Below are 72,089 nucleotides of genomic sequence, written 5' to 3'. Positions count from 1 at the left end.
TAAAACTCCACATTAAAATAAGTTGAAATTTGAAATAAGAATATAAAAGACAGGGAGATTCTAAATAAGAATTATTTGAAAGATTGAGCAAACCTCAAAAAAATGTTTTATGAGCGTTTGATTGTGGTGATTCAAATGCTCTGATTGTTCGGTTTCCTAACGGAAACGCCGTTCTGAAGCGTCTTTACAGGTATTTTGACCGCTCCCACCACCCGTACCGGAAGTGTACGATTAGACGCGCAACACTAAACAAAGTGCGGCTGCTTAACCGTGTATTTTCAGGATGCGGCTGCTTAAGCGCAGTCTTGTGCTGCCGCTGTCTTGTTCACTTCGTAGGGCCCTACATCTCTCCCACTCGACAGCATGCCTCTGTTTGAGATGCTGCAGTAAATTGATGCTACTGCTACCTTTGCTTGTTCGCTGCCATGTTGTTTGTGTATCTCTATGGCAAACGCGCGGGGGAGTTCGTTCGAAACTATGGGAGCCCAGAGTGGAGCGTCGGCGGACATTAAAGAGAAACCGATTTTTATTAAAACATATCGATGTAAACTACACATTCGAGTTAATCGATAAAATCGATTTATCGCCCAGCCCTACTTTGTTCTGATTTTTCCTGCATTTGATCTGATCACCTCCGGCTTGGTATCACTGACCTGAATCTTTTTGTTTTACGCTCTAATTACTGATCAGCAGACTCTTCAATTCCTCTTCATGAACAGTGATGCAACTCCTAGTTCTTACATCCCAGGAACCAGAATCATGTATAAAGTTCTCGAAATCCTGATAAGAACTCTGTAGCGTTTCATAAAAAAAAAGCTCACATTCATTCCAAAAACAGGCACATAATTGTTTCACATCCCAAACACAAGCACTCTGGTAAGGATATATTTTTCATAAATGCAGCGGGCTTTCTCCACCTCCTTATAGCACAGCTCAAAGTTAATGTACAAGTGCCAGGCCTGCTCCTCTGGCATCCACTCCATCCAGCGCTCAAACACCAGCCTGCAGCCTGCTACATTCCCCAGCATCTCCTCCATGTAAGTGTATTTGTACCTGTGAACATATCCAGACCAACATCAGTACCATCAAACAGAAAGGATCCAATAATTAAACTATAGGAAATGAAGTGTAACGATTACCAGAACTGGTTGACTCGGGGCAGGATGGTTATGGCTCTGTCCCAGATGTTGCGAGCGTGATTGACCTGACGGTTCTTCAGTTCCATCTCGGCATATTTCAGCCACAGCGTGACATTCCGATGATGCACGTCTATCAGAAACATTAAAGAAAGTTGAACCATAATTCATTCAACTCAGCATTATTAATAATAGATATCCAAAAGTGTCATACCTCTGTAGTTCCTTTAGACTTTCCTGTGTACTTAATTCTGTTGCTGATGACAGTCCGGTTCTAGTTCCTTGGCTTCACGTAGCAGCTGCTCAGCTGTGATCTGCACCTCAGCCGGGGCTTTATTCTTTACCTGGTACAGGAAGACATGGCAGTGTTCTTGTTAACTAACACAGCTTTTAATACAAGTTTTCTTTCTAATAATTACATATAAATCAATGTGTGAAAAGGATCATTGATCACATGATCTTAAAATTTAAGTGTCCACAAACCCTTTTGAAAGTCAACATTTGTACATTATTTACCAGTGTCATTAGTTCAGTGGTAAAGAAACAGTTCCGTAGTTAAGAGACAGTTCAGTAGTTAAGAGACGATTCAGTGGTTAAGAGACGATTCAGTGGTTAAAAGACGGTTCAGGGGTTAAAAGACGGTTCAGGGGTTAAGAAACGGTTCAGTGGTTAAGAGACAGTTTAGTGGTTAAGAGACGGTTCAGTTGTTAAGAGACAGTTCAGTGGTTGAGAGACGGTTTAGTGGTTAAGAGACAGTTTAGTGGTTAAGAGACAGTTCAGTAGTTAAGAGACAGTTCAGCAGTTAAGAGACAGTTCAGCAGTTAAGAGACAGGTCAGAGGTTAAGGGACGGTTTAGTGGTTAAGAGACTGTTCAGTGGTTAAGAGACAGTTCAGAAGTTAAAAAATGGTTTAGTGGTTAAGAGATGGTTTAGTGGTTAAGAGATCAGAACGTTGAGCACTGCCACTGCTGGGCTCTTTATCAAGGCCCTGAACCCTAAACTACTCAGATGTATAAATGAGCTCATTGTAAATGGCTCTGGATAAGACTGTCTGATAAATTCTGTAAATGTTTTTGAATAAAGTAAATATACTAATTGTAATTTATTCATTCCCAAATGTAAATGGAAAATAAATTTAATGTTTGTGTCCAGTTTGATTGAGAATTAATGTTGTTAACAGCAAGGGTGCTCCAAAAGTACTGAAGATGTGATCTGCCTATGCTTAGATCAGAGATGCCCCTCACCAAAGCTGGTCCATGGTGACCATTGATTTTACCTGCTGTGTCATATAAAGTATAGAAAGTGTGATTTGAAATGGCATTTGGATAAAAAAAATTTGGTCACTGAATATCTGTATTATTGTATTAGAAACTGAACTAGTGTCTAAACATATTGCATTAGTTAAGCAGATTATGGTCATGTCTTCTATTGCGACATTTTTAAATCATCAAGGTAATGTCTATTTCATTTTATTTTGTTAATAATTTATCTTTAGACCACAGACCGCAATCAAGTTTGATTTTTCATATAAAATGTTTGGGCACCTCGGATTTAGCATTTCTATGGTACAGTTACAAATTCATAAATAATTTGCCAGGGTGTAACTATATATATACCTACATACAAATTAAACCCAAATAAAATCATATATTACTTCATAGTACCTTTAAATTTATAGTTATTTTAATAATAAATAAAAATAGCTAGACTGTTTAGCCACCCTAGTCAGCTACACACGCTTAGCTCTCGTGCACGCGCCTGTCCATCTTACCTTCTTCTCTAACGGTTTCTCTGTTTCCTGTCGAGGTGGACGCCATGACTCCAGAAATGACTAGAAAACGACCAATTTAACAAAATAAATTCTCACAAAACACTCAATGCTTTTCTTTCTTTCTTTCTTTGGCTTTTTCCACTCAATACTTTTCTATGTAATTTTCCCGCCTTAACTTTTCCCTCAAAGAAATCTCCCGATATGATGGATTAGCCAATCAGAGAGAGGAGCGGCAGAACACGTGACCGGAAGTATATGAATAATGGGTGGAAGAATAAAATCAAGCAAAATAATAATTTTATAATAATAATTATAATATTTTAATTTTTTTAAATATTGTAAGTAATTTTTTGGAGGACAGTAAATCTATACTGCTATAAAGCTGCATACCGACTACTCTAAAATATATATATCTAAAATCTAAACATATATAAGTTTAATTTCTGTTATATTGTCCCTTGAGAAGATTATACTAAAATGGTTGTTGAGGGGTGTATAATTTTAAGATACTTTATGTATATATATGTATATGTATATATATGTATATATATATATATATATATATATATATATATATATATATATATATATATATATATATATATGTGTGTGTGTGTGTGTGTGTGTGTGTGTGTGTGTGTGTGTGTGTGTGTGTGTATATATATATATATATATATATATATATATATATATATATATATATATATATATATATATATTAGGGGTGTAAGAAAATATAGATACACGTGAGTATCGCGATACTGTATCGATTCTCAAAAACAAAATATCGATATTTATTAAAAAAATAATAATAAAAATTCTACAGATTCATGGCAGTTTCATTTTGTTCCGTTTATATCCCAACCGCTAAATAGCCTTCTTATCTCTGAACTTAAACAGTGACAGGAAGTACTAGCATAACGGCGCGCTACTAATGTTAACGTTAAAATAGTTCGCTGCTAGTAATTGAGGATGAAAGAATATTTCCAGCTCCCGCTTCAGTGTACAAAGCCGATGTGTGGCGTCAATTCATCTTTCGTCACAGAGCAGGCACGAAAGAGATTGACAAAAGTATTGCTGTTTGTAAAATGTGCAATGCCAACGTCAAACATTCAAAGAACACTACAAATCTAAGAGCGCACATAACGAGGCACCATGCGGATGCACGGATAACAGAACAGCAGCAAATGGCTAACGTAAAAGAGAGGATCCCTGTCAACTCACCCTGGAGCAAGTTCACAGATCAAAGTTACCACAAACCTCTGTCACTACTTTATTTTATTTGCAAAGATATGCGCCCTCTCAGTGTCGTAGAGAACGAAGGCTTCAGTCATATGCTGAAAACTTTGGAGCCTCGCTACACAATACCATCCCGCCAGCACATTACGGACATCGCTGTGCCCAACTTGTACAATGAGGTAAAAATGAGCGTACTACAATCTCTTAGCTTAGCTGAGAGAGTCGCGTTGACATGTGATGCTTGGACATCCCAGGCCACTGAATAATTCGTAACGATAACAGCGCACTACATAACGACTGAGTGGAATCTGGTCTCGTAATGTACTACAGACAAGAGCGATGCATGACAGTCACACAGGGAATAACATTGCAGAATTACTAAAGGAGGCCGTCACTGAATGGGGTTCGGAAGAGAAACATCCAGTGATTGTAACAGACAATGCATCCAATATGAATGTCGCGGCTGGACTCGCAGACATGACCCACATCCGATGTTTTGCGCACAGCCTGAATCTTGCCTCACAGAAAGCACTAAAGTTGCCAGCAGTGGAGCGACTCCTTGGCAGGATCAGACGTGTTACAAGCTTTTTCAGACACAGCACCATAGCCAGCCACCAGCTAATACAAAAGCAAGACCTGCTCCAGCTACCAAAACACAGGTTAATTACAGATGTTGTCACGAGGTGGAATATCTCTTATGACATGATAGATAGATTTTTAGAACAACAACCAACCATCTGTGCAGCACTACTTTCAACAGAGGTCAGAACGTGTGAAAAGGATGTCTTTACAATGAATGAAGCTGACATCACATGTGCTGAGGAAGTGCTCAAGGCACTGATGCCAACGAAGAATGCCACATTGGTAATGTCAGAAGAGCCCACTTTTTCTGTCATTGCACCACTTTATTCAAAGCTTGTCATGGGCACAGAAGAAAGTCCAGATGATACAAAGACAGCAAAGGACATCAAGGCTGCTATAGCACAAGATCTGGGAAAGAGATATGCCAATGAGAGGGAGACACTGTGCATGGCATCAGCTCTGAATCCAAGGTTTAAGGATCTACCCTTTCTCTCTGAAATGGAGATCAAAGAGACCTACTCCAAAATGACGGATGCTGTGGTGGCTGCCATAAAGAAGCAACAGAATGTAAGCAAATAAATACATTAATAAATTAGTCTACTTGTTTTTTATTAAATACATTACAATTTTAAGTGTATCAGTTAATGTATCTGACATTAGTTCATATTATATTTATAACATGGGTAATATAATAACATCCATTGGTTAAATAAAATTATTTATTTTAAATAAATAGTTGTACTTATTTCATACTTGCTTGGAATGGTATTTGGCACTTCTAAAAACAACATGGCACCAAAATCTGCACATGGTACTGCTGCATCTGAGATTAAGAGGTTTAGAGAAAAAAAACCCTTTGCCCCTCCAAGAAAACCCACTCAGTTGGTGGAAAGAAAATGAAGATGCGTACCCTGAGCTATTCAAACTAGCAAAGGGTTTCCTGTGCATTCCGAAGTGTTTCTGCAGAAAGAGTTTTCTCCACTGCAGGAGACATTGTAACTGCACATAGAAGTGCCCTGACATCTGAGCATATTGACCAGCTTATCTTTCTTCAGAAAAACCTTGACATTAAATAAAAAGACAAATATAAATACAAATGAAAGAAACCTGTCAAATCCAAGATTAAAGGTTCTGGGAATGTTCAACATTTGTAAATATTTTATTGTTTATATTTGTTTTGTTTTCTTTAGGAATCCTGCAAGCACTTTTTTTCATTGATATTAAGCAGATGTAATTCTTTTGTTTAGATCAAAATGTTAGGACACTGCATGCTACAATTGTAAACTGAAACTGTGAAGCTTTAAAAGCAGGGTCAAAAATATATATGGTCTGTTTATAACAGCTAACATTTAATACATTTAATTTAATACATTTAATACATTTAAGAAAACCCGCAAGCACTTTATTTTCTCCCCTTTATTCATACTGCACATAAAGTGGTTCAATCATATTGAATGTTACAGGGGATAATTAAGGCAAATGCAGTTCCTACTGTGTTCTAGTTAAATAAAAAACTTTTTTGTCCAGGGTTTGCATATGACAGCTTCCCTAAAACTTTATCCTATAACTAAAATAAGAAATATCCCAATATATCGCCTTGCTTACAATATCGCAATGTATCACAACATATCGTATTGCAACCCTATAATGTGATACGTATCGTATCGCCAGATTCTTGCCAATACACAGCCCTAATATATATATATATATATATATATATATATATATATATATATATATATATATATATATATATACATCAAAAAGATTTTGCACATCAAATAATATTATTATATACATATGAAGTTCAATTTTAACATTCAATCAGAAAATGTGCATAACCATAATTTACAATAACTAAATGTGTTTATGTATACAATAAATTTCCATATCATTTGTTTAAAGATTTCATAGAATATTGTGTGATCTCTTACCTTAATTTTTTTTACCTTACTCTCCTAGTATTGAAATCGCCTTTTGCTGACGATGATGTCCTCGATTCCTCTCCGCTCTTCAAACTTCTTCTCAAACACTGTGTAGTTCTTGAAAGCTGCTGGGCCTGCTGTTTGGGAAATCAGTCGAGTGCGTAATTTCAGATCACCTGAACATCTGAATGCTTCAACTGAAAAAACACAAGCATACACTCTCCTGATGGAAAATCTATTTCACAAAATTAAAGGCATATTTTATGATATCTTACTGATTTCATCTACAAAAGCCAAGATAAATACACTGTATTATTTACTGTATTACTTGAGCAATGTAATTGTGTATATCCTTAAAGTGAGCAAATTTGATCCAGTTCTTCACTTCAGGGTGGACTATCACAAGTGCAGAGAAGTTGAGGACCACAACTAGATTTGAGTTCAAAAACCAAAAGTAGTAACAAATAACACAGTAGTATATGGCTTATTGAGAACCACAAAAACATTAATGGGATTAATATCACATGCAATACTCTGATTCTAATTTTGAAATGAACAAAATTATTCACAAGTTTTCTTTGTTTTACTGAACCTAATGCCACAATTTCTATGCAAACACTTTCATTAGTCATATTAGTAGTAAAGTAGAAGTAAGCTTTGTTCAGTTTTTCCTGATCTGATCACCTCCTGCTTGGTATCACTGACCTGAGTCTTTTCATTTTAAGCTCTAGGTACTGATCAGCAGACTGTTCATTACTCTCCTGAACAGTGATGCAACTCCTAGTTCTTACATCCCAGGATCTAGAATCATGTATAAAGCTCTCGAGATCCTGATAAGGTCTCTGTAGTGTTTCTTTTAAAATAAAAAAAGCTCAAATTCATTCTAAAAACAGGCACATATTTGTTTTTACATCCCAAACACTAACACTCTGGTATATATATATATATATATATATATATATATATATATATATATACATCAAAAGATTTTGCACATCAAATAATATTATTATATACATATGAAGTTCAATTTTAACATTCAATCAGAAAATGTGCATAACCATAATTTACAATAACTAAATGTGTTTATGTATACAATAAATTTCCATATCATTTGTTTAAAGATTTCATAGAATATTGTGTGATCTCTTACCTTAATTTTTTTTTTTACCTTACTCTCCTAGTATTGAAATCGCCTTTTGCTGACGATGATGTCCTCGATTCCTCTCCGCTCTTCAAACTTCTTCTCAAACACTGTGTAGTTCTTGAAAGCTGCTGGGCCTGCTGTTTGGGAAATCAGTCGAGTGCGTAATTTCAGATCACCTGAACATCTGAATGCTTCAACTGAAAAAACACAAGCATACACTCTCCTGATGGAAAATCTATTTCACAAAATTAAAGGCATATTTTATGATATCTTACTGATTTCATCTACAAAAGCCAAGATAAATACACTGTATTATTTACTGTATTACTTGAGCAATGTAATTGTGTATATCCTTAAAGTGAGCAAATTTGATCCAGTTCTTCACTTCAGGGTGGACTATCACAAGTGCAGAGAAGTTGAGGACCACAACTAGATTTGAGTTCAAAAACCAAAAGTAGTAACAAATAACACAGTAGTATATGGCTTATTGAGAACCACAAAAACATTAATGGGATTAATATCACATGCAATACTCTGATTCTAATTTTGAAATGAACAAAATTATTCACAAGTTTTCTTTGTTTTACTGAACCTAATGCCACAATTTCTATGCAAACACTTTCATTAGTCATATTAGTAGTAAAGTAGAAGTAAGCTTTGTTCAGTTTTTCCTGATCTGATCACCTCCTGCTTGGTATCACTGACCTGAGTCTTTTCATTTTAAGCTCTAGGTACTGATCAGCAGACTGTTCATTACTCCTGAACAGTGATGCAACTCCTAGTTCTTACATCCCAGGATCTAGAATCATGTATAAAGCTCTCGAGATCCTGATAAGGTCTCTGTAGTGTTTCTTTTAAAATAAAAAAAGCTCAAATTCATTCTAAAAACAGGCACATATTTGTTTTTACATCCCAAACACTAACACTCTGGTATATATATATATATATATATATATATATATATATATATATATATATATATATATACAGTTGTGTTCAAAATTATTCAACCCCACTGAAATTGATTGTTTTGGTCGGTTTGACATTGATTATGATCATTCAGTCATCCTGCTTACAATTAAATCAAAGAGGCACGTGTAGGTCAGACAAATATAACATAACATTTATAATGAAATAATCACAAATGTCTTTTCTGAGCTCACATCATTATCAGTTTTATTCAACCCCCAAGTGACATTCAATCTTAGTACTTAGTACAACATCCTTTTACAGTTATAACAGCTTTTAAACGTGAAGCATAGCTTGACACAAGTGTCTTGCAGCGATCTACGGGTATCTTCGCCCATTCATCATGGGCAAAAGCCTCCAGTTCAGTCACATTCTTAGGCTTGCGCACTGCAACTGCTTTCTTTAAGTCCCACCAGAGGTTCTCAATCAGATTTAAGTCTGGTGACTGCGATGGCCACTTCAAAATGTTCCAGCCTTTAATCTGCAACCATGCTCTAGTGGACTTGGAGGTATGCTTGGGATCATTGTCCTGTTGAAAGGTCCAACGTCTTCCAAGCCTCAGGTTTGTGACGGACTGCATCACATTGTCATCCAATATCTCCTGGTACTGAAGAGAATTCATGGTACCTTGCACACGCTGAAGCTTCCCAGTACCTGCAGAAGCAAAACAGCCCCAAAGCATGATTGACCCCCCGCCATGCTTCACAGTAGGCAAGGTGTTCTTTTCTTCATAGGCCTTGTTCTTCCTCCTCCAAACATAGCGTTGATCCATGGGCCCAAACAGTTCTAATTTTGTTTCATCAGTCCACAGAACACTATCCCAAAACTTCTGTGGTTTGTCCACATGACTTTTGGTATACTGCAGTCGACTCTTCTTATTCTTTGGGGACAGCAAGGGGGTGCGCCTGGGAGTTCTGGCATGGAGGCCTTCATTACGCAGGGTGCGCCGTATTGTCTGAGCAGAAACTTCAGTACCCACATCTGACAAATCTTTTCTCAGTTCCTCAGCAGTCACACGGGGACTTTTCTCCACTCTACGCTTCAGGTAGCGCACAGCAGTCGAAGTCAGCATCTTCTTTCTGCCACGTCTCTTGGTATGTTTAACATCTTTGCAATCTTCTTATAGCCATTGCCCTTCCTGTGAAGAGTAATCACCTGTTCTCTTGTCTTCCTGGACCATTCTCTTGACCTCACCATGTTTGTAACCACACCAGTAAATGTCTAGAAGGAGCTGAGTATCACAGTCATTTTAAAGCTGCCTAATTGGTGCTTATTAGGCTTTATTGCTGCTCCCTGATATCCACAGGTGTTTTCAATACCTGATTGAAAACACTTCATTGAACCTCTGTTCTTCAGAGTGGTAGTCTTTAAGGGGTTGAATAATTATGTCAATGAAGAATTCACAAAAGAAACATTTACTACTGTATTACAAAACTAATTGATGTCATTTTAGTTGCATATGGTTCTTTAAGAAGTCCTTGTAGGATTTCATTCTGAATACAATTACAAATGTACACTAAATTCCCTAAAACCATTTACAGCATTGGGGGTTGAATAATTTTGAACACAACTGTATATGTTCGTAAATATCTCGCCTAACTCGAGTAGCAGCAGAAATCAGCCAAAACACAGACAGGTCGCTTACCACATCTCATGCTTTATTCTTCTGGCAACAGCGTTATTTGCTAATCAGAAGATCACTTAAATGAGCAACAGAAATGATCAAAATAATCATGGGTTTTGCACACATGCAGTACTCATGAAAAATGCGAAGAATAAAGCCCCGGCTAAGGTGCAGATCACAGCTGAGCAGCTTCTACATGAAGCCAAGGAACGAGAACTTGAGATTCTTCCCCCTCCACCGAAACAGAAGATCACTGATGAGGAGGAGTTAAATGATTACAAATTACGAAAACGCAAGGTAAGATGACAAAAGCCTGGGTTTTTACTTTATGGGGTTCCTGGTAGTAACATGCAAGTTACCATAGCACCAAACAAACAGAGAACGTTTTTAACAGCGTTGCTCCATCCGTCACAAATCACAATCGAAAGTCGTCGACATGGTATGTTTAACATCTTTGCAATCTTCTTATAGCCATTGCCCTTCCTGTGAAGAGTAATCACCTGTTCTCTTGTCTTCCTGGACCATTCTCTTGACCTCACCATGTTTGTAACCACACCAGTAAATGTCTAGAAGGAGCTGAGTATCACAGTCATTTTAAAGCTGCCTAATTGGTGCTTATTAGGCTTTATTGCTGCTCCCTGATATCCACAGGTGTTTTCAATACCTGATTGAAAACACTTCATTGAACCTCTGTTCTTCAGAGTGGTAGTCTTTAAGGGGTTGAATAATTATGTCAATGAAGAATTCACAAAAGAAACATTTACTACTGTATTACAAAACTAATTGATGTCATTTTAGTTGCATATGGTTCTTTAAGAAGTCCTTGTAGGATTTCATTCTGAATACAATTACAAATGTACACTAAATTCTAAAACCATTTACAGCATTGGGGTTGAATAATTTTGAACACAACTGTATATGTTCGTAAATATCTCGCCTAACTCGAGTAGCAGCAGAAATCAGCCAAAACACAGACAGGTCGCTTACCACATCTCATGCTTTATTCTTCTGGCAACAGCGTTATTTGCTAATCAGAAGATCACTTAAATGAGCAACAGAAATGATCAAAATAATCATGGGTTTTGCACACATGCAGTACTCATGAAAAATGCGAAGAATAAAGCCCCGGCTAAGGTGCAGATCACAGCTGAGCAGCTTCTACATGAAGCCAAGGAACGAGAACTTGAGATTCTTCCCCCTCCACCGAAACAGAAGATCACTGATGAGGAGGAGTTAAATGATTACAAATTACGAAAACGCAAGGTAAGATGACAAAAGCCTGGGTTTTTACTTTATGGGGTTCCTGGTAGTAACATGCAAGTTACCATAGCACCAAACAAACAGAGAACGTTTTTAACAGCGTTGCTCCATCCGTCACAAATCACAATCGAAAGTCGTCGACATGGTACGTCTAAAAATTTTCCACTTCTCCGCCAGGCGTCAGATTACAATATGTTTTTACTGCTTCTCTCATGTCCATACACTCTGTCTAAAACAGATAATAATACAAGTGTGAATACGGTACTTTTGGTAATCGTTTAATATTCTGAGTGAAAAGGTGTCGCCTCAGTGTCTGATTTAAGGGCTCCGGTAATTCCACGGTATTATCATTTTTTAGTTTTTAATAAGCATCCTAATTGCTCTGTTTTATCTAAACTTAAAAAGTATGTTAGTCAATGTGTTTTAACAGCTCAATGCTTTAAAAAAGGCGCTAAAATAAATACTTTAGGAGTGGACATGCACAGTATCATCACAACGCTTTTGTTATTGTTTACTTCATTGAAATGGTCAATATCATCACAGGTGGAATCACTGGTCACCTAATGACATGTCAGATATTCACCCTCACTCCATACATACTGTATAGACCCCATACCCTTATTTATCACACAGCTATTTATTGTAAATTGGCTCGGTACATCTTTTTTGCACAATGACAATGCTGTTTAATTTTATCTTCTCTAATCTAATCTAATCTGATCTAATCTAATATGTAATTATTTGAAAAAAGAAAGTTGTATTGATAGCTGTGTTGGTTAACAAGTCTTTCCTGTACCAGGTGAAGAATAAAGCCCCGGCCGAGGTGCAGATCACAGCTGAGCAGCTTCTACGTGAAGCCAAGGAACTTAAACTTGAGATTCTTCCCCCTCCATCGAAACAGAAGATCACTGATGAGGAGGAGTTAAATGAGTACATATTACGAAAACGCAAGGTAAGATGACAAAAGCCTGGGTTTTTACTTTATGGGGTTCCTGGTTTAATTTATCATCCTACTGTTTCACTATTAATGATCTGATCTACAGGGATTTGAAGACAATATCAGGAAGAACCGGACTGTCATCCGCAACTGGATCAAGTACGCACAATGGGAGGAGAATCTGAAGGAACTACATTGGAAACCCTAATAAGTTCAATGAACTCAACCTATTGAGTAAACTCATTCCCTCAATTGAATTGAGTAATGGGTTTTCCAAAACTTCACTTAACTTGGTGCTTATGAAGACTGTACTTAAATTGTTAAGTTAATCTAACTTGGTGTTTTATAATTTGCACTTACACTATTAAGTTCACTTGCTTACATATTTAATTCAACTTGAATTTGCAAATGATTATAAATTGAATTGACTAATATCATTGTTCTTTTGACTGTTAAAGCTTTATTCAGTCCAAAAAACACATTGAACATTGTGCAAAATTGTTTAAACATTAAAACATTTAAATTTCAATAAATGAAACAGAACTGGTCACAGCCACACTGTACAAAAATGTACAGATAAATAATAGAAATTACATTTCAGTTTAAATTTAGAAAAAACATACTGTATCAGAAAACACCTGGCAGGGATCCACCTGCCACGCCCCCTTCGGCAGCTGTCATTGCCTCGGCATTCCCTGAAGCACCCTGCTTCTTCTCCTTGCAGTCACACATATCACACACACCTGACGCTCATTCACTCCACTCATCACCAGCCCCCACATAAACCCCACACTCTCCCACACTCGGGGTCCGTTATTGTATGTTCATGTATGTTTCTGTGTGTTCATGTTGGTGTGTGTCACATGTGCTTTTCCCTGCTACGTACCATTCGACTCGGACTCTCCCTCTATCTTCGGGTGGAGTCATATCCAGGCGCACCTTGGATATGACTTTCCTTTTTCCCGTATTCCTTAATTCGGATTATTCCTCAAACTCTGGACTATTGTGGGCCGCGCTCTCGGAGCGCACCACCGGGAATAATCCTTTTTCACAGCAAGTATTTGTGTTGGCTTTGCCTTTTTGTGCTAATAAACTTTGTTTGCTGTTAATTCGGCTTCCGCCTCCGTTTCTTGCATGACAGAATAACGGACCCCTGCAAAGGAATATAAGGACAAAAAAAAAAAAACAGAAAAAAAAAAAAAAGGAACATGATCGGATTACCGCCGTGGTCCCAGCGCGAACCGAACCTCGGAGGTAGGATTTGCTTGGCTGTGATCAAGCGGTGGCCAAGCTCCGCCTTTGGGAAAACCCGGAAACTCGCAGCTGTTTCTTGGTCGTGCTCAGCAGCGCCACGCCCCCTTGATGATGTCACGGAGTTTGGAGGGTTATATGGAGTCCAGGTCTGAGTGGAGACACCATCGCTCGGCTGGACCTCTCCGTGGGGGAAGCAGTGGGGGAAGGCCCTGTAAAGAGCTCCTTTGCTGTCCAAGCCCCCTCTGACAGCCACAGGCCGTTTCCAGAGCCACCCGATCGTGATGTCGCAGTCCCAGATACCTCTAAGCGCAACCCCACAGACCCAGGTTTCGCTGAAAGATACGTCTCACTCCTAAACTCTTCCGAAAGCGGCGTCTCGCTCATGAACTTCTCCCAAGGCAGCGTCTCGCTCCCTGGTTTCTCCCACGGTGACGTTTCGCCTCCAAGTTCCCGGGAAAGTGACGTCTCGCCCCTGAGCTTCCCTGAACCCCGCCGAGGTCATCACTCGACCTCTGAGCTCCATCAAGGGCGTCGTCTGGACTCAAGACTCAGCGGAATGCGTGGCTCGTCCTCAGGTCTCCGTTAGGGGCGTCACTCCGTCTCTGGTCGCCGTCCAGGAGGTCTTCCAGCCCGTGAGCCCCGTTGAGAGCTCAGCTCCAGCCTCTGTTGGTCGCCAGAGTCGCCGCGCCTGTCTGGGTTTGCTTGGTGGAAAGGGCTCAGCTCCAGACCACCGCCGAGGACATTACTCAGCTTCCAGTCTCCGCTGAGGGCAGCACTCTGCCTCCGGTCTCCGCTGAGGGCATCGCTCCACAGCGGGTCTCCGCTGAGGACGTCACTCTGCTCCTGGTCTCTGTGGGGGACGCCTCTTCACCTCCGGTCTCCGCTGAGGGCATCGCTCCGCTCCAGGCCTCCATGGTGGACATCTCTCAGCCTCCAGTCTCCGCTGGCTAAATATATGCACATCACTAAACACATCAATTATATTGACATTGTTATTAGCCACATACTACCACATTAGCCACACACAAGCACAAAGCAAATTGTTTACATATATAAATGTATTTTTATTATTCATAAATGTTTTGCAACAAATATATGTGTATTAATGTATATATACATACACGTGACCAGGGCAGCCCATTTTTGTACCCTATTTAGCCTTAAATAGATTATTATTATCCTTTTGAAAAGGCACTGCCCAACTGACAATTTTTGAGAATTTACATCTTACAAGTCAAAATCAGTTTTTTGATATGATTTCTAAAATAATGTTCACAAAATTGATAGTGATGTTAGCAAAGTCTGAATGGTAAACACAACGTGTCTGAAAGATTTGTAATGATGACTGGGCGGTTCTTTGTTATATAAATGTAAAATGAGGCTTTAAACAAATATATTTGACAATTAAAATAATATTTTCAAGATCATTTCTGCATAATAACTTTACTTACTAAGTTTAAAATGGCGAACGACGAGAACATTTTTTCCAGAACTTTCCGGCATCAGCAACAGACATTAAGGACCGCCTGTAGCAGGTGTGTCAAACTCAAATTCACTGTGGGCCAAAATTAAAAACTTGGACGAAGTTGCGGCCAAACTAAAAAATTGTGTAATGTTGAATTTTCAAATGGAAACAAACTTTATTTTTGCATAAACATTAAATCTGGAACAACCAAAGTTTATTATTATACAACACATGAGAAATTAAATTTGAAATAAAACACACACATAAATGTATTCGTTTCTTATTATCTCTCTCTCTCTCTCTCTCTCTCTCTCTCTCTCTCGCTCTCTCTTTCTCTCTCTCTCTCTCTATCTATCTATAGCCTTTTAAATTCCTTTTTAATGTAAATCTTTTTTAACAGGCCAACAACAAAAAAACAAAAAATAATAAATAATTTCCTTCGATTAAAAAAAGCAATCTTTCAACTATTAACAGTCCATGCTTGGAGTAGAAATAGTGCATAAAGACAACATTCATTCAAGCTCAGTTTGCTACACTCTGATTTACTCTGATGCACATTGGTTAAAACCAGATATCTGGCATCTATTCTTAGATGCAAGTGTCTTCTTAGATGGAATGTCTGGGTTTAGGCTCTGAGCTGAGGAAATCCTCAGGATTGAGTGAAGATGTTCATCAGTGAGACTCCTGAGTGGTGTTTTGTTTATCTTCATTAAAGAGAACAGTTACACACACAGATATGTGCTGGTGAACACAGAGAGGATTTAAGCAGCTTGAGCACGGAGTTGGTGCAGTTTGTCGGGGAGAAACATGGAAACATGCAGCACACACAGAGTCGTACTTTGACTTGAGTGTGTCTCTACACTGGAGTTCAATCAGCTCCATTTGGAGGTTGGTTTGTGCGCTTTCCAAGTCAACCACAAACGGATTACTACGCAGTTCAAATCTGCATTTCTGGGCTTCAAAGTCGGTAAATCTCCGGGTAACTTCAGCGCTGAGTACACAGAGTTTTTTAGCGGCCTCGACTGACGCGCCCGCGCACTAACAAAGCATTCTGGGATTTGTAGTATTAGCGGTGTATGCGCTATATACTGGCGGGCAGCTCTCGCGGCTCGCAGCTCTCGCGGGCCAAATATAATTACACCGCGGGCCAAATTTGGCCTGAGTTTGACACCCCTGGCCTATAGGATTATTCTACCAATCACTGCAATAGTTCTCTTTTTGCCAGGCAGAACTCCTTAAATAACCAATCACCATCAAGGGAGACCAGAGTGACTATTTTTTTGAATCAGGATTTTGAGTTCATAACAGTCTAAATTTTAAGTTGAATTATGGTTCAACTTTCTTTAATGTTTCTGATGTTTCTTTAATGTTTTTGAACTTTTTTAAATGTTTCTGATGCGAGCCAAGATCGCCTTCTGTATTTCCCTCCTGTCTCGTGACGCTCTCTCCAAAGCCAGCACGTTGTGGAGCGCCAAAAACTGCGTGAGACGCCGCCTGGCCACGAGAAGGACGTCGAAACACCGCCTCCAAGTTCCCCACAGAGTTCCTCCAAGTTCCTCTCGTTGCGGATTACTCGTCCCGAGCGGATATACTTTGTTTGCTTTTCGGCATAGCTTAAAAGAGTGTTTTTGGGTTGAACTGCTTAATAAAGACAATGATTAAGTTATTTCTGCTTCCGCTTCATCAGCCTGGCACCCATTTACCAGTTACGGGTGTAACAGTACACAACATTCACAGTACGGTTTGCTCCTCGGTTTTAAAGTCACCGTATAGTTCAATTTCTGTAAGGTTTGAAGAAAGAAATTTTACATTTTTTAAAACAATTTTAAATAAAATGCCTGTGCTGGGTCAAAAAACAAAAAAATACATTAAAAAAAAAATATATATATATATATATATATATATATATATATATATATATATATATATATATATATACAGTGGAACCCGGTTATGTCGATGTCCTAGGGGGTCGCCAAAAAGCATAGAGATAACCGATGATCGAGATAAACGAAAATCAAAATGGCGGCAGTATATTAACGTGCTTAAGATTTCTTTATGTACATGATGTGCGTTAATAAATGAGAATGTGCATGCACGTGTTTTTAAAGGTTTTTTTTTTACACAACAGCGTTGCCGCGATTTGTTTGATGAAGGCATGCTATAAAAATACATACAGTACATGTTTATCTGTCAGGAATACACCTGCACCGAGATAACCGACGTTAAATGGCAAAATTTTCCCCCCTTGTGCTTGGGATATCAGGGTTCGGCGACATAAGAAAGGCGACATAACCGATAAAAAATGCTTAGACAAAGCGAGAATTTGGCGGTTCCACTTCAAAAACGTCGACTTAATAGGGTTGTCGAGTTAACCGAGGTTGACATAACCGGGTTCCACTGTATATATATATATATACAATTTATATATATATATATATATATATATATATATATATATATATATATATATATAAATACATAAAATGGAATTCACTCTTTTATTATATTGATTAAATTGATCTTACAGTAATCCCCCATTTATCGCGTTGGTTACATTCCAAAAACGGCCGCAATAAACGAAAAACCGCAATAAACGGACGCCACCCCAAAAGTGCTTTTTTTTTATTGTTTAGGCCATAAATCATCCCACACACTTTAAACACTCACAGAAAACATTTGCAAGAATAAATTAATAGATTAATTTTGTGTAAATTCATAGAAATACATTACATTGTATCACATTTATACTGAGTACATGTAATGTACAGTATACATTTCTGTAGTACAGTAACCTATGCGTAGTTTCTCTGCTACACTTAGTTATGTGGCAAATGCAATTCCGCAATAAACCGGGGACTCGAGATTCGACCGCAGTAAAGCGGGGATTACTGTATATCCATATGGCTGGACAGTGACACCCCGTTACTCCAGCTGTACTGGGAAAAACACCATTTGTACTGCGCATGTGAGAAAACTCATAATTTAGTTTTGTGCATGCGCAAAATCAATGACTTCCTGTCAGTGCCAACGTTTTTATGACCATCAAGAAATATAGATATTTACTTAGTTTAATCAGTATAATAAAAAATGTATTGCAATTAATTCTATTTTATTTGTATATATTTTATTTTTGCGAGTGCGAGGCGAAGACTAAACAAACTTGGTCTGCCATTTAATATGTTTGTGTGGGAACTTGCATTCGGTACACATGTGCACTGTAGCGAAAGGGTTCTGTACGAAAAAGTGTACTGCTACACCCCTAGAAATGTGCTCTAAAAGTTTTTATCAAACGCTGGTTTTGTTTTCTGACAGGACCCTGAAAGAACAAGGCAGGTGTATCAGGCATGTCTGGATCTTATTCCTAATAAAAAGGTACATCACACAGTGCTGGATAAATTACTTTGAAGAATATAAATAATACAATTTTATAATGCACAAATAGCATTAGTAGGTTCTACTGGTTGGCGCTATAAGCAAACCCCTTGTGTATAGGGCAACTCATATTTGTAATGGGCGTGGTCAACTACCCCATCCATCAATCAGCCCTCTCTCACTAGTGCACAAATAATAACCATAGATATTTAAACAGTTGGTAAATATTTCCTGCAAATGTTTTAAAAGCCTTTTCTGCTTATTTCAATGGGTTGGGTTTGCTATTTAACTAAAAAATAGAAAAGCCTGTGCTTTCTTTACCCCCTTATCGCGAAAAAAAGTACCACGAGATCGCATGGAAAACCTCTCCAAGAATTAAGTTTTGTTTGGGCATGATAAAAATCTAACAGGGACAAATGCATGTTCTATAAAATTATATGCAACACACTAGGTAAAAGTTAAAAACACACAAGAATTAGACAGTGAATGATTGGTAGATATAGTAGAATTAGTAGATTAGTATTTTTGAGATTATAACATATATTTTGATAAGAGAGATCTACCTCACCCCCACAGTGAAACATAAAGGTGAAAGTATATATATATATATATATATATATATATATATATATATATATATATATATATATATATACACCTATACGTATATATATATATATATATATATATATATATATATATATATATATATATATATATATATATATACACACCTATATATATATATATATATATATATATATATATATATATATATATATATATATATATATATACACCTATACGTATATATACATATTAGGTGGCACAGTTCACAAAACCCACAGTTCGGTTCGTATCATGGTTTTAGGGTCACGGTTTTCGGTTTTGTACGGTTCTTTTGTTATTTTTTCTTTTAATCTTCAACACTCCAGAAAATTCCTTCAGCATTTGATATACAGGGAGTGCAGAATTATTAGGCAAATGAGTATTTTGACCACATCATCCTCGTTATGCATGTTGTCTTACTCCAAGCTGTATAGGCTGGAAAGCCTACTACCAATTAAGCATATTAGGTGATGTGCATCTCTGTAATGAGAAGGGTGTGGTCTAATGACATCAACACTCTATATCAGGTGTGCATAATTATTAGGCAACTTCCTTTCCTTTGGCAAAATGGGTCAAAAGAAGGACTTGACAGGCTCAGAAAAGTCAAAAATAGTGAGATATATTGCAGAGGGATGCAGCAGTCTTAAAATAGCCAAGCTTCTGAAGCGTGATCATCGAACAATCAAGCGTTTCATTCAAAATAGTCGACAGGGTCGCAAGAAGCGTGTGGAAAAACCAAGGCGCAAAATAACTGCCCGTGAACTGAGAAAAGTCAAGCGTGCAGCTGCCAAGATGCCACTTGCCACCAGTTTGGCCATATTTCAGAGCTGCAACATCACTGAGTGCCCAAAAGCACAAGGTGTGCAATACTCAGAGACATGGCCAAGGTAAGAAAGGCAGAAAGTCGACCACCACTGAACAAGACACACAAGCTGAAACGTCAAGACTGGGCCAAGAAATATCTCAAGACTGATTTTTCTAAGGTTTTATGGACTGATGAAATGAGAGTGAGTCTTGATGGGCCAGATGGATGGGCCCGTGGCTGGATTGGTAAAGGGCAGAGAGCTCCAGTCCGACTCAGACGCCAGCAAGGTGGAGGTGGAGTACTGGTTTGGGCTGGTATCATCAAAGATGAGCTTGTGGGGCCTTTTCGGGTTGAGGATGGAGTCAAGCTGAACTCCCAGTCCTACTGCCAGTTTCTGGAAGACACCTTCTTCAAGCAGTGGTACAGGAAGAAGTCTGCATCCTTCAAGAAAACATGATTTTCATGCAGGACAATGCTCCATCACACACGCCCAAGTACTCCACAGCGTGGCTGGCAAGAAAGGGTATAAAAGAAGAAAATCTAATGATATGGCCTCCTTGTTCACCTGATCTGAACCCCATTGAGAACCTGTGGTCCATCATCAAATGTGCGATTTACAAGGAGGGAAAACAGTACACCTCTCTGAACAGTGTCTGGGAGGCTGTGGTTGCTGCTGCACGCAATGTTGATGGTGAACAGATCAAAACACTGACAGAATCCATGGATGGCAGGCTTTTGAGTGTCCTTGCAAAGAAAGGTGGCTATATTGGTCACTGATTTGTTTTTGTTTGGTTTTTGAATGTCAGACATGTATATTTGTGAATGTTGAGATGTTATATTGGTTTCACTGGTAAAAATAAATAATTGAAATGGGTATGAATTTGTTTTTTGTTAAGTTGCCTAATAATTATGCACAGTAATAGTCACCTGCACACACAGATATCCCCCTAAAATAGCTAAAACTAAAAACTACTTCCAAAAATATTCAGCTTTGATATTAATGAGTTTTTTGTGTTCATTGAGAACATGGTTGTTGTTCAAATTAAATCCTCAAATAAAATTAATCCTCAAAAATACAACTTGCCTAATAATTCTGCACTCCCTGTATAGCTTATTATTCACAATTTAGGATACAGTATTAAGATTTTTGTAATGTAATCATGCACTAACTGAATATAACTTGACTTTAAGCACATTATTGGGACCATCTCTTAATAAAAACTAGGTGAGATTTTGATACAGCAAGAGAGAAGACATTGATGATGACATGCTTTTCGTTTATTTGGCAAAAAAAAAAAAAAGTGTCAGCGAGAGGGAATATTAAACCGCGGCTCGAGTACATTCATCAGCTGACGAAATCTTTCACACTCAATCACGCTGCACGGTTGCATATCTTTTGCTATAAACATCCCCAATGCTTTAGTTATGGGTATCGCCCTGTCCAACTGATCACTGAGAGGCTGCTTAAATGCTGCGGACAGTAGAAGTTGTTTCCTAACCGGCTCTCTCCTGTTTGTGCTTATCGACACATTGGCGTGATGTCTTCTCAAATAAACTGTCATATTAGAAGTGTTGCCATTAGCATATTAAATGCATTTTGCACAATGCTTGCACACAGTCGCAGTTCTATCTACTGTTTTATTTCCGTTGTCATCGTAAGTAACATGAAATCCAAAATGTTCCCACACACCGGATTTGAACGACGCTGGCGCATCCGCCAACTCCGGCAGCCAAACCGAACGGTTCGGGTATTTTTCCATGTACCGTGCCACCCCTAATACATATACATATATATACACATACATACATACATACAAGTTCATTATATATATTTATATATATTTTATTCACAATAGAATATAGATAACATATCAAATGTTGAGACATTTTGAAATGTCATGCCAAATATTGGCTCATTTTGAATTTCATGAGAGTTACACATTCCAAAAAAGTTGGGACAGGTAGCAATAAGAGGCTGGAAAAGTTAGGGAACAGCTGGAGGACCAATTTGCAACTTATTAGGTCAATTGGCAACATGATTGGGTATAAAACGAGCCTCTCAGAGTGACAGTGTCTCTCAGAAGTCAAGATGGGCAAAGGATCACCAATTCCCCCAATGCTACAGAGAAAAATAGTGGAGCAATATCAGAAAGTAGTTTAAGTCACCTCAAGTCTAAACTTTTTTTTGTCTTTATCACCAGCTCCTCACTATTGTTTGGGGGGAAAAAAAGGGAAAAGTAGTGCATTGTCATTTTTTTTTCATTACAAAATGGGTTTATAATTATAAGATGGGTCTGAAAAGAAATCTCTAAAAATACTACAGAGAGGTTTAGGACATTATGTTTGTACCATCGATGAAACATGGGCCAATTTTTCATCACAAAACTGTGTAACGACTGAAAGTCAAACTTTTCTTTTCTATTTCTGGTTTGTCTACTGACTATCTACAAATAAAAAACTAACAGGACAGAGACAGGAGCTAGTGATTAGTGAACACAGCCTAATGAACATGACAATTCAGAATGAGGATAAATTGTTTTATTTACTTTATGAGAAAATGGTGCAGAAATAGCAGAACAATCTTTTTTTAATTTTTTATTATAAATAACATTTCCTAAAGCAGTGACCCTCTGATGATTCATTTGCGATACAAGTAGTAAACTAAACTAGACAGATCTTTATTTTTTCCCAATATGGGGTAAGTGGGCGAGTCGGTCAGAGAGCCACTGTTCAGTGTTATTCTATGTCTTCTGGTCGAACAGGGTGTGGGAGTGGAATTATGGACTTCTTCTCTGTGTCTCTTGATAACGCTTTCCTCATATCTGTGTAGAAATGAAAGCAGTTATTGATTTAAGTACATAACAAGGCGTTGTTACAATAGTGCGCTGCTCATAAGGTGAGATTTTGAAGATTTTTACCGTAGGCGTCTTCGTCCGGTTCTCCATTACTGGCTGAATAGTATTCGATCACGGTTCTGTAGACGCTGTAGCCCAGCTGTTTGTACATGTTCACTGCTACTTGATTGGAGACACGGACAAAGAGGTCGACGAAGAAGCCTCCTTTCCTGCAAGAGAGAAACACACACAGATCCATTGTCTATTTAACATGGAGCAAAAGCATGCAGTTTTCACCAATTTTTTGAATATCCATTTTGCAATAAATATTCGGGGGTTTTTTTTTGGATTGCAAATAAAAATAGATTTAAACACAAATCTTTAAAACTGAGTTGCAGCCTTTCACAAATCTCTAAGTTTAACTTTCCAATAAGTGTTTTGTTGCCTTGGAAATGCCACCACTAGCTATGGTGACCTCTGGTTTTTATTTATATTGATAACACTGGTGAATAAGATAAGGGAAAAAAAGCAGGTTGTCACATTACCAAGAAACTAAAACTGTCCTTCAGACAAAGATCGATTGCTTATGGTGAAATATTTCTCCAATGCTACCAAGCACAGTCTCTTGGACTTTTTTCATTAGTTTTTATGACACATCTAACAAAAATCTTTACATCATTATACAGTTCTCTCTCTTTTTTAATTAAACAACACATTTACCCTGTCTAATGTAATGCTTAGATAAGGCAATGCGACACACAAATCCCTATTGAATTTATTACTAGTGTACAGAAACATTAGTGTGTAACTCTCAATCCCCACGAAGAGCTGCACCTTTCTGAGATCTCCTCCAACATGTCCATGAGCTTGGCAGCCAAACCCAGCCGTCTGAACTCAGGAGCCACTGAAAGAGCCGTGACGTGGCCGTGCCACTCCTCCCGCGCCACAGAGCCTTCTGCCTTCCCCATGACTGCAGAGATACGAAGAAAAGGGAGTGAAATCACACACGAGTCTGTCAATTAAAAAAGAAGCCGTTTTCAAGAGTGTGTTGTGATTATCAACTTGTTACAGTGGACAAAGAAATCATCAAAAGCTGAAGGTTTAGAGAAACAAACTGTCCGGATGGCAAGAAGCAATTGTTCATTAAAAGTCCTCCCTTAGCAGGAATAACAGCATGCTAAAGAAGGATTTGTCAATGAAAATAAAGTTTAATATCTGTACATGTATTTCTAGATAGATAGATAGATAGATAGATAGATAGATAGATAGATAGATAGATAGATAGATAGATATACTAATCTACTGATCTAATGTACTGATCTACTAATGAGCTGAATAGCAATAGCTGTTCGGATAATGAACAGTGAAAGAAGTGAGTTAAACATGTGCTTGTGTAGGTCTAGTCACTTCCTATTAGTTCAGACAGACAGGGTTTTATGGTGATTAAACAGACTGTGTGATGCTGATCTGAGATCAGTTACTACACTGATGTGGAGTTTGGGCTTGTGTTAGGACTGGAGAACAAATGAAGATTTTACATTTATATGATGGTAAATTATAACAGATTACATTTTTCCGATTGTGACAGGAAAAATGTGTATTTCTATATCAATTAGAATCTGACTGGAAGCAGCAGACATTTCTGTATTGAATCTTTAGCAGTGAAAAATATTAACCTGAAATTGTTTTAATTTTAAAGACTGAGACAATAAATAATTAGATAATTAATAGTTCTGCTAAACCAGAAACATTCCCGAACAATCATGTTTAATAATTCTACCAAACCAGAACCCATTTGCCTCCAGTTCATTTGTGAAAAGAAATGTGTAATGAAGTGACTCACTGTAGCCCATCAGCTCGCCACCCGGTGCCTCAGCTACGATGAAATACTCTGGCCAGTGTGCCAGATACTGCAAATAAAACGGGATTCCATACTGTAAAGCACATGGTTAAGGAAGGAGTCTCACATCATAAATACAGTGGTGGACAAAAAACACAAACTATGTACTTAAATAAAAGGTAAAGATAGACTGTGTGAAATATAACTCCAGTAAATGTGTTACTTTAAACTTTCACTCGAGTAAAAGTACAACAGTATTTGCCTTCAAATGTACTTAAGTATCCGAAGATCTATGATTTATTATGGCTAAAATGTGCTATAATCTTTTTTTTGTCACACAGCTCTTAACTCAGTTGATGTGAAAAGACTCTAATGTAACTTAGTACACCAATCTATTAATAAAATGATATTAATGAGTCAAACACTGATTGATCTCTAATGAATGATCATTAACCCAAAACCTAAAACACTGAACTGTATGTTGGTGATAAGTAGATACCAAAAAGCAGTAATCAGAACAAGTAAAAACAGAGCACAAACTCTACCCTGATTGGTTGCTTAAGTTCTTATCTGCTCATAAATAAAAAGGAACGACTGATTTTACAAAATGTAGTTTGACTGTAAGATATATGTAGTAAGATGTAGTAAGATATTTGACTGTAAATTTGACAGTAAAAGTCTCCCCAAATAGAAATACTTCAATAAAGCAAAGATATGTGAAAAAGCTACTTAAGTACAGTAATGAATTACATTTACTTCTTAACTGTCCACCACTGTACATAAACACACACATTCATCAACATTATCAGCAGTGTGGGGCGATAAGTGAAAAGGATACAGTCTCGGTTAAAGGGTCCAGATTTCTGTGAAGAAAAAAAAAAAAAAAAAGAAGAGACATCGGGTCAGTTTTAAATGGCCAGAGACAAAGGATATATAGTGTGTAATTATTTTCCATATGGTTTTTAACACACACACACACACGTATGTGTGCGATATATATATATATATCTCGTACAGACCAAAAGTTTGGACACACCTTCCCATTCAAAGAGTTTTCTTTATTTTCATGACTATGAAAATTGTAGAGTCACACTGAAGGCATCAAAACAATGAATTAACACATGTGGAATTATATACATAACAAAAAAGTGTGAAACAACTGAAAATGTCATATTCTAGGTTCTTCAAAGTAGCCACCTTTTGCTTTGATTACTGCTTTGCACATGGAATAGCATGCCGCTGCAAGATGCTGTGGTAGCCATGCTGGTTCAGTATGCCTTCAATTTTGAATAAATCCCCAACAGTGTCATCAGCAAAGCACCCCACACCATCACACCTCCTCCTCCATGCTTCACGGTGGGAACCAGGCATGTAGAATCCATCCTTTCACCTTTTCTGCGTCGCACAAAGACACAGTGGTTGGAACCAAATATCTCAAATTTGGACTCATCAGACCAAAGCACAGATTTCCACTGGTCTAATGTCTATTCCTTGTGTTCTTTAGCCCAAACAAGTCTCTTCTGCTTGTTGCCTTTCTTTAGCAGTGGTTTCCTAGCAGATATTCTACCATTAAGGCCTGATTCACACAGGCTCCTCTTAACAGTTGTTGTAGAGATGTGTCTGCTGCTAGAACTCTGTGTGCCATTGACCTGGTCTCTAATCTGAGCTGCTGTTAACCTGCTATTTCTGAGGCTGGTGACTCGGATGAACTTATCCTCCGAGCAGAGGTGACTCTTGGTCTTCCTTTCCTGGGGCGGTCCGCATGTGAGCCAGTTTCTTTGTAGCAATTTTTCGGACTGACTGACCTTAATTTCTTAAAGTAATGATGGCCACTCGTTTTTCTGTACTTAGCTGCTTTTTTCTTGCCATAATACAAATTCTAACAGTCTATTCAGTAGGACTATCAGCTGTGTATCCACCTGACTTCTGCACAACACAACTGATGTTCCCAACCCCATTTATAAGGCAAGAAATCACACTTATTAAACCTGACAGGGCACGCCTGTGAAGTGAAAACCATTTCAGGTGACTACCTCTTGAAGCTCATCAAGAGAATGCCAAGAGTGTGCAAAGCAGTAATCAAAGCAAAAGGTGGCTACTTTGAAGAACCTAGAATATTACATATTTTCAGTTGTTTTACAATTTTTTGTTATGTATATAATTCCACATGTATTATACATACACACATTTGTGTGTGTGTGTGTGTGTGTGTGTGTGTGTGTGTGTGTATATATATATATATATATATATATATATATATATATATATATATATAAATAATGTGTGTAGACAGACAGACAGACAGACAGAGATAAATAGAGATAGATAGATAGATAAGATACATACATACATACATACTAATCACTCTATGTTTGTTTATTAAATTATCTTGTAGTGCACTCAATAGGGTGCACGATCCTTTAAGTATTTACTCCTATATAGGGCACGTATATACCTAACATGAGCATATTTCGGATTGACACGCAATATAACAATGACAAGCAATATATATTTCACACAAAGAAAGCAGAAAAAGTTCATATGTCTGAAATTGCAATAAACATAAAACTAAAGCGAATAAATTACATTGTCTACTATTCATAAACTGCTTTTGGACAACAAGTGAGATAAAAGTAGTCACACTAAATTAAAGACTGGATATATTTAATAACAAGCAGCACTGTGGCTGAATCCCAAACGCCTATATGCTGCACACATACGGTGCACTATTTAATATTATGACACAGCCTATAAAGGGCACTTACATATAAATCACTATCATTTTGGGATTCGGCCACATGCGTTAGAATCGAGTATAGACTACAGAAGATCAGTGACTCGGAGCTGCTGGATGTTAGTGGTGTATCTGTGTGGGTCAGACACATAAATTAATCGTACTCACATGTTGTTGAATTTGAAAAGGTCGTCGCAATTAAAAGCCCGTAAGGACGTCATTTTTATCCTTTAAAACGCGAGTAAGCGTTAAAAATATATCCGCAGAACCGAGTTTGCCCCCTGACCTCTTGCTTACGTCACACAAAAGAAACCGTTTTGCAAAGAGCGCCATCTGGTGACAGGAGAAAATAATGTTTCCCTTTTCTTCCACTATTTCACTTGTTTTTTTTCTTTTCTTTCTTTTTCTTCTTTTTCCTCCTCCTCCGCTTCTTCATTTTCTTCTTCTTCTTCATCCTTCTCCTCCTCTTCCTTTTCTTTTCTTCTTCTTCTTCTTCATTTTATTCCTTCTCCCTTTCTTCTTTTTCTATTCTTCTCCATCCTCATTCTGTTCTTAATCTAATTTCTTCTCCTCCTCTTCTTTTTTCTTCTTCCTCCTTTTCTTATTCTTCTTAGTCTTTTTCCTCTTTTTCTTCCTCCTTTTTTGTCTTGTTTTTCACATGACCACAAACGTGCATTTTGTTCCACTAGAGAATAAATAGGATACAAAACACTATCACAACTGAGATGGTAATCATCTGATGTGCTCATATGATATATCCTCTTGTAGGAAGTAGGGAGTAAAACGTAGCTGTTAGCATTGTGTCTCGGGAATTTTTGATGGAATTGTTCGGGAAACGCTGACATTATGGCTTCCATAAAAAAACTATTTTTGTTATGTCATTGAAAAGAAAAAAAAAACAGGCCATATATATATATATAACAGTGCAGAGATGTGTGGACATACAGGAGTACAATAAATATATATAAAGGTGTACAGTGAATAAATATAAAGGTTATTATAGTGCAGAGATGTGTGAACATCATTAAGAATTACAGAATTACAGAAATGGTTCTAAGGCTATGGCATTGAAGAGGAAAGTGCAGAAGTGAAAGGTTACAAGATTACAAAATTATGGCATTTAAGGAGTTAGCAAGCTGAATAAACAGTCTACTATATATATATATATACACACATTATATACACATAAATGAATAAAATGTTGGGCAGAATGTACAGTAGTGATATAAAGATACATATAGATAAAATAGTGCAGATGTACTGAGGAGTAAAAAAGTTATATTATGAAATATGTATATGTATTGTACAGAGGTTATATACAGTGTTTTGTTTTGTGTTTGTTTTGTAGTGATTTTGTAGTGCGGTTTTGACGACCCTTTGCAGGGCTTTATGTTCACAGTTGGTCAGGATGCTCTCAATGATGCAGCGGTAGAAACTCATTAAAATCCCTGGGGACATGAGATTTCTTGAGACTTCGTAAGAAGTACATGCGTTGTGCTTTTTTAAACAGAGCTGATGTGTTCTGCTGCCAGGACAGATCCTCAGAGATGTAAACTCCCAGGAACTTAAAGCTGAAGACTCGCTCTACCTCAGTTCCATTTAAGTTGACTGGTAGATGTCTCCTGCTGTTGGATGTCCGAAAGTCCACAATGAGCTTTGTGGCGTTGAGGTAAGGTTGTTGTTGGAATGTGATGTGACATATTAAAACACAGAAAAGGCAAAAACATTAATGCCAAATAAACATGTAAACATTAATTAAATGATTTTTATTACATGATTCAATATAAATGAAGAACTCATGTTCTCCAGTTACCTTTACAGTAAGTCAGAGGGCCTATATGGTGAGAACACATGAAATTTATTTAAAATATGTGGGGCTTTCAGATGCTATCATGCAGCTGAAGGCACAAACTGAAGAATAGAAAATACAGGATACATAACACCTATATAAATCAGAAGGAATACACACCTCACATGCCATCTATCCCTGCAGGGGCGGTCTTGTTACGTGTTCTATACTTCATACCAGTGATATTGTCCTGCATATAAAAGACATTCATTCTGGGTAAGAAAGATCAGGTGTCAATGCTTTATTTAAAACAAGAAAAGTTCCTGATTCTCATAATCACAGCGAGTTCACATGAAGTCTTAGACCTCCAAATGGAGCAGCTTCGCATTTTCATACTGATTGGATTTTTTGCAGCTATGGATGGAGCTCAAAACCAGACCAGGTATTAAACATTTGCTTCTTTAGTGTCAACATGTTTAATATATATATATATATATATATATATATATATATATATATATATATATATATATATATATATATATATATATATAAACCTTATAATGGACAGCCCCTTCTGTGCTGGTGATGGTTTTTACCTCATAAGCAAAAAGGAAAAAAAAATTAATATTTCAAGCTTTTCTCTGTCATGATTTTATCCTTGTAGTGTTTCTGGAATTTCCAGTCCAGCTCCATCTCAGAGCCCTTCCTATCTGATCTCAGTCTCCAGAGTTCTACGTTCCGGTGTTCCAACTACAATATCTATCACCATCCTCACCAAATCATCGGTTCTGGTTGTCTCTGAGATGATCCATGGAAACAAAAGCCTGGGCCAAGCAAAGAGCACCATTGAGGGAGGTAAATGACTTTAAAATGAAAAAGCAGAAGAAATAAGCTCTTCTTCTGAAAGCAATTGTGAATAATAATAATAATAATAATAATAATAATAATAATAATAATAATAATAATCTATTTCTGTGCATTTTGTTTTTGAGGATCCACTAAACTGCAAGTGCTGCCTGCTGTGAGTATAATATTTATTTATTCATCTTTCATCTCTAGATAAACCCATGTGAGCTGACATACAGCTTGAGTGCAACGTTAATTGTTGTTTTAGAGGTTCAAACAAGAAGTTACAAAAACCGTACTGTACTGGAGATACATTGCTGTACCCTGCTATGGTACAGTTGGAGCGATAGAGCATTTGTACTCTGTTAAGAAACATTCATACAATTTGATTTTTCTGTGCAAAATTTCTCTAGACTACTGAGTTTGCTCCCCCATGATGCTGTGTATGATAAGCAATAGATAAATGATACTGTATATATATAATATTTATTTATTTTTTTTCTTTCTCATGAAAGGATTCTTTAGTATCAGTGTTCAGTTCAGTGTTTGCAGTTTGCTGTAGTATGTGCTGTAAAAATATTTTACATCTGGCTCAGCGACACGCTATTATTACGCAATTGTGTTCATTATTCATTACTCTGTCCCTCTCTAGATTCCTGAGAAAGACTCTGGCTACTCGCCGATGTATAAACTGGTTGTAAAAGGTTATATTGGATCAACTTTGGTCTTCTCTAACTCTACTGTGCTGCAGTACAGCCCCAAGAGTGTGTCTATCCTTCTACAGACTGACAAACCCAAATACAAACCAGGCCAAGGAGTAAAAATACGAGCTCTGGTCATAACCCCTGACGGCAAGCCGTCCAACAAACAGATCGACATCGCCATAATGGTGAGTACAAGTGGCTCAGATGTTGTAGACATGGGGTAGTGAAGCAATCAGATACAAATAAAGATCAGAAATAAAACTCGCCAGCAAAATCTTGCGCTTTATTTAGGATCCACGGGAAAATATGATCCATCAGTGGCTGGCTGTTGACACAGTTCTTGGAGAGACAGCAAAAGAGTTCCAGCTTTCTCAGAACCCTCCTCTTGGGACATGGAAAATCCTAGCTACAGTGAATGTGAGTTGATTTACAGTGTACACAGTTTTTTCTTAGCCCATATGCAGCTAAAAAGTAAGGCAAATGTATAGCTACCAATTTAGCAGCTTAGAATTCCTGAGCATCTCACAATGTTGTTTCTGACATCATAGCATACACTGTTATACAGTATATTTATAAAAGAATGAAGAAAAGCTTGTACAAAGCTTGGAAAGTCAGAACCTCTTTTTTGGCCAGGAGATAAATTAGTATCCTTCTGTCCAAGCAAAAGAAAACAGAACTGTTTTTTTTAAGTGATCGTGTGAGGATTTTGATTGCTAGATTGCACAATGCTAAGCTTGACGTGATATTTGCTTCTATTACTTATTAGCTACATCACCCTTTTAGCTGCAGTATAGGAAACAGACCTTAGACATTTATCTGAACGGTTGCTTGCTGTTTTGCTGAACCTTATTAGTTTAAATAAAATGCTGTCTATTTGTCATGCAATGACTTTCGCTTTGTTTTCAGACTGTCACTCAGGAAAAGGTCTTCACCGTCAGTCAATACGGTAAGCTTTCCTGCGAATGAATTGATTATGAAAATGCAGATCTAGCGCACTGAAAATAGTGTGTGCTACTCTGTTGTTTGCAGCGTTGCCTAAGTTTGAGGTCCTGATCGACGCTCCTGAAGTTCTTTACTATGAAGAGAACCTGACGTACACTGTTACTGCACAGTGAGTCCCATTGTTTTTTTTATACTTTTTAAAATGCTGTCAGAGTTTGAAAAAAATTAAGTGTTGTATTCGAAAAGCTGAAGCAGTTATGCACAGGCATGAGAAGGTAGCTCAGATGATTGTGCAGAATTAACACTGTTCTGCATATCTGTGTCCCAAAAATATACTTAGTAGATTTACACCTCTAGTTAAAGAGGTACAGGTGTCCCATTAAAGATGTTTAATCCAATTTATTCATGAAATGCTCTCTGGTTTTCTACAGTATTGCAGTTTATTATGGAGTACTGCAACAAATGTTTACTGTCATGCCAAATGTTCAGTACACAGCTGAGGAAATGTGAGGAAATGTGTGTGACTGTTTTTGCATTGCAGATATCTCTATGGAAAACCTGTCTCTGGGAAAATGTCAGTAGTATATGTTCATAGCCTCCAAGGAATAACAACATCGATTGAAGATTGGAAAATGGTAGGTGTCAAAATGCTTCAAATACTTTAGGAATTGTTTACAAATGTTGTAAAGCAAAAATAATGAAAGCAGAAAATAATTGTTTCAGAAAAAAATAATCTACTGTAACACTCTACTATATGACATGACAGTGTCAGTGTTTGGCTCGACAGAACTTTTATAATGAATCGGTTTTCCACTTTGTGCATTTTTGAAAAGGATTGTAGCTTGAAAGTTTTTCTAAGCATGTTGGAGAATTTGCTGCAGGTCTTTTAGAAGCTTTAACCATTACATTCACTTTTGTTTTTTACATTTCTTTATGTATTTCTTTACAGCCCTAATAAAGACCTCACAAAGACCAAGAATATGTTTCTAAGGCTTTCACACAGTACTATATAATATACTGTATATATAACATATATAACAAAAAATCTAAGAACACATCTCTCTCTTTATGATGTTGTGTTTTTGCTTTTGAACTTGGGACAAGGAAAATTTCCATGTCCATACAACTGAATGTTTGATTGTCATGCATTGTTCTTTATTGTAAAACCTAGTTAATTATTATTATTATTATTATTATTATTATTATTATTATTATTATTAAAGAAAATTTGGTGTTCAAGATAAATTGTAGGATATTATTTATGATTATATAAGCAAATAGCAACCATTTTAATCCTTATCCATGTGTCATGTGTCCTCACACAGTTTTTTGCACATGTGTGTGTGTGTTCCAGATTGATGGAAAAGCTGAACTGAGCTTCGATGTTACTTCCTTGTATAAGTCAAAACCTTCAGCTGAGTACATGTACCTGTTTTATGAATTTGACTACATCGACATCAACCTGCAGGTCACAGAACTGCTAACTGGTAAATTTAATTATTGACACTTTTTAGGTGTAACATTAAATATAGAATTACACTTGTGCAATTATATGTGAACGTAGGGCATGCTGAAATCATGTAGAGATAATTATTTGAATAAATATGATTAAATTCAATGAAAAAAGAACACAGTAAAATGCAAAATCACTGATGGGATTTTCTAAACCCTTAACTGAATACCTTAATTTCCAATTTTGCCCCCTTTTCTGCTTTCGTAACTCAGATTAACTGTATTGATAAAGTACAGTGCAGGACAGGTACTTTATCATATCAATACTGTCTTGTAGCAATTGGTCATGGAATAATAATAATAATGATTAATTGGTTGAATGATTAATCCTTTATAAATATATCAGTAATCTTTCTCATGGATGGCCATTTTACCAACCTGTTTTGTATATGTTTAATTATGCACCTAATTGGATCATATGGCCCAATTCATGGGTCTTCAACTGGGGTCCAGGCGGTACTGCAGTCGGTTCGCTAATTTATATTTAAGCACAAATATTTTTTGTTAACAAGAAAAAACAGCTAAGTTAAAATATGTAATAAAAAAGATATAATCATTATATTAAAGTTCTTTTAAACTTAAAGCTGATGTTTATGTACATGTATAATAGTAGACCTGATAGTAAAAGGAAAATGTATGAAGCTGCAAATCTATTAAAATAAAAGACAACTGTGAACAACTTATGATGCATAAATCTTTTTGAAAAATTTTAAATGATATGAAAATATACAGACAGTGATGCATGTACAACAACATAGTTCTAATTGTCTTAACATAATATAACTAGCGTAATATGATTTGTTTCTATTCATATTAGTAGCTATGTTTTACACATTTTATATCAGGGGTCCCTGCCCATGTCTCTCTCACCTAAGGGGTCCTTGACCTAAAAACTTTGAAGACCCCTGGTCTAATTTTACTAAGATCAACTGTAGATCACCTATAAATTCTCTATTATTATTTCTAAAACCACATGCCTTTCTGTTTGCATGAGGGGGTTTGGGCTAATGCTATTTATTTATTTATTTATTTATTTATTTATTTATTTATAGGTGTCATGTACAACAACTCGGTTCGGGTTTCTGTTGCAATGTATAAATATAATCTGGAGTTTCAGCAGTATCCAGCCACCATAAAGCCATCTCTGACCTTTCTTGCCCAGGTTAGTGCAAGATATATCAACAAATGATTTTACATGAAAGCGACTTTATTTCCTAAGCATTTGAATCTTTAATAAAAAAAAAAAAAGAGCCACTTCAATAATAATATCTATACAACAATCAAAACAGAACATTCAATGATTCAATGCGGAGACATTTGGATACAAACATCTTGTTAAATGGAAAAGTCAGGGGTGAATGGAGTTACTGTTTGATCTGACAGCAGCACTATGGTGCCTCAAACACCCACTCTTTACAACTGAGTTTTTTTTTTATTTTTTTTTTTTCTGTTCCTGTATATTGTTCTTGACATTTTCAGGATAAGCATGATTAATTTAATTGTTTTTTTTTTTGCTATTATATAATGATTTTATTATTATTATTATTATTATTATTATTATTATTATTATTTCAATATTTTATAAATATTCCGCAAAGTGCAAACTTTTATTTACTTTTTCACTTTCACATTTAAAATACATTGATTTTAATGTCCTCATTTATATGTTTCAATGCTGCAGCTGAAACTGTCCACCTATAACAGCCATCCACTGACTGCAGAGGACCAGAGTCAGAGTGTAACTCTCACCGTGACCCAACAACCTTTCATTCCATGGATGTTTCCCAGGGGAAAAGCAGCACGTTTTGCACCAAATAATTCCTCTTACTCGTCTTTGCCTTATCCTAATAAAAATGGTTCAGCGGTGAGCTTCCAACTTCCTGTTCCTGCTGATGGAGTCATCCCCTTCCAGATCAATCTCTCTGAAAATGTTGCTATGCTAATAATAGAGGTAAAGAGAGACAAGCATGATTCTTTTCAGTGCATCTCCACTTTGCTTTTTCCTACATTGTCACTGAAATGTTTCAGTTGGCTTTCATATGAAATAGGTCAAGCCACAACTTTTCAGGTTATTATACTAATCATGTATCAAATACAGTCTTTTATAGTTTTGCAATCTTATTTAAAAATGTAAAAAGTTCAAATATTATAAAAGCTTATATAAAGAAGTCACAGTGCTGTATATCAAGAAGATGCCATTTGCTTTATACAGCATCCCATAAACAATTTAGTTTATATTGCCCTGCTAATGCTAATAAAGTCCTAGAAAAATGTTTTTCAGTTATTTTCTGCAGATTGTACAATGCTGCCATCTGCTGTATGTTATAGGCGCAGTATGAGGACGTACAAAAAAGTCTACATCTATACAGAAGATTCTCGTCTCCTTCTAGATCTTATCTGCAGCTGAGAAGCCAAAGTTCTCCACAGGCAAGACTGATGCTCATTCGTATTTTTCTTACATTGCTCATGAATATACTAACAGTATTTGGACATGTTAACTTCAAAAAATTTCCTGTATACCTTCATGACAGTAATCAAACATAAAGTGGCTCCTTTGAATGTTTCTTAATTATCACATGTGGACTGAGCTTTTCAGGTCATGCCACAGTTATTCAATAGTATTTACACTCAGAGGTCATTGCAAAACCTAGATATTGTGTCATGAGTTTATAGTTTCTTCACGATCACCAATCAGTCGCTTCTCTCATACATTACATTGCTACCAGTTAGGAAGAGTGAGGACTGTACATGCTCAATCTGCATTTAGATTAACCTGGATACATTTTATACTGTGGACTGAGAAAACAGAGATATTTGAAAACTACTATGCATTGTAAGTCACATGACTATTTAGTACAAAACAATCAGCTGTATAGTCTTGGGTTTCCCACAACAACTATTTTCTCTCTTTGTCTGTTTAAAAAACTCACTGTTGCTCCTCAGCATTGGTGCATCAATTCAAAAAGATGAAACATAATTCATTGTTTGACAGAAATGACACAGATCTTGTATTTTTACTCATGTGTCATATACTGTAGTGATTTAAGCGTTTTCAGATATTTAGGTTCGGATCATACATTTTTGGGAAACATTTGAAAATGGAGGTACTGAGAGAACGTTTTGAAAACGAGCACAATTTTTAGAACTATCTGAAAGATTGTGGATATACTGTAGGGTTTGTGAAGTCAGTCATTGCATCTTGTTCAACTTCATCTCTCCTCTTACGCATACATGAGCTGTTATATCATGCTTGCCACTCAGATTTATCTCCCATAGTTCTTCAACAGATGTATCATTAGGGTTAAAATCTACGATCTCCTAAATGTTGATGAATGTTAGCTGTTGCACCACTTGGGAGACATATAGCCAGGATTTTAGCATCCTGATAGAGGGGCCAATTTTAGTCTAAAAGATCCTGGTGCTTAGAGAATTTCAATAATTACACTATCAATCTTCTGTAAAACAATAGCCCAGACCATAGGTATGAAAAATAAAGGATAATGCCAATAATCTTAGAATGAAATTTGTGTAAGAATTCAAATACTGGATAAAAAAAGAGTTGTACATTTATGTGCCACTTTCAGATTGGGCAATCGCTCTTCATGACTGTAGAAAGCAATTTCCCTTTAACTGTATTCCACTACATGGTAAGATTTATTTATTTAATTATCTTCAATTCATTTGAATTAGAATTTTCAGTAGACAAAATGCTTTACATTTTGCTTTCTGCATACACTTTTCATTGCGTGTGTTTATGCAAGTGTGTGCATTTGCGTGTCCTTGTGTGTGCATATGTAGGTGATTTCAAAAGGTCAGGTGGTAGCAGCTGGGACTTTGACTTCAGTGTACTTCTCTCTGTCTCCTGATCCGTCGTGGGTTCCCCTGGCGAACGTGCTGGTGTACTGCGTCCAGCCTGATGGCGAGATCATCAGTGATGTGATGGAACTGTCCTTCACTGAAATCCTGCGAAACCATGTAAATTCACAATTCATAGTTCGCAAGAACAAGTATGGCAGAGGATTCAGATAATTGAATAATAATAATAAGCAGATAAACAAATGTAGTTAATTATTCGGTATAAAGGTTTTTTTTGAAGCAGTATCCAGTTATAATGTCTTTTTATTATCTGTTTTTTAGTTCAAGAGGAAGTTGATTGTTTATAGCTGATTAAATCCACATTGACATTGAAATTTAACATTGAACAATTTTACTCTGAATGTAAGAACTAACTTCTTGGCATAGGTACTTCAAGCTTTTCTTTTCATTTTTCCATGAAACCAAATCAACATTCCAGATCAGGTCAAATAGATAAATTACTTTGTAACATTTTTCTAGGTTTTACTAGTATTTTATGTGGTGACAGAGCTGGCCGGGAATCATTACAGAAAAGACGGCTTAGCTGTTAAAAATCATAAAGTTTCAATTTTACCTTTTAGTCTTACTCTTACTCTTAGTCTTACCACTGGCTCTGGAGACTCCTTCCAAAAATGCATATTAAATCTCAACAGAAATATTGACCTTTTTTTGCATAATAGTGTTTTGCATCCTTTTTTTATAATACTTGCAGTGAGTAAACATTAAAGTATCAGTCTTTGCTCATAAAGCTTGATTCATTTTGTATTAGGGTTGAAATTTAAGATGAAATTAGGAGTTGCGAATTAATAAGCACTCTTTCCTGCAGGTGTCTGTAAGCTGGGATAAAGAACATGCAGAGCCAGCAGAGAATGTCTTTCTGTCTGTCTCTGTAGCTGAGCCCAGATCACTGGTGGGAATCCTAATTGTAGACAAAGCAAGCCAGGACATGGACCGGAGCAACGATTTCACCGAAAAGAGGGTACTGCATTCACATGATACTTAACACCCCTCCATGGTACATGATACCAATGGTGATCCATTGCAAAAGGAAAGCTATGGGGTGTAGTTTTACTAGAATTATTCAGTAGAATTATTGCTTCACCTTTATCATTTATTCTCTCATGAGGACACTAAATCCACACCCATGTGAAGTTCCCATTGTCTGTCTATACAATTTAGTTTTATGTTCCCACATTGTTTTTTTAATAATAGCGTTTGTCCAACTCCTATGTAACCTCATGCCCACCATGCACCCATGTCTCAGTTTTGTGTTTCACTTTTCACACACTTTACAAAAACCTGTAATGCTCTACTGGCTTCACGCCTTGTTTTGGCTGACCTGTTCTGCCTTTTTGTACTTTGATTGAACAATATGTACTGAGCCTACTCACAAACAGGTTCTCCTCCAAACTCTAAAAGTATTTCTGAGTTATCATAAATTGGCTTCGGTACGATACCACAATGTAATACCTCGGTATTGATACTAAATCAATACTATAAGAGACAAATAACCAGCCTCAAGTGAATTAAAAACAATTTAAATAAAAAAAATAAAATAAAAAAATAGACTCATATCTAACATTTGTGTCAAACACCGGTTCAGTTTTTATATTTTATATTATTATTATTATTATATTATTATTATATATTATTTATAATACTTATAACAGAAGTAATATATTATTTACAAATATTATATAAATATTATTATTATTATATTATCATACCTTTTGAGATATAATATATATACCAGTGTTTTTCTAGTACCACTATATGGCACATCCCTACTTTATGTGCACCATTTTAATTGTTTAATATAAAACTGAAAAAAAAAAAAAAAAAACAGTTACTGGAAGAAAAACATATGAGCTGAAAAAATATTTCTTCCAAATAAAGAGCAAATCTAAAGCAAGGTGAATCTACAGCATGGGTTAGAAAGAGAGCTTTTCTATACAATTGTGTATTTTCCTTAAGGTGAGTTTGGTTTAACAAATAATTTAACATTTTAAACCATTTGTTAGCAGTAATAAATCTGCTGTGGATGCTGAATGATAATATTTGTCATTAAAAAAACAAGGGGGATTAACCTTATTAACTACCAACAATACGAAATTGATTCATATCACATGATCTACAACCAGATTATTTGAATGGCCTTGTTTCTTTTACAGGTGATAGAGGAACTGGCTACATACTCTAAGGATATGTTTTCTATGGATGGAATGGAAATTAGTGGCCCCTACTCTGTATTCATGGTAACAAAACATCATAAAGGTTCATGTCTGTGACTCACATTTTCATTATTGTTGAAGTGAGCTAACAGAGGTTTTCCCTCTCAGGTGACTGGCATCACTGTTCTTACCGATGCAAGCCTAAATGCAGAAAACAGCTATGCCAAGCCTAACTTTCGTAAGTCTATTCATCTGATGAAATCAAATTATTCAAGTAATAAAAGACAAATGAGACAACTGCGAAAAATACAGATGTACAAAATGAAAACAAATGTGCTAAAGAACATCAGTTTGTATGCTGTCTGTGTAGAGGAGTGATATTATTAGCCTTAAATGGAATCTGTCAAGAGTCAGAAAAGCAATTATTGTCCACTTCTGTGAGGGGCTATAAGGGTTTCTCCAGTCTATTTAAAATTCCTCATTCTACACTGAGAAGGATTGTTTACAAGAGAACAGCCTTCAAGACGGAGTAAATAAAATAATCTATCGATAGTAATTCAGTAGCAAATATACCTGTCAGGACAAATAATAGACTTGACCCTAATCTCTTCCACAGCAGGAGAGGAATTTCCAATTCTCTTTACCTCAGAGAAGGCAGACGAGGAACCAGGACAGAGAAAGAATTTTCCTGAGACCTGGCTGTGGCTTGACACCAATTTGGGGTAAAACAAAGAAATCTTCCCGTTCATTTCAACTTCTCTTTCAGGTTAATTGAAAGAAGTATAAATTGTGTCCTAATCAACAAAAATGGACAGATAATAAAATTACCCTTATCTTTCCATATATAATGTTCTTCTAATGTGTTCATATAATGCAAGAAACATCATATTACCAGGTAAAAATATATTACAATATCTTGAATAAAAAATATATGATTATTAAACGTAATTTAAGTCTTATTATTTTGAGAATTCTAAGTAAAATGGCTTGAAATAGGCATAATAATCTAATATATGAGTATTTTTACAAACACACCAATATTGTTCACATGATGTCAAATGTGCTGAGGTACAAATGACATGGAATTGGAAAGGACTGATTTTTTATTTGCACTATTGGATCCTTAACAATGTCTACACACATATACACAAATCACAAGGTGTTTTTTTGTGTTTAGTGAATCTACAACAGCAGATTTTACACTTACTGTACCAGACAGCATGACCTCCTGGGTGGCTACAGCTTTTGTGATATCAGGGAATCTGGGTTTGGGCCTAAGTGCTCCTGCAGAGGTAATACACCAAACTCATTTACTATATAGTTATTATATACTTACATGCAACTGTATATCTAAATTCAGTGCATGATCTATATATATCTAAAAAAAAAAAGATATATCTAAAATAGAGCATGGTTTGTTGGTGCAGAAACTACTGCTCTCCTGGGTTTATCAAATACAACAGTTTACACATATATATAAAACATTCAGTGTGCAGCATTTCTGAGAGCAAAAACCTCTTTGTTTGTGGGTGAAGTTAGAGGAGAATGGGTAGAATGGTTTCAGCTGCTTGTAAGACTATCGTAACTTAAATAAAATCACTCCTTACAACCTTAATAAGCTTACAAGCATCTCACATTGGCCATTGCGGTGGATGTGCTTTGACATAAGAAAAGCAAATTAGAATCCATTCCTGCCAGCCAAGAACTCTTAGGGACCTAAGACTACAGCCTGATTCTAAGGTAATTCTCTGTCACAGCTACGTGTATCCAAAGGCTTCTTTCTGTCGTTGAACCTCCCTGCGTATCTGGTCCGAGGTGAGCTGCTGCTGCTTGAGGTCAGCCTTTTCAACTACTTGGATATGGACGTGGAGGTAGGCTACCTGTCTTCACACATTTGTATCTTTTTGTGGTTCATCCTTAATACTCTGCACATGTGTTAATATAAAAACAAGTACATTAATACTGTATAAACATCGTAGATGAACAGATAAACTATTAAAGTTATAATATTAAAGTAATCACTAAAATTAATTAAAATAAAGATTAGCCATAACATACAGTGAAAACTATAATTGTAATGTTTGTATAAATTTGTTCTTTATAAAGTTGATGTGTGTTAATACAGGACAAATGGGCAACCTTACCAAATATAACCCTTCATAGAAACTCTATTACCTAATGGCAGTGGTCTCTTTTAGCAGTAGGGCTTGAAATTCAAGGAGACTTATCCATTTGGCATTTTAAGTTGAGGGTGGATTTATGAAAAGTGGAAGTCTATGTTCTTAAAGATTATAAAAAACTGTTATGTTATTTCTCAATTTTTTTTCTCTATGTTTCTAAATTTTTTTAGGTGATTGTAAAAGTGGATGAGAGCATTATGTTTGAGTTTGTGACCTCAGCTGGTAATGAGTCTGTATTAGAAAGCATACGCCAGGTGTCCGTGTGGAGTCAGAATAGCAGCGTGGTGGTTTTCGCCATTAGAGCCACCCAGCTCGGTCAGATGCCCATCTCTGTCAAGGCCTCGAGCCTCTACGCCTCAGATTCAGTGTTACAGACAATTGTAGTTAAGGTAAATCTCTTTTACAGTCGTTACATGTACTCATAAAATTACACTGGCCACTTGCAGATTCAAAACTAAAAGAAAAAATCAGCTACCAATGTAACACACTGTAAAACCACTCACTTTGCCTGTGAAAAAATACCACAATCTCTTACCATCACATGATCATCTATCTCTTCCTAGATAAATGTGCAAAATAATAGAAAGGAAGGAAGAGTTTATTCAAATATACAGAAATTGAACATTTCTAATCTTAGTGTACAATCATACCTGCATACTGCAATATAACCCTCAACATTATACTACTTTGCCAAATACATCTAAATGAAATGCAGTCTTTGGAGTAAACCTTTCTTCATAAAACAGCTGAATCTTCCTCATCTGCTTAAAAAATAACATACTATTAAATTTGCAAATGAAGAACAGTTCTCCACTCATGTCTTTTCAATAAACTTGCCAGCTTTGTATCTGAACACATGAAAGGAGTCCGCAGCCTCACCGTAAAGATTTACAGTGTGACTTAATCTCTTGGTATGCATACAAACCAAAGCAGTCTGTTTGATGAACGCAAGCTTGGTAAAGGCCTAAAGAAACCGTTTATTCCTTTTGTGTTTTCAGCCAGAAGGAAGGGAGCAGTTGCACACTCAGACACTCTTTCTGGAGTTTGACCCAAAGCAGACGAGTCTGTCCAGAGAGGTGGAGTTTAATTTTCCTGCAGCAGCTGTTCCAGGCAGCTTGCGTGCCCAAGTCACTGCGGTCGGTATGTCGGCAACATGAACTTGTTCTTCCTGAGGCTGTGTTCATGATTTTTTTCTGACAAGTTTGCTTGCATACACATTAGAAGTGCACACCAGAATATGAATGAATCGGCAGAGAGCAACAGAACAATAGATTTTTCATCTATAACTTAAAACCCATCAATATAGTTAACCAAATATTACAATATTGCAATGTGTTTATTTCTTTTTAATGTTGCCTATACTATCTTACTGCAAATGTTGTATTGGGTAATTAGAGACCAATTAGAACAATTAACCAGTGGAAAACAGTAATTAAGTAAATGTAATAGTTACTGTACATATGCAGCTTATTGGAGGACTAACTGAAGTATTTCTATTTTTGGAGACTTTCACTTAATTTTGCAAAATCAGTTGTTCCTTTTTATTTTTTGGTGGAAAAGAACTTCAGTGTTCAATCACTCAGTAAGCCTCCAATCAGGGTAGAGCTCTACTTTTACTAAAGTACATGGTTTGGGTACTTCATCCACCACTGCAATTAACTGTGTAAATCCTCACACAATAAGTGCCATACTTTTATTATTAATAATAATTATTAATGATAATTATCTTGCATAGCAGAATAAACATAATCAGTTTTGTTTTGTGGTGAAATACCACTTGTTAATACATCATGGGTGCCCTGGTGCTGCAGTCAGACTGTAGCAAAAAGCATTTTAACCATTTTATTTAATGGATAGAAAAGGCCTACACAAGTTTTTGTGGTGGAAAAAAACAACAACTCAGTATTTTTCAAGTCAGTACATATTTCAATGTCTGTTTGAAAATATAGTATAGATTATAGTATAGTATTATTTGAGAAAAAAAAGCAAAAAAAAAATCTAAAATATTTTAGGGAAAAGTAGGAAAATATGATCTGTATAATGGATTAATTTACATTTGTGGCATTTGGCAGACGCCCTTATCCAGAGCGACATACAAAAGTGCTTTCAGTCTCTAGCTATGAATAAATCTACACTTATATGCAAGATTACAAACTTAATATAAAACATACCTCTTGAATTCTACAAAGCAAACTTGGAAAGTGCTAATTTAAGTGTTTCAGGAAGAGGTAGGTCTTCACATCTTGGGTTTCATACGCCAGCTGAAGTCATGGTACACAAAGAACTTTCAGAGCACGCAGATATCTCAGTTGTTAAAAGGTTTCTATCAGGAGAGGGATATAAAAGGGTTCCCAAAATATCAAATGTACAATAAAGGCCAGAAAATGGAGCAAATGAGTTTCACCAAAAAGGGGACATGCTATCAAAATGTATAAAAGGACAAACACGAAAATTTACCAGGGAGGCTGCCAAGAGACTTACAACAACAATAAAGGTCTGCAGGAATATCTGACAGGTACTGGTTACTCTCTACATGAGACAGCACTGTCACATATTTCACATGTCAATCCTCTGGAGTGGTGTGGGTAGACGGAAGCCCTCTCTCACAAAAAAACAGTCCAAATGTGTTACAGTCTGTTGAGTCCAATTCTAAAACTTATATAATAATTCCATAATTCTAAAATGTAATTTGGTGCAAGAGGAAGCACATCAGGAAAAAGAATACCATATCTTTGGTGGAGAATGGTGGTGGTAGCTTCATGCTTTAAAATGAATTATCTTCAACTAGAATTGGAGCTTTTGGCAATTTTAGTGCAAAACCTTTAGGTGTTTACTGTAATATGAAGCTGAAAAGTAATTTTAGAAATGGCATAACCAAAAGGTCTATGTATTTGAAGGACCTAGGCTAAACTCAGACCTGTCTCCAACTAAAAATCAATGGGGTGACCTGATGCAACATGTCTGCAGAAGTCGCTTCTGCAAAACTGGGTTTTAGTTTTTTTTCATTCTCACTTAATTTTGAACATTGTAACATTGTCACATTAGGGTTCCCTGGTGGTCTAGTGGTTAGGATGCGGAGCTCTCACCGCTGCGGCCCGGGTTTGATCCCCGGTCAATGAACCAACCCCAGCCACTTTCAGTGCTGGTCCCAAGCCCGGATAAATTGGGGAGGGTTGTGTTAGGAAGGGCATCCAGGGTAAAAGCATGTGCCAAATCAAACATGCGGAGGATCTGCTGTGGCGACCCCTAACGGGAGAAGCTGAAAGAAAGAAGAAGTAACATTGTCACATTAAAAAGGATGAGGATGTAGACGTTTTTCAATATACAGTGTAGTTCTGGCTTATTATTCCAATAAAAGTATATTGGTCAGTAAATACTATAAAATAATCAGTAACTAAAATGGTATGTAGTAATGAGAGAGAGGTATGTAAGTCATGATATTTGTCTAATAAAAAGGATGGAAATAATGACATAATCGGAGGTGCAGGGGGCACTTGAGTGTTACATGGCTTTGCTTCAGTAAAGGTTTTTTTTATGGCTAGCAGCTGTGTGAGGGTGTTTCTGGCTCTCGTTATGTGATGCTGTGAAATGTCTGGCCTTCTGACATGGTACAACTCACACAACATTTTGTCCCTTTTTTAGGTGTTGGTGATTATAAATACACAAACAGAAAGGGTTTTTGACATGTCCTAACTGCTACAAAAGGAGAGTTAGTTGTTTTAGACATTATCTTTGTTCTTTGGTTTACTAATACCTAATTACATTTTAATTTCACTATGCATTTTTAAAAGAGTTTGATTTAACATGAAAAGCTGAAGGAACTTAAGGGTTAGGAGCAGCCTTCAAACCTGAGACACCTGGAGCAGTTTACTCATGAGTGGGCCAACCTGGGGGAGGTGGTAGCTCAGTGGTTAAGGCCCTGGGTTACTTATCGAAAGGTCGGGGGTTCCAGCCCTAGTATCACCAATCTACCACTCTTGGGTCACTGAGAAAGGCCCCTAAACCCCTCAGTGCTCCAGGGGTGTTGTATCATGGCGGTCCTTGTGCTCTGATCCCCCTTAAAAACCTGTTGACAAGTGCAGACGTCTAATTGAGAACTAAATTTCTGTTTTTCTCATTGTGTGTGTGTTAAAGGTGACATTTTGGGCCCATCCATCAGTGGTCTGGACACTTTGATTCAGATGCCATATGGCTGTGGTGAGCAGAATATGATCTACTTTGCACCAAATGTTTATGTGCTGCAGTACTTGAACAGTGTGGGCATCAAAGATGAGGAACTGCGTGTGAAAGCTCTGAGCTTCATGAGACAAGGTATATTTACTTTTTTTTGAAGTTTGTAATTATCTGTATACACTGTCATATAAATGTTAAAATGGCACTGAAAAATATGTGATTTAGTAAATCAAAGGATTTGGAATATCTTATTATAGTATGTAGGTTCAAATGACCTCTTTATATACCAAGTAGTCTTTGTATGTGAAGATAAACAGGGGAACAGGTTTGGAACAGTCTAGATCTAATCTAACCTGACTGGAAAGACTGGAGAGCAGGAGGAATCTTTCACTGTAATCATCATATTTATTCATACAACTCATACAATACAATTTCTTTTATTTACAAGCTTAATGCCTTAATGCCTGCAATAAAACACCCATTTCAGTTTGCACTGATATCTGAAAGTCTTCCTTATTTTAATTGCTGTTCTGTCAGGATTATACCAAGAGAATACATTTCCCACAAGATACAGCACAAAGTCACATTAGTTTTTGTATCTGATTCACGTTTCACAAGATCTAGATCTTTCAACAACCATGTGAAAAAAGTTTTTTTAATTTGGTATTTATATTTAAAGAAGTACCTTAAATAATGTTGAATCCAACACCTGCTGTACCACACACCTTGGCTTTTGCACATTAATGTACATTAAAAAGCATTTATTTATAACGTATGGTCTTTTCAGAATCAAAAACATACAGGTTTGTGGAAACTGTGACAAAACTGGTAAGATAAACTGATTTATGTTATTATATAACTCTTCTGCTAGCACACTGCACACAATAGACTTCTTTTATGTGACAATAATGACATAAACCACATATTACAAAATAAAGCACTGAAAGCCAGAGAGTGCTTTCAAAGGTGAAATTCTAGAAGATTTTTATGGCTTGGCATTCTGTCAGTGGCTAATTGATTCTCAGTGCTGGTTTAGCCGGCTCTGGTTCAACTCATAGCATGCAAATCTGTTTACACAGAAGGTGGTATGTTACACAGGGGTTTTGTGCATGAATAGGTCATGAAAAGGTTATGATTTAGAATTTGATCTCTGTTAATGGATTCTAAATGTTTCCTTTTGATTTTGAACAGGTTATGAGCGGGAGTTGTCGTATCAGAGGATAGACGGCTCTTTTAGTGCTTTTGGAGACAGCGACCCCTCTGGCAGTACATGGTGAGAAACCGTTCCTTCACATGTACGGTAATTAGTTTATAATTGAAGATCAAAGTCCAGAAGATCAAAGGAAGTGTGTGTGTTTTGTTTGTTTAATATGACAGTTTTGAAATTTTAAGTCCAAACACATATTTTACCACATGGTCGACTAGTGTTTTTCCATTTTACAATCTAGTCTATGATGGTGCGGGACACTCATAATAGACTTAGGAAACAGGGAATAGATTGAAATTACAAATGCAGAGAGAGAGATACGTGTGCTAATGCTAGTATAATGACAACAGTTGTTTAACTAAGCCGTGATCGTCCGAGATGTTCAGCTACCTTTTGGTTATGTCAGAACATTGCAAAATAAACCTATTCAAGTTTATTTCATCGTCAAACAATAACTTTTTATCAAATATGCACTATCCACTGTCGGAACTCAGAACCCATCTCTGAGCAGACACATCACAGGTGGATTCTTTGTTTCGGTTGGTTCCCAATGTAGAACTCTTAACCTAATAAAATAAAATGAAATAGACTTCAACAGCCAATGAAAGATCTTCAGTCTTGAATGAGTTCTCGACACCAGTTTAATAACAGCACCTGCTTAATTATGCAGTTACATATTCAGATAATCATGTGGCAGCAGCACAATGCAGATACAGGTTAAAAGCTTCAGTTCACATTTTCACATCAAACATCAGAATGAAAAAGAAGACATTAAACGTGACTTATAATCATGACATGTTTATTGGTGCCATATGGGCTGGTTCAAGTGATTTGGAAACTGCTGATATCCTGGGAATTTTACACAGAACAATCTCTAGAGTTTACACAGAATGGTACAAAAGCATTGAGTGAGTAACAGGTCAATGGATAAAAATACCTTGTTGATAAGCGAAGTGAAAGATAAATGGCCAGTAAACATATAGTGACTCATGTAAGTAGTCTTCACAAGCACAGTTGTCAGAAAAGCATCTCAGCATACATAAGACCTGGCAGCCAAGAACAGGAATCTGATGCTATCATGGACAAAGACTCATTCAAATTAGACAGGTGAAAAAAATCGCGCTTTTCAGTTTCCTGTGCATTTGATCTGTATCTCTTTGTGCTGCTGCTACTTTATTAGCTTATCGAACAGTTGCATAAATGAACAGGTGTAGAGGTGTTTCCTATTAAAGTGAATAATGAGCGTTTGCATGCAACATTATTTTATTTATTAATTTTTCTTCTGCTACTAGGTTATCAGCATTTGTGCTGAGGTGTTTCCTCCAGGCTCAACAGTTTATCTACATTGACAAATCAGTCCTTCTTGGAGCAACCAGATGGCTGCTGACCCAGCAGAATGCTGACGGTTCTTTCGCAGAGCCTGGGCGAGTTATACACACCGAGTTGCAAGGAGGATTGGACGGCCCAGTATCCCTCACTGCTTATGTCCTCATGGCTCTTCTTGAGGACAACGAGCTCAAGGTAAGCACATTGTGAAAGTATGTACAGAATTAGAATTTGTCATGTAAAAGCTAGGTCTGGGCTTAGATTATGCTTAGTTAATGACATGCCTTTTTTATTACAACAAAATAAAAAAAGTATCAGACCCCTGGCTATGTTTCACAATGTTTTATAAGGTCATAACACTGTTTATTTTGAATTCACTGGGCTTAATCCAAACCTCAATAACTAAAAAAAAAACGACTTTGAGGATGGAAAGTTCAGAAACAAAAGTTAGAAAAAACAATCAATATATTATTGTACACTTTTCAATAGTGAGTCTGCTTGGATTATATTCTAATATGAAATTATGAAATTTATTAATAAAAATATAATAATTAATCATAAATTAAAGTAAAATGTTAATACAGTACAGTACTGTATACATTAAATAGCATTTTTGGGGTGGGTTAAGAGTGTATCACGGTTTTCCGTTTATTTATTATTATTTTTATTTATTTATTTATTTATTTATTATAATTTTTTTTTTAACCACCGCAATAAACAAAGGGTTAATGTATTCCATTAATTATCATGTGTTGTTATTTCTTAGCATACTTATGACAGTGAGGTATCCACTGCCATGAGCTATCTGACCTCCAGACTGAGCCAAGGCATCTCCAGTAACTACAGCCTGTGTCTGGTGACATATGCACTGACTCTGGCTGAAAGTCCCTCAGCTGGAATGGCTCTCACTAAGCTGATGAACAGAGCCCAGATGCATGGTGGGTAAAAACAAACAAACAAAATAGTACAGCTGATGTCAATTAAAATTCACTGCAGAAAAATAACACAAACAAGCACTCTAGTTTCTTTATTTGGGCTATGTATTATTAGGAAGAGGTGGAATATAACTTTTGGCCTGCACCATATATATTGCTCTGTAAAGAGATGAATTGCATTTTCCAGATTAAAAAGAAATGTTTTCTTTTTTTGCTGGGTTGTTACCGAAATGAAAAACATATGCTGGTTAATGTTTACTCAGCTGTCTGTATTTTTTTTATACGCTGGGTTATAAAATAGCAGATGTGATGCAGGTGTTTAGGGCAACATATAAAAAAAAATTGATACAAGACACCTGGATTATGTTCACGAACTCTTTGTTTAGATGGTGTGCCCACGTGGAGCACTGGAATGGGTGTGTCGGAGTCATGGCAGCCACGCTCAACTGATATCGAAATGGCGTCCTATGCTCTGCTTTCTTTGTACAAGCTGGGCAACATGGAACAAGCTCTTAAGCTCATGAAGTGGCTCAGCCAGCAGAGGAACCACCTTGGGGGATACGGCTCGACACAGGCAATGACCCACACACACGCACACACACACACACACACACACACACACACACACACACACACACACACACACACACTAAAGTCACCATCTGTATTAGATTCCAAACATTAACTGGAGGTTTAATAATACATCATACAGTTATTAGTCTTGCCTTAATAACAGAAAAAGGGGGCGTGGCCTATACTGCTGTTCGTCTCAGTGAAGAAAACATGACTTCAGTATTTGTCAGCATCAATAAAGAAAACATGGCTTCTGTGTCTGTAGTATCAGTTAAAAAGACGTTTTTGTGTCTGTCACTCTCTGTGTATGAGGTATGGCCTCTATTTGTGTCAGTCTCAGTGGAGGCCTGGTCTGTTTGATGAAGGAAGCATGGTGAAAAGCATGGCTGTTCGATGAAGGAAGCATGGTGAAAAGCATGGTTGTTCGATGAAGGAAGCATGGTGAAAAGCATGGCTGTTCGATGAAGGAAGCATGGTGAAAAGCATGGTTGTTCGATGAAGGAAGCATGGTGAAAAGCATAACTGTTCGATGAAGGAAGCATGGCCTGTGTGATGTAGAAAACTCATGGTGATCTCATTTACAGAACCTGACAAACTATAGTAACCATGGTCCCAAAAATCTCATCGCTTTGGTTAATCTGAGACTTCCATGCAATACAGAGCATCTGGTATCTTTTGTACACATTTTGGTCCACAACCGTCTGTATATTCAAGTCGCAATTTGATTTTCATGTGGTAGTTGTCAGCTGAAAAAAAACTTCTGATTATTGAAACATACGCACACAGTAAAAATGTTTTTAAAATATCACTGTTAAAAGCTATTAAAATGATTAAGGTTTGAAGCACTATGTGGTGTGTTTGAGGAAGGTGGTTCTAAGCTGTAAGTGTGATGGACATCATAGGAGTAGAGGAAGTGGTGTCTGACGGTTGCAAATACAAAAAAAGTCCATCATCTTCCACATCTATCATTTCTCCACATTGCTGTGTGTAGTCTCAGCTTTATAGCCTTAAATAAAGGTAGGTCTTGCTATGAAAGTTAGTCCTTTTCTTCTTTTTCTTCTTTTGGCTACTCTAATATCACTCTGTTCTCTACATCTGAATCTTTCAAACCAACCATCTGCATTCCATCATCACCTCCTCTTTGGCCTTTCTCTTTTCCTCCTGCCTGGCGGCTCTATCCTCAGCATTCTTTTACTAATATACCCAATGTCCCTCCTCTGCACCTGAACAAACCATCTCAATTGTGCCTCTTTCACCTTATTTCCAAAACGTCCCACCTGCGTGGTCCCTCTCATCACTTCCAATGAAAATCGCAACATCTTCAACTCTGCTCCCTTCAGCTCCACTTACTGTCTTTTAGTCAATGCTTGCTATAAAGGTGAGTAAGCCAATTAAAAAGTTCAACATAAACCTCTGCAGGTATAATAAATACTATGTAGTTTGCTACTCTCTTCTGATGGTCCCCAGTCTCTGTGTGTAAAGTGAAAAACTCTGACAAACCCTGGAGCTGGCTGTGGTAACCTGCTATATATACACTGTATATCTAAAATCATCATTAGCAATAGGAATTATGAATGCAACATGTGGATGAATTTGGTGAGAACTGAATAATACTCTGTCTATATCTATGCACTTCACAATTCTATTAACAAAGTGTTGCGCAGTGGTTAAGATGTTGAACTTCAAGATGTTGAGTTTAAATCTGAGAGCCACCAAGCAGCCACTGCTGGGCCATTGAGCAACTCAACTGCTCAGTTTTAAAAATAAGACAAATGGAAGTAACTCTAAATGAGGGCATGTCCCAGATGCCATAAATGTACATGTAATTATAAAATTCATTTATGGGAGATGAACCTAATAAAATGTCTTATAAAAGATCAGGTGGGTGCAATGACTGTTTTCCTGTCTGCTCTTTTGTATTTCTAGGACACAGTGATCGCTCTTCAGGCACTATCATCCTTTGCCTCGCTGAGCAGCACAGAGCAGATCAACCTCAGCATCACAGTGACATCAAAGACGGCAACAGTGGCTACGTTCTCCATAGACCAAACTAACTACCTGCTTTATCAGAGCCAAGAGGTTACATCTATACATGCTATTTGAAAACCTTGCCCTCTTTAGACACTCTGTGCTGATGATTGTCTTTTTTTTAACAGATTGAAGCTGAAAAAAATCTTCAGCTCCAAGTGTCAGCTGTGGGAAAAGGATTTGCACTGTTCCAGGTTCAGTGGTTCCTTTAATTTCCAAGCTGCTTTTATAGAATATTAATCTTGAATTCAGATTAATCAGATCTGAGACATTAATAACTCTGTGGGAAAAAAAATACATATTTTGAATTATAAATATATAATTAATTATATATAATCACTAGGGCTGTCAATCGATTAAAATATCTCATCGTGCTTAATCGCCACTTAATCGCATGTTTTTATGAGTTCTAACTGTGATCTGTTCTGTACCTTAAATTAATCCTTTTAAATTTTTCAATACTCTAATCAACATTGCCATGGAAAAATATGGATGCTTTATGCAAATATATGTTTATTATTAGTGAAAGCAAACTCAACATAGAGCTTGAAGACAAAATATTTGTGTAAATGTTTTAAAGTAATTAAAACAAATTATGCTGTTTTAAATTACGTAAATCATCAGAACCCCAAACAGAACTTTTCCTTATGTAAAACTTGTTTCCACACGGACAGTTTTAATTGCCGGATGTGTGCATCATGGCATATTTTAGTGCTTGATTTGAGACTTAGCACATTAGTAAAACAAATGTTTAGTGATAAAAAAAAAAATTCGGTGAAGTTTTTTTAAAATATCTGTGCAAAGAAAGGACGTTGTTAAAAAAATTGTGTTGTGTTGAAGGTTTTATTTTCGCCTGTTTCATATTCATTTATTTAAAGTTTTTTTTATAAAAATGGTCAAACAGAAATGCGCTCTGCATTGTTTGTGCGCTAATGAATTTAGTGCCGTTAAAATGAATTTGTCTTAATAACGCATTAATTTTGACAGCCCTAATAATTACACACACCTGTCAGAAAACTGATAAATGTAACAAAACCATGTTTTTTTTTTGTAAAACATTTAGAATGAAGTTACAGATATGATCTCAAGCAAATGTTCAAGTTTTGATATCATCTCCTTGTGATGACATTTACATGTCTTTATGTGCCTTATTAATCAGTCTTGTTTGGCTTTTTACTACATATCAATAACATTTAAACAGTGAATGCAAAATATATTGGCTAAGTTTGCTAACTTGAAATTCAAGGTGTCTAATGAATGCTACAATTTCACAAATCAATTTGCGTGGAAAGGTTTTGAGCGAGTTTTTCCACCATTTCTGCCAGCATTAATAGTTAAAAGTCACATGTTCCCATAATGCAATAGCTTATATTGCAGCTGTGTCTTCAAGATAAAGTGATTTTAAGCTCAGGCAGTTGGAGACCTCTTAGAATCATGACAAAGCCTGAGAGATTCCAGTTTACAAATTGTTACACCTGAATATAACAGCAGAGAGTGATCTTCTGTAAGATGGTGTTCACTGGAACTGTGGCAGAAAAACTGTGGCATTGGTGTTTGTGTTTGAAATGTAACACACACAATCAATTATAGATACCCATGACTCAAGTTAAATCAATGACATAATAGCAACATCTTGATTCGCTTTGTTAGCTTTGGCGGGAAAATCCAAACACATGGAAGCATTGACTGGTAGACCATAATTCCAGTGAAAAGGAAAGAAATGATTTATCTCACATACTCAGCTTGCAGCAAGATGATGATCAGAGATTTTGGGAATTTCAAGACAATTATTCATGGTTCAATTTGTTTGTTCTTTCCATCACTGACCGTACAGCTTACGACTTTCTACAACATAGAGACTCAAGAGCTTTCCCGTAGACGCCGTTCTCTCATGTGCGAGACCTTTGACTTGAAAATACATGTTATGGACGATGCCATGTATAATGTTAACCTTTATATATGTTTCAGGTAAGACATCTACACAAATACTGTACCTGGATATTGTCATTCCATGAACTTTAAGGCTTTCTTTCATAGTGAATTGCAATACTGTGCAAAATGTATATTTAATAAAATTAAATGTTAAAGAGACTTTTCTATGTGACAAATTAACTAATAGACCAGTATTCATTTGATGTCTTGATAACTAGGCTATTCTTTATTTTCTTAAGTAAAGCAGTGGTCAGATTAAGCCGAAACCTTACCTTTTGGATTGTACAATATAAAGTGTTCTTTAGACCTCTTTGGTGGAAATCGAAAAATCTAAAGAAAATAGGTCTTTAAGAACAGCTGAATTATTTTCCTTGTAAGATCAAATGACTATTTGCAGTGCATTGTTGTTTACGATCATCTCCTCGTCGTTATCAGGTTGTGTGAGCACCAGGAGTTGAGTCAGACAGGGATGGCAATTCTGGACGTTGGCCTTCTCTCTGGCTTCAGTTTGGCTCAAAGTGGCATTCAATTAGACGAGCTGGTTAGAAAAGTGGAAACGTCACCCGGAAAAATCATCCTTTACTTAGACTCGGTGAGCTTCTCATGGCTGTGTGTTTTGATTTATCAGATATTACAGTAAGTACTTTTTGATGTACAGTATGTACTTCCGACTAAAGACTCCAGCCAATAATGTATATTAATTCTCGATTGAAATAAAGTTTTATTTTCCACATCTACATAATGATCACACATCTACAGAAATTAACTGAGGTGCTTTCAAGATTTTTGGGTTTTGGTTGGTTTCTGTTGAATTGCTTCAATTGCTCATTTATTTAGTTTGTCATATATAAACATAAAGCATGACAGAGCATATTTTTCTATTGTAATCACAGTATTGGTATGATGTAATCTACTGTGTATTAGACTTACTTTTACTTGCATAGAGTTGATTGTTTTCTGTAACAGCAAACCGTTTTCTTTTTCGGAAGTGTTTAATTTCTCATATACAGACAATTTGCTGAAATTTACAATTATTCATTCATTAAAGAATGCCACATTTCGACCTACTTTTTATCTGTTTATACTATAGCTATATTTAACATTGTGGTATTTCTTGACTGACTTACAGTATATTCAAGCAGTTATAAAAGAATGAATATATATATATATATATATATATATATATATATATATATATATATATATATATATAGAGAGAGAGAGAGAGAGAGAGAGAGAGAGAGAGAGAGAGAGAGAGAGAGAGAACAACCCTCTTCATGTTTATCGTGTACAAAAAAATTAAGTCCTTCCTGTTTTCATCTTCTCAGGTATCCAAAGAAGAATCCTGTGTTAAGGTCCCTACTACGATGGACTTTATAGTAACCGGTGTTCAAGATGCAGTGGTCATGATTTATGACTACTATGAGCCAAGTAAGCTCTTTAGACTGCTTTGCATTTATTAGCTCTAGTACACTTATCATAGATGTGAGTGTCGGTAGCAGCTCTTTACAAACTCCTCTTCTCTTTCCCTTGGCAGCGAGGAATGCTGTGGAGATGTACACATCCGAAACCAGAAAAGACATTCCGTTTTGTTCGCTCTGTGGGCAACAATGCTCTCAGTGTGAAGATATGGGGGTGTCAGTGTTTGACCATGTTATCTCCTCACACCATCACCAGGGTTCAGTTCAGAGCCTGGCTTTGCTGCTCCTCATCACATTTTTATTTTGCTTCTAGATAAGAGGTGGCTGAAATCTTTTTTTTTTTTGTGTGTTAATATATAAAACATAAATAAATAATCCTCTTTCTATAGTCAGGACTAGGATTTGTACTGAAAAAGCTCTTACAGTAAAATAATAATTCAGGACTCTGTTATACCATCAGCTATCAAAATGAGTACTATAATGCAGAAATTCTGCAGTCATTTCACAAAAATTTACAAAAAACATCCGGACAAAAAGCGCAAAATGTGTTATTATTATTATTATTATTATTATTATTATTATTATTATTATAAACCTTTTGCTCATCACTTACCAAATACCAAATTTACATAGCATGATTTATAAACAGAAGTTTTGTAGCTTTTCTTATCAAGTAGCACATTTTTGCTCATTGGATCTAACCATTCCTTTCTGCATACATTCTTAGTTTAATTGCTACTCAAATAGTTATACAGGGCTAATAAAGTACATGCAGTTTATCACCGTTTACTCTCATTGTATAAAGTGTGGGAAGCACTGATTAAGAATTTATGATGAAATTGTTTAATCAGATTTTTGTGGTATACTGTAATTACGTACAAACTGTAATTATTTTACTGTAATACACACACAACAAAGTACTCTTCTCAATAAATACTTAATTATATGCTAATGTCCATGTTAGTGATTTCATTTACATTTACGGCATGTGGCAGAGTGCCTTATCCAGAACGATTTACATTTAACTTATTTATACATCTTAGCAGTTAAGGATCAAGGGTCTTCCTCAAGGGCCCAACAGTGGCAGCTTGGTGGTACTGGGATTTAAACTCAACCTTCAAATTAAAACTGAAACCTTTAATCAGAAGTGATAGTAAATGGATACATTTATAAAGCAGCATTCTATTCAGCAACAGATTTCACACCCAGGTTATTATAATTTTTTTTAACTTTATTGTTGCCCAGAGAACAGTCAGTTCAATGAACAGATAAGGAAAGAAAGAAAAAAACATTTTATTTGCTAATGTATGTGGGTTTAAACTTTGCAGTGCTGTTGTGATAATGAATTCGTATTTGATATCGCCCAGATTAGGATGGGTTCCCATTCGAGTCTGGGTCCTCTCAAGTTTACTTCCTCATCGAAAGTGGTAGTTCAGTGGTTAAGCAGCATCAAGCTGCCAATGCTGGACCCTTGAGTAAGACACTCTCTGCTCCATGGTGACTCTATTATGTCTCAACCTGTGTTCTGACACTGGCTTCTTGACAATCTGGGATATCCTCACCACTATCACTGTTGGCTTGCTCATAAGGGATATACATTCAAAGAAATTAATTAATTAAAAAAATTGCTTAGTGGCAATGTCCATGGATAAAAGTGCTATACAAATAAAATTAAATTGTACTGATGCAGCTCATGCTGTAAATATAATCCCAGCATCTGCTACACTACACACAGGGGCTGATCAGTGGTCTGATACACAGGTATGAAGGTTAATTAGAGTGCAAATGTGACAGTTTGGAAAGTGAAACGTCTTGTAGCTAAAAAAAAAAGTAATTGAGAGACAAACAAAGTAAGAAGTGTAAAAATGATCACCAGATTTTAAATGATATTTTTAAACACATAATGAAAGGACATCTCTTAGTGAGGAAACTGGCCAATAGCATGCTGTTTTTTTTTGTCAAAGTAGATAATGAATATTTTAGATTCTTTCACTCTGAGCTCAACTCACTTCATTACATTGTCATCGATTTCATTTATTTTAACCAATTAGCCTTACAGGCAAATAAAGCCTGGGTGAAGGAACAAATGTATGATTGTCCCCCACCTGATTATTATAAACTTTTATGATTCTTCAGCTCACTGTCTGTTGTCTTGTTTGAAGTGCACTGAAGATGCTGTGACCAAAAGATTTGCTCCACATGGTGAGTTCCTGGCTGTAAATGAATCATTTTAACATTCAGGGTGGCTGAGACATGTTTATAGCTAGAGACAGAGAAAGAGAACAGTGGAGAAGTCAAGAGCAAAAACTAGAAAAGACATTTTCACTTGCTTCATAAATCTGCACATGTATATTTTGACCCAAGCTTCTGTGTCATGCAAATTATTTGAGACATAAGATTGTGAGAGAAACAGCTTGCAATGTGATTTTTATAGCTTTCCTATTGTAATGTCGTGCTTAAAGTGCTTCAAAAGAGGCCATTAGCTCAAGGATCACTAGGCTCTTGCGGATGATGCCATAAACTCAGCCTTAAAAAAAATGTTCACTGATTCCTCATACTTTTAAATAAACACTCATGTCCACGAGCAAACTCAGTAATCACTTCAACTTTACAGCATGCCATTTAAGGCTTAGGGAGATTTTTCATCAGCTTTTAAAACTCTCTTAGAGTCAGACCTGTGTTCTTGGTTAAAACCCACATGTTCTCGAGGTTAAAGTCATGCAATGCCTTAGTGTTATAATATGCACAAGATGTGCTGTGAGTCATTAGCAAAAAGATATCAGCCCTCTGTCAGCTTTATTAAATACAGACCTTTTTAAAAATTTATTTATTCCTTTTATTTTTTAAGGATTACCTCTGGAACAAATGCACTGAAGTTAGCTAACATGGAGGCCATGCTATGCTACTTCATTAGCATCACATTTTGTGGTTTTCTGGAGAAAAGAAATACAATACATTGCATGAATCCAAGGTTTCGGCAAAAAAACCCACATGTTGCTTAGTTCCATTAAGTCATCAATGTGGTTGCAATCGTGTGTGTAAAACCACAGGGCTTTGGGACCACATGAAAAGTGAATACATGGAACATATTGAGTGGAACAGTGCTGATGCTTGTAACAGAGACACTACTGTGTACAAGATAACGCCTGCAGTGCTTTAGCATCGAGGTTCATCCAGCAGTTCTGTCTTCACCAAACTTTCTTTGTCTGATTTTGTTTCCTCAATGTGGGATCAGACACAACTGACAAAGCAATAAACAAGTGTGTGTCATATTCATACACAATCCTGAGAAAGCTTAAATTTGTAAATGTTATAAAATATAAGGAAAGATGGTAGCAGGCTGATTTAAAAATTTATTTTTAGTTTGTTCATACACAGTTGTTTTTAGTTCAGTAGTATTTTAGGTTCAACTAAGCATATTTTAAATAAAGTTTACATGGACCAACGGATTATTCAAATACAAAATGTATATCTTATGAATGAATATACCTTTTTTGGACAAGAATAAAATATATACAATAAAATAAAATGCATATGGTGTGCAGGGAGTGTCAAGGAACCGCCTGCCACACCTTCAGCCTCCAGACGCCCGCAGCATCTCACCATCATACTAAGTAGCTGCACATGGCGCTCATCATCTCACACGCTACATAAGGCACACCTTCCCAGAAAGTCTCCGTCCGTTCTACTGATTATGCTGAGGACTTTCCTGGACACTCAACGAGTGGATCTTACTCCACGTTGGACTTTCTCTCAGCCCCACGGTTCTGTTGGACCTTCCCGTCCAAAGGACTACATGGGTTTGCTTCCTCCTGAGCATTCAGGATTTAAAGAAATAATATATATATATATATATATATATATATATATATATATATATATATATATATATATATATATATATATATATATATATATATATATATATATATATATATATATATATATATATATATACACACATATATATATGTGTATATACACAGTACAGACCAAAAGTTTGGACACACCTTCTCATTCAAAGAGTTTTCTTTATTTTCATGACTATGAAAATTGTAGAGTCACGCTGAAGGCATCAAGGGCTATTTGACCAAGAAGGAGAGTGATGGGGTGCTGCGCCAGATGACCTGGCCTCCACAGTCACCGGACCTGAACCCAATCGAGATGGTTTAGGGGTGAGCTGGACCGCAGAGTGAAGGCAAAAGGGCCAACAAGTGCCAAGCATCTCTCGGGGAACTCCTTCAAGACTGTTGGAAGACCATTTCAGGTGACTACCTCTTGAAGCTCATCAAGAGAATGCCAAGAGTTTGCAAAGCAGTAATCAAAGCAAAAGGTGGCTACTTTGAAGAACCTAGAATATTACATTTTTCAGTTGTTTCACACTTTTTTGTTATGTATATAATTCCATATATAATTCCACATGTGTTAATTCATAGTTTTGATGCTTTCAGTGTGAATCTACAATTTTCATAGTCATGAAAATAAAGAAAACTCTTTGAATGAGGAGGTGTGTCCAAACTTTTGGTCTGTACTGTATATATATACGAAGTACAAAACAAAGTAAAAAACTATTGCAAAGCACTAAGATGATCCTTTACGCATCTTTTATAGCATGCTAATGAAGAAAACTAAATGATAAATGTGATAAACCATTCCATAATTCAACACCCCTAAATCTTATCAAATATTGACCTCTGCAAGAGAAATTTGGGAAGCTGAAAATCTGAAAATTGACGAGTTACATGACAGTGAACCTGGGAATTTGTTTTATAATGCATTCTAAATTGCTCTGGAATGTAATCTCATGCAAAAAAGCTTAATTTGGCAGAAATCATCTTTAAGAAAAACACAGTAGAATTTATTTATTTATTATTATTTGTACTGGGTTCAGTGGTAACAATGAAAGACAATAAAAGTAAAAAAAATATATACGTGAAACAAAAGATTTTATCACAATAAATATACATTTATGCCATAGATACAGTGTGATCGTATGATATTGTAAACGCTGTGGAGTGTTTTGTATGAACACTGTAAACATATCTGATGTAAAGGGTATTATAGTGGCACTGCAGTGCAAACAAAGTCAAAGTGAACATTGTAACCAGTGCAACAGCAGAAGAGTAAATGGCATAAAATGGCCGTTCATATGGTTATGAACAGTGAACGGGAGAGTTTTAAATGAAACTCAAATGGTCACTGGGTGGCTTGACTGGTAATTAGTTGCTTTCTCTTGGTGATGTTATGTTTCATGGACCCTTAGGGGCCCCACGAGTTGCAGACTACACACCACTTTTAGAAAATTATTATTTAATTTCAGCAGCTCTGACAGTCTTAGTGCCAGCTGTAATTCTGTTATATTTGAATACATTATTGTTTCTGTACTAACAGCTCACCCACAGGGTCTTTGTCTGACAAAGTCTTTACATAATATTAAGCTAATGATACACATTGCTGTTGTTTAGTAATGGAAAGCTTGAAAGTAGTAAAACCTATGGAAAAGGTTCATGTTCATTAAGTTCTCAATTACAGAAAATACTTCAGGAAAGAAAACTTTATGATTTATTGGTAATTTCATTAGCTGAATGCTTTCATATTATTACCTAATTAACATAGAGGGAGAAATAAATCCGTACAACTGCTATAAGGTAAGTTCTAACAGTCAAGAACACATCTTGTAGATAATTAAACACTGCAATATTAAATAACTATAAACAGATTATGACGCTCAGTGGTTAAGGCTCTGGGTTACTGATTCAAAGGTCGGGCTTCAAGGCCCGGTATCGCTAAACCGCCACATTCAACCCCCCTGAGCAAGGAACTTAACCTTCTGTAATGCAGGGATGCTGTATCATAGCTGATCCTGTGTTTTGATCCAAGGTTTCTAACATCATTGTCATATGCAAAGAAAGAATTTCACTGTGCTGTTCTGTACATGTGACAAATAAAAACACCTTTACACTTTTTTAAGCAAATAAAACACTTTACATTGTGCCATATAACATCATCATGACAGTGATTATTTCTGTAGCAGCACACTTGCTTATATAACACGTTCAAGGGAAAATGGTTTACATAACAGAAAGACCAGAAGTCCAAGATTCATATAGTGAAGTACTTAAAACAAAACGATTAGAGCATCTGTGGAAGGTGTCATCATTGTCCTCAGCTGCAAATAATTAACGTCCAATATTTGCTTGTCTGTAAGCAGTAGGTTCACTGCATCACTAGCTGGTGGAGTTGAGAACCTTTTCTAAATGACTAGAATCTATTGATCCCGAGATACCACATTCCTATTAAGTGATGTGTGGGTTGGAGTTTTTTTTTTTACAAATACTGTTCACCCTGGAAACATGTTTGCATCCAAACACAGCAACTTGCATAAACACGACAGCGAGCTAACCTCTGTAGCAAGTTCGAAGTCATGGGAACGTAAACACAAAGTCCTGTGGAAAACATGCCGCTTATATCGCAAGCCTTTATCTGAAAAATCAAATGGTCTCAGTCTGATCAATTTCTGACATGAATATGTGCTGAGCATTCAGAGCTATCAAGTGTGTAAAGTTACTGTACACAAAGCTCTAGTATCTAAGCTCCACTGAAAAAAAGGTATTATCCATCCACCAGCTGCCAAACACAATCTTATGACAGACCTCGAATGTGATTCAAATAGACTAAATGTTTAGAAGCATCGGGACAGGGCCTCCTGGCAATGGCAAAAGCATTCAAGTGAAATCAGAAATTAAGTGTTATTAACAGCTCATAACTAAACAGGTTTGAAACAAAAACTGCACCTAGTCCTTTCAAGGCTATGGCTTTGTTTTTGACAACTAATGGAGGCAGTAGGAAACTTTTTGAAAGAGAACACCTTCTATTCCTCCCCAGAGGCAACGAGGAAATGAGTCACAACTCATGATTTGATTTTAATTCAGACATTATGAACCTGGCAGGAGCTTTTCTATGAAGCCTGATCCACCACTAGGTGGTAGACTTGATCAAGGCAAATTTATATGGTATTGTCCTTTGCCAAGCAGACAGTATTGCCTCTAGTTATGTCTCTGCTTAAAACCATTTAATAGACAGTAAGAGAGTCAAGGTTTTCATGGTTCAGCAATACCTATTGACCACAATTTTACCTATTGCCAAAGAAAACTGTTAGATTCCAGTCTGACAGGAATTACCTTTGGGAACTATGTAGTCATTCAGTCCTTTAGACATTTAAACAGAACAAGGTCTATCAATTCAGCTGCCTTTTCTTTACAAAAACACCTTTAAAAGTTGAAGCCTGCCATTAAAAAGACACTGGACAGATGTGGTTGCAGGTTAGGGCAGATTCAATAAACACAACAGCAGAATCAATAAACAGTCTCAAAGTCAAAAAAACAGGCGATGAGGTCAGGCAATCAATGTACCGGCTTTCTAGGGCCAGGCAAGAATTAAGAATGTGAGACAAAAACTGATCAGGATTACAGTAGAAAACAATAATACAAGACTTGGTAATGACAGAGACAAGATCATCTGAGCATATAATTGTCAATGTTCTCAACGAATCAAAGTTCTTAAATACTGTGACTGAGGGGGTTGTGTAATTAGAAACAGGTGTGTGTGTGTGATAAGTAAGATGTGATTGTGATTGCTGTAGTGTGTTTGAGTTGTCGGGGTGGAGGCCATGATTTAAAGATGTGGTGTCTGCTAGGTAATTTGCTGAAAGTCTAAATTAGGCAGTGACTCAAGAAGCCTTTATGTAAGTTCAGTCTCTGTATTTTAGCCTTCAGGCTAAATTTGCTTGTACAAAAATTACCAGCACACTCTGCACGTAATTGGGCATGATATACGAGCTTGATGTGATAAATATTTACATGACATAATACAGCACTAGATTGTTCATTATCTCTTGAAAAAGAAGCAGATGCTGCTAACGTGGGTTCAGTGAACGTCAATGCATAAAATAAAAAATAAAAAATCCTCAGTGCACCATGATGAGACATGGCTGGGGTTCAAATGCGCTCATTTTTGCAGAAGAAGATCACGGAAACAACATGCACAGACATGTGGAACTTCTCCAGAGATTGGGTTCCGGAGAGATGTTCTGGCTGACCCAATTCATCGTTTTGTAAGTAGCTTTAGCCAGAGGCAAACAGCAAGTTTATGGGTAATGCTTGATTGATTAGCTTTTTGGTGCCATTCGTATCCCTCAGGGTTTTGCCTGGTTAGTGTTTCAGGTCTTGCCTCGGCCCCCAGCACCCCATGCTGTAATATTATTATGATGTATATGATGTAATGAATGCATGCTGGCTGAAAGATTGGGAGAAATGGCTGAGACAGACCATTGCAGTAGCATTACAACATTCTCCCACATTTGAAATACTAGAGGTTTAAAGTAGCCACAGAAGCACTGTGATGATGGAAACTTCTCTTGCTCGTTTTCTAACTCGGCCGTTCCTTCTCGCTTACCCTCATATAGTGACACTGTAATTGTTGGAGCTCAAGGAACAGCAGGGCCCTGGCTACACTCACATTACATTTCCTTGGAAGCTATTTTCTGTCTGAAAGTGGGGTGATTTATCAAAGCCAGAAGCCAGGTGTACAGAAATGCTTTCCACATTACAAAGTCTTTAATGCTCATCAGTGTAACAGGAGGTATAACGAACATCCTTCCTTAAAAGTAATCCAAGTGTGACAGTTCTTCAGCACTAAGGGTCATCGTATTGTGTTGCTTTTTACTTCATCTGCTTTGCTGCTGACCTGAAAAAAGATGAGACATTTACCAGCAATGAGTCAAGAGTTCTACCAAAGTTCTGCCAAAAACTATAGACTATCTGGAAACTAGGTACATGTATTGATGTTCTCTAATTTGTTGGATTTCCATGTTAAATTTAGGGTTTGTGGGCTATGCCTATGTCACAGTTTGCTAGAAGAAAAAAAATGCAATGCTAATAAATAATAAATAATGATAAAGATGGGTTAATAAAATATTATAACATTTTTACACTCACCAGATATCAACCCATTTAACACCTATATAAGACTTTGGAGTCATGTATTAGACATTTAGCAACAACGCACCAACTGGTATAATGATATTACTGATAGAACTGATATAGAATATAAACATATATAGGATCAAAAGCTGTTAATATATCTAGAACAATTCTAGAGGCTTGTAGTATCTCTAATAATCACATGGAAGAAGTAATTAGAGCACACGCACATAATATGATTTCCTATAAAGTATCCCACTTTTCAATCCAAAATCCAGAAAGTGTTGACTCCAATTCGACTGTTAAAGAAACAGGTTGGACTTCATTAATAAACAATCAACAAAAATGTATAATGAATCTTTATGTTTTTGATGTTTCCATTATGTTTAACTTCTTGAGCAATCTGAGGAGACGACAACAACAAACGTTCCGACTGAACAAAGCATAATTGATGAGAATAATTATGCTTGTAAATGTAGCAGACCAAATGCTTCCCATATTTCATAGGTTTATAAAAATTGTTTTGTCTAAGCAAGGGATAGACAACAGCTGTAATTCGCTGCATCTCAGCTCTCTATGAATTGTGATGTTTCGGGGGTCTTTGCAACATACTATTGGGTTTTTGTTTAACGATCTTTAATATTTATTAAAACGTTGAGTAGACTGCTTTCTATTCATTGGCATCAAGTCAGGGTGATGTCATTTGGCTTTTAGCCTGTAGGAAAATTCTCATTTGACTCAACTGCAAAACAAAAGATGACCTTGTCCTGGTCCGTTGTCCTGGAGTTTTGCATTTCTATTACAACTAACCACCTCATCCAAGTCATAAAAAATCTTGTCTTTAAAAGTCATTCACCAGCTGAGATAAACGGTGCAGTACCATTACAACATTCTCCCAAATCCATAATATAAGAGAAGTGCTGTGTTGATGGAAACTATTTTCTCACTTTTTTCTCACTCTTTTCTTCTTTCTTCTTTCATTTATACTGACAATGTGATTTCTTGAGCTAAAGGGACATCAAAGTTCAGGCTACACTCGTGTTACATTTCAAATTGCAGTACGTTGGCTAATGATTTTCTTTTTTGTAATAATTTGCTAACATAAAAAAGAGCGGCGATTTATCATGGCCAAGTCTACTGAAATGTTTTCCACATCATAACACCTTTAATGATGATCAGTGTTACAGAAGCCATAGAGAACATTAGGTCTTTCACAAAAATAAACCCAAACGCATCTGTTTTTCAGCTTTTAAGATTCAGTGCATTGTGTGCAGTGACAGCTGGTTGTAATATTAAATCGGCGCTCTAAAGCCTAATATCTATCAATAGACATTGAAACTATTAGGATTGAGCAATGCATTATATCACTAGGTCTCATCGATGCCATAATAAGAATGATATGGGGCTAATAAACTAATAGACACGCAAAAGCAAATAGGCAGATGTGTTCATAATTTGTGTGTTTCAAGTCTGTAATGACCCATTGGGTTAGTTTCCTGTTTTCTCTGTTAATAGCAAATATGGTAAACAGAAAATTTGTAACCCCTTTTGCTTTTGTTTGACTGAAAGTTTCATGAGGTTTTGGATGAAACATGTTCCATTTCACAAGTATCTTTTTTATATTTAGAGAACATTCTAACTTATTAAATACAGTACACGTAGGTTGAATGTAACTTTGAAAGTGAAAAGAAAACTATAACCTGGCTAGCAAACTAGGCTACTGGACTGCGGCTCATTAGCACCAACCTTATCATGCAATAAAACAATGACTCAAAGCAGAGATCCAAGCTCTGTAAGCGTTATTTTGAGAGCAAACTGTTGGCCGGAGTGTTGTCTATTATGGAGTGGCCTGCTCAGTCACTGTACCTAAATCCTATTCAACAGCTCTGGGATAACCTGGATCGCAAAGTCAGAAAAGTCCTCACTAGTTGGAGATTTTGGCAAGTTTTACAAGAGGCATAGCAAAGTATTTCAGCTGAATCAGTTGAAGCTGTTATTCACTGCTTTTTTTTCAATGAAAGTAAAGTTTAGCTTTTTTTATTTATTTAATTTTTTTTTTATTAGATTCTGACATTTAAAAGCTTTATATATATATATATATATATATACACAGTATATGAAATATATTTATTATACATATGAGTGAATATTCCCATGTGCCTTCTCAGTCAACTGATAGCTGATGAGCTGATGATGAAATTAATTTCCTGAACCAAAAGTAAAAAAAAAGTTCTCTTTAGGTCTGAAGGATTTGACATGAATCGGACTGTTTATCCAAACAAAGCAGTAAACTGAAGGTTATATAAAACAATAAATTAAAAATGAACATTTGTTGTTTGATGCTGTTGATGACTCCACTGCAGAACATTTGTATATATTTTTTACGCAATTAAAAAAAAAGACAATGATTTCACTGTCTAATGAAAGCCCACAGAACAGACAGATAATTATTGATGAGAATTATTATCTGTATAAATGGAGCAGAACAAATGTTCTCAGTGTTTCATGGTTTTTAATGCTTGTTTGAGTATTTCCATTTGAATTAGGTTTTGGCTAAACACTGGTTTGGGGAACAGCTGGAACCCTTACTCCAACCCAGTTTCTGGTGGGATTAGGAGCATTTTCCACTTGGAGATTAATGAAATATTCTTAATGATCTTTAATGTCACTATTTGCAGATTCAATTCCTTTCTTAGTTGGCAGCAGATCAAAATGCTGTTTATCTGCATAGCCTGTAGGATCTCATTTAACTTAGACAAAAAAAGACAGACATTGCCTTGCCCTTGCCTGTAACAGTGTTTGTATTTCTAGCCTGACGGGCCCCAGTCATCATGGGAGTCATGGAAACATCATCCCACACAGAGAATCTTTGGTTTGTTCTAAGACAATTAGATACAGAAAATATGGGTATTTTTTCTAATAAAATGTAGCATTAAATGATATCCTTGTTAGATAGGTCATAAAAGTAAGTTGACATATAAGTTGTAATGATCATTCCACCAACCAGCAAACAATTATTCAACATTTGTGTACTAATAACAGAAAAAAATGGGTGAACAGTTTCTGCTTAATCTTAACAGGCAGTTTAAATGTCATCATCAATCATGACATCATGAAGATAATGAGCTTTAGCCTTAGAGGTGAAATCAAAGCAAGAAAACATGATCAATTTTAACAAGTCCAGGCTTCCCATTAGAGTACAAATCCTCAGAGAGAACAAAGTGTCAAGTTTCTGAGAGCTTTGACCTCCACCCTAGCTATCATCTAATTATTAGACAGAAGATTGACTTGTAGTCTTCCCCAAACATGCCAAATACATACATTTTTTTAAACAACTTACCTCTCCTAGAGTAATAAAAATGGACATAGAGCAGCCAGACATAAGTGCTGTAAGAACAACAAAAAAAACAACCAGAAATTCGTCCAGAAAATTTTTAAGATATAATGTACAAGGTAAACATGCATTCAAAGGCATGGAGTCATATAAGGTGACTATAATCAGGCTCTGCTTTAATTTAATGCCATCCACAGAAGGTTTCAATATACTTTATTGTGCATTTGCTCTAAAACATTCCAGATTTTTTTTCTTATTCCCCCCCTCTACTTGCACTTAAAGATCAAAGTTGCTCATCTAAACGCTAACAGATCTCTGCTTAATTATGAGAGCGTTTACTCCTAGCCAACTCAATGAACTTGCGATGAGAAATATCCTCACATTATATGCTTCCTCTGAGGCAGGCGTTTAGATTTTTAGATGAGTTCATCATTTCCTTGTTCGCAGACATGTTCTGTGGTCTTGACTCCTACAGTAGCCTGGGTGGTCCTAGGCTAATCATTAGCTCTGCAAGAATGCTAATAATAAATGGACAGTATAAATACCAAGAAAAACAGGTTTGGCTAAATTTATTAGGCAGGAAATTGTGCTAAATAAAATAAAGATTTTTTGATTGAATTAGTGGGTTTATCATTTAATGAAAAAATTTTAATCTAGCTGCAAGGTATCTATCTACACTCCTTAATTCTTTTATTCCTCTTGGGTTTAGTTAAGAATGTGTAAACATTTCTGTGGGTGCAAAATGGATTCTTTCCCTTGAATGATAAATCGGGAAAAGCTAAAGACTTTAGGTCTTTCCAAATCATCTGGTTTTTGTTTTGTATTGTTTTGTTTTTGTACATTTATTTTGTACAAATTTCACATTAATACAACTGAGCAGTTGAGGGTTAAAGGCCTCAGGGGCCGAACAGTGGCAATTTGGTGGTGCTGGGTTTTAAACTCACAACCTTCTATTTAGTGATTCAAATTCTCACCAGCTTTCACTTCCCACTTTTTTTTTATCTCTTTTTTGTCCTGTTTTTTTTGTGTTTGTTTTTCCAGTAAATCTCTTCCACCCGACAAGATTCAAAGTAAACCCCTTTTAGAAAACTTAAATCTGTTAACCATTCAAGGCATTCATGAATCTGAACTGCTCTGCTCTGCTTTGATCTGAAGTGCTTTGCTCAAGAGATTTGGAGTGCTTCAAAAAAGCCAGCATGTAGTAACCAAGTCAAAACACTATGATGAATACTGTCCACTTTTTAAATGTTACATTTTTAAAAACTTTTAAGTATCTTATTAGTTCATGAAATTAGTCAGTAGTTACTGAATTTGCATGTTGATGCAATGATAACACCAAAGTAATCTATTGCTCCTTGCAAGACAAATATTGGGCCCCATCCTTTCAGCAGTTGTACTCTGTTGTCAAAGTAACATTTTATTCACCAATGAATAAAATAACTTTACCAGGCTATTAGCAGGCAGTGACATGGCTTTGCATCACTGTTTTATGAACCTTGAAATAGCTGTGGCATTAGAACTACTCCTCTGGGAGGTAATAAACTGCTGTTTTGAGATCTTTTGCTGGCAGGCCAATATACAGAATGTCTGGAATATTTGTTTTAAAGCTATATATTCTATACAGAATGGAATGATTGAGAGTCCCGAGGGAACCAAAGCAGATTTATGTGCACATAAAAAAAAAAAAAAAAAAAAAAATTGATGCTTCAAGTGAGTATGTTCAACAGTCGATCATACCATAAAAGCTTGGGGCTTTAACATACCTAAATTAATTTCTAGTAATAAGGTTTAAGGTTCAGGGTTTTTATTTGTCGGGGTCGGGGGCTCTTCTCAGCCTAACTGAGATTTCTTGGTCAGTGTTGTGGTGTTTATCATCCAGGCGAGGTCCTCAGAGATATGCACTCCCAGGAACTTGGTGCTGCTCACTCTTTCCATTTTTTTCCCCATTCTTTCCGGCACCATTGATGGTTAGTGGAGGTCTTCCTCTGAAATTGATGACAATTTATTTGGTCTTCCAAATGTCTGCAAACTTAACAATGTGATTACTGCTGTAACTGGGTACACAATCATGGGTCAACAGGGTAAAGAGCAGCGGGCTGAGCACTCACCCTTGTGGGGCTTCTGTGCTTAGCGTGATGGTTTTTGAGGTTTTTCCGCCGACCTGTATATTTTGTGGTCTTTCTAATGAAAAAATCCAGCACCCAGTTACAGAGAGGGGAGTTGAGTCCCATGTGACTTGGTTTGCTTATTAGCTGCTGCCCAAGCACAGCATTCGCACAGGACTCTTTGGAGTCCAGGTGTGTAAGGGCTGGATGGAGATCGGCTAAGATGGCATCCTTCATTGTCCTGTTGGTTCTATATGCAAACCGAAATGGGTCATGGGAGGGAGGAAGAATGGATTTTATGTGCTGCATGACCAGTCACTTGAAGCACTTCATAATGATGGGGGTTAGTGCAACGGGGCCAGTAGTCATTGTGGCTGGATGGGTGCGGCTTTTTTGGGACTGGAATTATTGTGGTGGCCTTGAAACACTTCAGAACCACTGTTTGCCTCAGTAAGATGTTAAGATGTCAGTAACAGAGAATTTGGCAGTACATCCAACCAGCCTCACAACCGCAGACCATGTGTAACCACACCAGCCCAGGACCTTCACATCCAGCATCTTTACCTTCAAGATTGTCTGAGCAGCCACCCGGACAGCTGCTGCAACAATTGGTTTGCATAACCAAATAATTTTTTGCTTAAACTGTCAGAAACCGTCTCAGCAAAAGCTCATCTGCATGCTTGTCGTCCTCATTGGGATCTCGACCTGACTGCAGTTTGTCATCGTAGCCGAATTGAGTTGGCAAATGCTCACATTCGATGGCGTCTGGCACTTTGGAGAGGTGTTCTCTTCACGGATGAATCCCGTTTTTATTGTACAGGGCAAAATGCATGAGGCAAATGGTGGTCACACCAGATACTGACTGGTTTCGGACCCCCTAGACCCCCCAATACAGTAAAACTGCACATTTTAGAGTGGCCTTATATTGCAGCCAGCCTAAGGCACACCTGTGCAATAATCATGCTGACTAATCAGCATCTTGATTTGTGACACCTGTAAAGTGGATCGATTATCTCGGCAAAGGAGAAGTGCTCACTAACACAGATTTAGACCAATTTGTGAACAATATTTGAGAGAAATAGGCCTTTTGTGTTCATCTATATAAAAATATTCATATAATAAAATGTCAATCATAATAAATATAAATTCAATAAACACACCATGAACTTATATCTCGCTGCCTCTGATGTGAATATAATAATAGAACATGTCTTATTCAGGCAGAATTTCATATACTCCCACTTTACAACATTCATCTGTCTGCTTCCATTCAATTGCCACGAATGGGAGGTGGCCAGATTCAACAGAATTCTGTGTTCTGGGGGTTCATCTTAACTCCACATGAAGATCTCTCATTTGAGTCACCCTATTTGACTTTTATTGTAGATATGTTAAAAATTAAGGGATATCTCATTAAAATACACTTTAAGGCAGGTCTCTAAGTGCTTCGGCTTCATCAATGTTTGCATATCACATGTTGCTGTATAGATTTTATTAATGGATGTCTGGAACCCCAAAGTGTTTTGTGAGTCAGACACTTCAAGACACTTAGAGCAAGAATGTAAACAGCATTGCTCTATCAGACACTATCCAGGAGGTCCAGGCATCTAGAAAATGATGCATGATAGATAATTTCTCTGGATAAAGGTGAGTGACCTTTTTAGATTGACAATATTGGAAAGAACACAAATATGTCATATTGCAGATGAGGATGGAGACATCTACCTGAGATGGGTCATCATAAAGAAGCAATTTAGGAGAAACTAAGATTCCTGCATGTTAATAATGTCAGTGAATTTCTGGACCTTATGTGAAGATCTTTTTCAAATATCTCCAGTCTGTAGCAGCATGTCGTGCCATTGCTTAATTGTGTTTAATTGGTTTATATCTGCAGGCAGAAGAGTGCAAATGAGTAAATGGTTTATTAAGGTGCTGCTGGAACTTGCCTAGTGTAATGCGTGAGATATGGAGGTTTCTGAGGCAGGCTCATGTTTACAGATGCAGCATGAGCCTGCAGACTGAGCCGCCCGAATAGTGGTGACTCACTGCGGTCATGTCGCTTCCTTTGCAAAGCAGAGCACACTGATTTTAGACACGCAGATTTCTGTGGTTAAAGGTTGGTAAAACTGCTTTAATGTGCACCACCAGTTGTCTGTTTACCTGGATACCATTCTTTTGCAACTTACACTGAAAAAGATCATGAGTCATCAGTGAATTATTATACCCTTTAATGAGCTGAAAACCATCCTATTTACTCCAGGTCCTGCCTTAGTTTCACCAACTCCATGCACCCTGATTTCCTGCACCTAATCTGTTTTTGTATTTTTTTATTTCCTTGCTAGGCATTTGAGATTTGTTTTTTGTGCATCATAGAAAGATTACACTGAAGACATCTCCACTTGTTATTCCAGTTAGCTTGGCAGGGAGAAAGACAAAAATGTGATTTGTACCAGAGTACACTGGAAAACGTATTACGAAGCACCCTCAAACACATGTATAAAGGACCAAATTCCAAGTAATTATTACCCATTCACATTAAATAATTTAGCTTTTTGTTTTTTTCCGAA

General features: G+C 36.6%; 5 protein-coding genes across 7 annotated transcripts in view; 3 read left to right on the top strand and 2 right to left on the bottom strand.

The window, feature by feature from the left end:
* Positions 1-3,152, bottom strand: part of LOC124377021 (crooked neck-like protein 1) — a 10,802-nt gene extending 7,650 nt beyond the window's left edge. The window contains exons 1-5 of one of the 2 annotated variants that reach the window (XR_006924042.1): positions 2,907-3,137; positions 1,351-1,480; positions 1,140-1,269; positions 918-1,053; positions 654-792 (exon numbers count right to left, since the gene is read on the bottom strand). The gene's annotated coding sequence lies outside the window, so the exon portion shown is untranslated. Of the gene's footprint in view, positions 1-653; positions 1,054-1,139; positions 1,270-1,350; positions 1,481-2,906 lie in introns of both variants that reach the window. The other variant, XR_006924041.1, reaches the window with a different exon arrangement.
* Positions 3,153-3,899: 747 nt separating this feature from the next.
* LOC124377020 (E3 SUMO-protein ligase ZBED1) lies at positions 3,900-7,014 on the top strand. Its single transcript, XM_046836284.1, has 2 exons — positions 3,900-5,294; positions 6,690-7,014. Exons 1-2 carry the CDS (start codon positions 4,485-4,487, stop codon positions 6,693-6,695), a joined length of 816 nt encoding a protein of 271 aa, XP_046692240.1. The 5' UTR covers positions 3,900-4,484; the 3' UTR covers positions 6,696-7,014.
* A 4,320-nt stretch (positions 7,015-11,334) lies between these two features.
* LOC124377024 (crooked neck-like protein 1) lies at positions 11,335-13,140 on the top strand. The gene is made up of 2 exons (XM_046836287.1): positions 11,335-11,655; positions 12,696-13,140. Exons 1-2 carry the CDS (start codon positions 11,440-11,442, stop codon positions 12,795-12,797), a joined length of 318 nt encoding a protein of 105 aa, XP_046692243.1. The 5' UTR covers positions 11,335-11,439; the 3' UTR covers positions 12,798-13,140.
* A 9,480-nt stretch (positions 13,141-22,620) lies between these two features.
* On the bottom strand, positions 22,621-27,822 carry naa20 (N-alpha-acetyltransferase 20, NatB catalytic subunit). Its single transcript, XM_046835663.1, has 6 exons — positions 27,674-27,822; positions 25,610-25,634; positions 24,775-24,865; positions 23,766-23,901; positions 23,016-23,161; positions 22,621-22,919 (listed from the first exon to the last, which is right to left on the bottom strand). Exons 1-6 carry the CDS (start codon positions 27,724-27,726, stop codon positions 22,834-22,836), a joined length of 537 nt encoding a protein of 178 aa, XP_046691619.1. The 5' UTR covers positions 27,727-27,822; the 3' UTR covers positions 22,621-22,833.
* A 1,717-nt stretch (positions 27,823-29,539) lies between these two features.
* cd109 (CD109 molecule) lies at positions 29,540-56,054 on the top strand. Of its 2 annotated transcripts, none has more exons than XM_046835655.1 (34): positions 29,540-29,570; positions 29,709-29,736; positions 29,962-30,152; positions 30,290-30,318; positions 30,796-31,032; positions 31,139-31,264; positions 31,754-31,793; positions 31,877-31,958; positions 32,331-32,424; positions 33,144-33,276; positions 34,354-34,463; positions 34,983-35,252; positions 35,630-35,728; positions 36,886-36,948; positions 37,100-37,276; positions 37,983-38,135; positions 39,328-39,411; positions 39,496-39,565; positions 39,947-40,049; positions 40,505-40,619; positions 41,085-41,198; positions 41,678-41,896; positions 42,506-42,647; positions 45,642-45,818; positions 46,872-46,953; positions 48,180-48,408; positions 48,980-49,151; positions 49,535-49,722; positions 51,648-51,800; positions 51,878-51,943; positions 53,584-53,717; positions 54,117-54,273; positions 55,010-55,112; positions 55,219-56,054. In XM_046835655.1, the coding sequence occupies exons 2-34, from the start codon at positions 29,711-29,713 to the stop codon at positions 55,413-55,415; spliced, it is 4,335 nt and encodes a 1,444-aa protein (XP_046691611.1). In that variant the 5' UTR covers positions 29,540-29,570; positions 29,709-29,710; the 3' UTR covers positions 55,416-56,054. The 2 variants fall into 2 exon arrangements, with proteins under 2 accessions (XP_046691611.1, XP_046691610.1); XM_046835654.1 differs by having other exon boundaries at positions 29,541-29,570; positions 39,944-40,049.
* Positions 56,055-72,089: the final 16,035 nt, after the last annotated feature.

The sequence above is a fragment of the Silurus meridionalis genome, chromosome 23 (assembly GCF_014805685.1).
Source record: "Silurus meridionalis isolate SWU-2019-XX chromosome 23, ASM1480568v1, whole genome shotgun sequence".
NCBI classification, from domain to species: Eukaryota; Metazoa; Chordata; class Actinopteri; order Siluriformes; family Siluridae; genus Silurus; species Silurus meridionalis.
This window is presented reverse-complemented; position numbering and strand designations above follow the sequence as displayed.

What these genes read in the sequence shown, in the direction of transcription:
- cd109 (XM_046835654.1), top strand. Translation starts at nt 29,711, where the DNA reads ATGGATGGAGCTCAAAACCAGACCAG. An exon ending in TACAGACAATTGTAGTTAAG is followed by an intron (nt 41,897 to 42,505) that starts GTAAATCTCTTT and finishes TTGTGTTTTCAG; the next exon opens with CCAGAAGGAAGGGAGCAGTT. An exon ending in GGGGATACGGCTCGACACAG is followed by an intron (nt 49,723 to 51,647) that starts GCAATGACCCAC and finishes TTGTATTTCTAG; the next exon opens with GACACAGTGATCGCTCTTCA.
- naa20 (XM_046835663.1), bottom strand. Translation starts at nt 27,726, where the DNA reads ATGACGTCCTTACGGGCTTTTAATTGCGACGACCTTTTCAAATTCAAC. An exon ending in TGGACCCTTTAACCGAGACT is followed by an intron (nt 24,866 to 25,609) that starts GTATCCTTTTCA and finishes TGTGCTTTACAG; the next exon opens with TATGGAATCCCGTTTTATTT. An exon ending in TTGGAGGAGATCTCAGAAAG is followed by an intron (nt 23,162 to 23,765) that starts GTGCAGCTCTTC and finishes TCTCTCTTGCAG; the next exon opens with GAAAGGAGGCTTCTTCGTCG.
- LOC124377024 (XM_046836287.1), top strand. Translation starts at nt 11,440, where the DNA reads ATGAGCAACAGAAATGATCAAAATAATCATGGGTTTTGCACACATGCA. An exon ending in ACAAATTACGAAAACGCAAG is followed by an intron (nt 11,656 to 12,695) that starts GTAAGATGACAA and finishes TCTGATCTACAG; the next exon opens with GGATTTGAAGACAATATCAG.
- LOC124377020 (XM_046836284.1), top strand. Translation starts at nt 4,485, where the DNA reads ATGCATGACAGTCACACAGGGAATAACATTGCAGAATTACTAAAGGAG.